General features: G+C 39.8%; 1 protein-coding gene across 1 annotated transcript; it reads left to right on the forward strand.

Annotated features, from left to right (window-relative positions):
• Positions 1–8,431: 8,431 nt before the first annotated feature.
• On the forward strand, positions 8,432–48,029 carry LOC308350710 (fatty acid desaturase 2-like protein FADS2B; the record flags this gene model as incomplete). The annotated part of the gene is made up of 13 exons (XM_080816219.1): positions 8,432–8,743; positions 17,138–17,248; positions 18,720–18,917; positions 20,359–20,460; positions 26,492–26,617; positions 30,000–30,060; positions 37,506–37,586; positions 41,436–41,512; positions 41,690–41,787; positions 42,766–42,862; positions 44,677–44,756; positions 46,425–46,550; positions 47,978–48,029. The coding sequence occupies 13 exons, from the start codon at positions 8,432–8,434 to the stop codon at positions 48,027–48,029; spliced, it is 1,521 nt and encodes a 506-aa protein (XP_080672345.1).
• Between the last annotated feature and the right edge of the window lie 14,200 nt (positions 48,030–62,229).

A 62,229-nucleotide genomic window follows, 5' to 3' on the forward strand; every position in this document is an offset into this window, starting at 1 on the left:
TATAGAACCGGAAAAGCCATCCCAGAACCACACAGTTTGTTAATTCTATTTACATTTTCTCCTGGGTTAGCCAAGGACCCTCAACCCTTTGAGGCTTTCTTCTTCTTTACAAATAATGCTCTTTCTGCTAAAATCTGCCAGTCATTGTGCAGAAGGCTGGAAATGCAGGCATAAAGGTCATGTTCTCTGCCCTTTGGTGGGGTGTCCCTGTGTATTAACAAAGTCAGGCAATTAAAAATAGACACGTACAAGGTGGTCAGACCCAGCACAAGGGTGGCATGAGATAGATGCTCAGCAAGTATATGTTCAACAGATATTGGTTTATTTATTACATAGAACCATATGAAACTAATGATATTTGACTAGTTTGATGTGCAAAGTAAAGTGGCAATTAGATGTAATTTAATCTAATACAGGTTCTGATAGGGTTAAGCATTAGACAATGTGAAAGAGCAGGGAAGTAGAACCAAGGAGCTGTCTCTTTTTTTTTTTTTTTAATTTTATGGACTTTTTGTTGTTGTTGTTGAAGATTTTATTTATTTGACAGAGAGAGAGATCACAAGTAGGCAGAGAAGTGGATGGCAGGTGGGGGGAGAAGGCTCCCTGCTGAGCAGAGAGCCCAATGCAGGGCTTGATCCCAGGACCCTGGGATCACAACCTGAGCTGAATGCAGAGGCTTAAACCCCCTGAGCCATCCAGGTGCCCAAAGAGCTGCCTTCTGAAAGTTCAAATTTTCCTTTTTTTTTTTTCCTAGTTAGAAAAGCAATATATCAGAGAAGAATCTTGAAGAATAAATTCAGTCATACAATCCATTTCCACTGTCACTCCTCTTATCCAATCCACTATCACCTTTTACCTTGACGAGGGCCATGAGGGCATCCTAACTGATCTCTCTACTTAATGTTTCTTCTCCCCTCTTCCTATGCAGTATCCAAACGAATGACCTTGGAAAATCTCAAATCAGATCATGTTCCTCAGCTACTTAAATTCTCCTAGTGATGACCAGTTATGCTTTAAATAAAACACATATCCCATCAAGGTATCAGCCTGACCTTGCATTTACTAGCTGTTTAATTTTTTCCATGCCACTCCTTCCATCCCCATCAAGGACAGCAGGCACACAGACCTCATGTTCAGCTTCCCCCATGAGACTCTTTTACATCTGTGGCTCAAGCCTCAGGGAAAGTTGTTTCAATTCAAGAATTTTTTAAAAAGGTTATATAACTTTCAACTCCGTGTCAAAATTTCATTAGCTAGTAGTTGTTATCGTGACTTGGGCTGCAGCAGCAAAAAGCAAAGACACATACCTTTTTCATGAATCTTGGGGTAAAAGTATGTTTTTCTTGAGGCATTTTGAATTATGGAAGATAGCACAACCATCCCCATCCACAATTATGGAAGATAGCACAACCATCCCCATCTTTGTATTCTCTGAACAGGCAGCCACCAGTCCCATGACAATACAATGTCTTGTTAACATGAACCAAGCATCTACTTCCAGGGCTGGGGCAGGGAAAATGAGACTGGCACATCTTTGTGTGCCAGGAAGTAAAGATGCCTATCAAGAGTTGATGGGAATATATCAGTAGGACAAGAAGTCAGCTTTCTTTAGCCACAATTGGTAAAATTGGTAAAATGAATAATGGTAGGACTGGATTAAAGTCCATTAATCTAAAAATAATCCATGAGTACTTATTCATATAAATAAATAAAGATGGATGGATAGATAGATGATAGATAAATAGATGATACATAGATGATGATAGATGATCGATTAATAGATAGATGATAGATGATTGATAAGTAGATAGATGATATATAGACAGACAGATAGATAGAGTCCTTATACATCCATGAAAGAAATAAAGCAAATGTGGTAAAATTCTGACAGTTGGTGAATCAAGATGGCAAGTGTATGAGTATTGATTTTTCTATTCTTTCAACTTTTACGTAGGTTTCAGATTTTTTTTAAATACAAATTTGAGGGAGGAATTAAAACAAGTGACTCTATGCTTAAGTGATTGTCAACTATGGACTTCAAAAACTCTCTGTAAATAAAAATATTTTATCTCTCTTTAAAACCAAGAGATTCAGGGGCACTTGGTTGGCTCAGTTAGTTTGACTGAGCTAGACTGCGTTCAGCTCAGGTCATGATCGCAGGGTCCTGGGATTGAGCCCCACATCGGGCTCTCTGCTCAGCAGGGGAGTCTGCGTCTTCCTCTCCCTCTGCCTGCCACTCCCCCTGCTTTTGCTCTCCCTCTCTGTCAAATAGATAAAATATGTTTAAAATTAAAAAAAAATAAAACCAAGGAATTCAGTGATCACTGACATCCACATTATTTTTGAAATTTAGTTAACTCTTTCACAGAGATAGCCATCGTGTTCCATTTCATCAGAATGTTAAATTTTGCCACTTTAATTCCTATAAAAGGTACATTATTCTGTGATGCATAGTATGTATCTCTACTAGTAAGTTCCTAATGCTTTGTTCAAGCCTTATATAATAGTGGTACTGAAAATAAGGGTGTTTAAATTCGAGATAACCAATAAAATGATTTTGATAAATTTAATAAATTATTTTATTAAAATAAAATTATTTTAATATATATTTTCAAAACACCTCCAGAGCCTCCTCTACTCACATATCATATGAATCACCATAGTGGATTCCTATGTCCATCCACAAGGACCTATCTAGATTTTGCCCCCAAGCAACTTGTTCTGGCAGGTCAAATCTTCCTTCTTCACTGTAATTCATACACACGCACTCTCATACACATGGACTTAGGGGAAGTACCACCAAGATCTTGATGAAACACAATGCTAGTTTTCTCTTCACCTGGACAGACATAGTTATGAATCTCTGAAAGGTCTGCAGAAAGGAAGAAGAAAGGAGAATGGAGAAAAGAGAGGGAAAGAGGAAAAAAAGAGGCTAGCCTGGGATAGAGAAAAAGAAAAGGAGAGAAGTATCAAAACATCAGCTGTGGAAAGAGCCAAGATGCCCTTCAACAGATAAATGGATATAGAAGATGTGGTCCATATATGGAACAGAATATTACCCAGCCATCAGAAAGGATGAATACCCAACTTTTGTATCAACATGGATGGGAGTGGAGGAGATTATGCTGAGTGAAATAAGTCAAGCAGAGAGAGTCAATTATCATATGGTTTCGCTTACTTGTGTAGCATAAGGACTAACATGGAGGACATTAGGAGAAGGAAAGGAAAAGTGAAGTGGGGTAAATTTGTGGGGGAGAGGAAGCATGAGAGACTGTGGACTCTGAGAAACAAACTGAGGGCTTGGGCGGGGCAGGGGTGGGGGGATGGGCGAGCCTGGCGGCGGGTATTAAGGAGGTCATGTATTGCATGGAGCACTGGGTGTGGTGCCTAAACAATGAATCTTGGAACACTGAAATAATAAAATGAAAAAAAAATATATCATCTGTGGGGGCTCCTGGGTAGTTCAGTCAGTTAAGCATCTGCCTTAGGCTCAGGTCATGATCCCAGAGTCCTGGGATCAAGCCCCACCTCCGGCTCTCTGCTCAGTGGGGAACCTGCCTCTCCTTCTCCCTCTGCCTGCCTCTCTGCCTACTTATGTTCTCTCTCTCTCTCTGTCAAATAAACAAATAAAATCTTTTTTAGAAAAAGATATCAGCTATGGGATAAATCAACGTGTTACAATCACATCTCCCCACAAACTCGACCTCACCCATGTACTGCAGGTATACACTGGCAAACATGGCTTCTGCCTCCTGGAGCACAAAAGACCTCACACAAAGTTCAGTGAACCTGGGGACCATGGCCAAGGATCTCATGAAACCACACAGTAAACTTACAGTGTCTGCTGACGTCGACATGAGACGGCATTGACTATTACTCAGCAGGAAGCAAAGTCGCCAGGAGATAGTAAAACAAAATTGTGGTGACCAGGGACGTGAAGCCACCTTAAGCATGACCACTAGGGCACGCATTTATCTTTTTTTTAATATTAGAGAGTAGAAGCAAATCACCTCGATCTCCACCACTTTTGAGCCACAGAATCCCTGGCACAGTGTTGAATATATTCAATCTCTCTGAATCTGCTTTCTCCTACCTGAGAAATAGAGCACATAGCACTTCCCATGCCACTCTGGTAAGAAGTAAGTAAAATGAGAGAGGTAAAGATGACGGACCCATGCAAACACTTAATGAATGTCTGGTTTTGCCATGTGTTCTCTCTATAAATGATGTAGATTAGAGACCAGTTAAAGGCCCCTGGCAATCCTGAAACTCAGTCCATTTTCCTAATCCTTTGTTTGTGTGTTTATTCATGTGCTTGACAAATATTGGGTGAGAACCTAATTTCAAGACGGACTGTACAAATAGGGGGATGAGACTCAAACAGGCAAAAGCCCTTGCCCCCCTTGGACCTTAGAATTTAATCCCTGCTCTGTCCTCTGTCCTTCCCCATTCCTTCCTTGACTGTTGGAACATGAATTCATGGGTGTTCATGTTCTCCTTCTCAGGAACCATCTTCTTCCTCCCCGTGAGATAGGGGAGACCACCGCGGAGTCTATGAGAAGAATAGACCATGTTGTTGCACAATAACCCGGCCCTTGGCAGGACCGGGGCCGGCCAAACAGCAACTGACAGGGGACCAGGTGGGTGCTGGAAGTGTCTGCAACTCGGGCAGTTCTTCCTGAATGTCAGCGTTGAGGCAATGAGATGCTTCAAAGCCAAAGCACCAGTAGCTAATGAGGATATTTTCCAAACTGTTGAAATGAAAAGAACTTCGGAACAGTTGTCCTGGGAAAATGGGTATGCATTTCATACAGTCACCCCATTCACAGAGCCAGAGCATACCCTGAGCCAAATGAAGCCCTGAGGAAAGCAGGTCGCAGGTGATCCTGACAGTGACACTCACAAGCATTTATATAATGTCAGTCCTCCAGGAGCTCTAAGCACTTTACAAACAAATAGGTAGGCTAGATAGCAACTAATCCTGGCAAGTCAAAGAATTGAATCCCCTACAGTCAGTCCACCATGCTGCATGATATTGTGATTAATAACAATGGTTTCATTTTTCGCTGTGCCTCGATGGATCCAGCTGGAATGGATCTCATGGAAAACTGGAAAATCTTTCACTCAGCATAAAATCACAATGGTTATAATCACAGTTTCTGCATTACAACCACATTTCCAGCTTCGTTATCCTTTTCTCTCTTTTTTTTTTAAATTAACATATAATGTATTATTTGCTTCGGGGGTACAGTTCTGTAAATCATCAGTCTTACAGAATTCATAGCACTCACCAATTTCATTACCTCTTTTAAACTTCACAACACTTTAAAAAATAGGCAGAATGGGTATCATTATACCCAATTTAACAATGGCAGAAACTGAGGTTCAAAGAGGATAAATGACTTCAATAAAGATGATCAGCTTTTAAGAAGGAAGTAGCGTAAAAGAGGTGTGATTAGTTCTGCTAAGACCAGAGTTTTCGTGCTCTCTGTGCAGTTTTCAAACAAGTGTTTCTTTCTCCCTTAGTGATAGAGCTTGAATCCTCAGGAGAGCAAGTGGCACTAGCACTTACTGTAGAATTTCTTTTAAAAATGATTCTTGGGGCGCCTGGGTGGCTCAGTGGGTTAAAGCCGCTGCCTTCAGCTCAGGTCATGATCCCAGCGTCCTGGGATCCAGCCCCGCATTGGACTCTGCCCAGCAGGGAGCCTGCTTCCTCCCTTCTCTCTCTGCCTGCCTCTCTGCCTACTTGTGATCTGTCTGTCAAATAAATAAATAAAATCTTTAAAAAAAAAAAAGAGTAATAGCAAATATAACATTTATTGAGTTTGTCCAGGTGTTAGGCACTACCCTAGCTTCTTCCAATACATAATATAATTTAATCTTCTTCATAAATTCATAAGTATGGTTTTCGCTCACCCCACTTTGTAGAATAAGAAAACCTATGCACAGAGATCATAAGAATCTTGTGCAAGAATACTCAGCTTAGGTATTTCTGAATCCAGAGTTTATTTCCAATATTATAAGAAGGCTTCCTCCCTCCAAAACAAGCAAGTACAAAAGCTTTGAAAAAATGAGTAGCTACACTCAATACCCATGCAAGTACAGACAAGAAACCAGCAATTACAGAAGTCCTGCTATGTGCCAAGTGTTTCCAACACAACACCATTTGGGGGGATGGGAAAATCCTTAATCATCTCCCCCAACACACACCCATACTTCCCATCAGTGTGTTTACATTCTATATACAGCAAAATGACATTATCTCAAGCTTATATAAAAGGCCAGCCTACTTCCCTAGGCAAGCCATTTACCAGCCCCCTGACCAATTTCCAAACAGATTGTTGCCCTCAAACTTCAATTACACTGAAATTCTGCAGGTTTCCTGAAGGTATGTGTAGAGCGTACAAATACCCAGTATATATATGTTGGATTCATGAAACTTCCATACAAAAGTCATGGAAACCGTTGAGGGTTTCTGTAAATACCATAGCGTTTATGTTAATTCATTGTAATACTGAGAATAGTGCTTCTTTCATTTTACAGATGGGAAAACTAAAGCCCAGAAAAGTAAGTGATTTGCATAATGCTCTACCGCTAAGAAATGGTAAACAGAAATATGATCCCAGATTCATCTAGCTCCAAAATTCATGCTTTATGTATTTTTTCTGGATCCTTATTTTTTAAAAATCTGCTTTTTCTAAATTATAAAAGTAACATGTATTCATTGATAGAAATCTGGGAAATGCTACTAAAAATAAAGATTTAAAAAATGTTTCAATAACACTATAATCCAAACTAACGGCAACATTTTAACATTTTCCCTTCCAACCATATACTATTCAGTAAATAGAATTTCATCAACTGATTATTTTCATTATATTGTATACATAAGCCCATGAATTTAAAAATTCTATAAAAACTACTTTTTAAAATATCTATATAATATTCAAAATATACATAGTTCATTTGCCTTCTTTTTATTCCTGGACATTTAGGCCATCCCTGATTCTTAGCAATTATAAACAGTACTAGAATAAGCTCTTAGCATATAAATTTTGGGCTGAATTATTGATGATTTACTTAGGACTGATTCCCAAATATAAGAATGGATGTTTTCTGTTATTTCATGCTGCTTCTTTTCTTGAAATTAAGACCCTTCCCCACCACCACCACTATATTATCCCAGAAGCTCTCCTTCTGCCTCATTTCTAAACCACTGAGTTAAGTTACTATCATATATGTCTAGACCCTAGGTTTGAAGAACGAAAGGTGAAAAGTTGGAGATCTGGAAATTCTGAATTCTACAGCAATTTACTTATCAATGAAGTGATTCCGGCATGTTACCTGAGGTCTTCGGTTCATGTTTTCTCACCTGGAAAATGCAACACTAAGAGTACCTCCCTCAAAAGACTAATGTGAGGATTAAATCAAATATAACATGTGATGAAGGCTTTGTAAACCATCGTGTCTTCTGGCAAACATCAGTTGCTGTTCCCTTTAATAGTACGACAGATTTAGACAGCCTTCAACGATAAAAGAGAAAAACTAGTTTTCTGCTCATTGGCTTTTTTGGTAAATCTAAATCATTCTTTTAAAAATGTTGTTTTTAGAAAAGTTTGCAAAACTCAGGGAGAAATAACAGCTGTCACAAAGAACACTTCCCGGGGCACCTGGGTGGCTCGGTGGGTTAAAGCCTCTGATTTCGGCTCAGGTCATGATCCCAGGGTCCTGGGATCGAGCCCCACATTGGGCTCTCTGCTCAGCAGGGAGCCTGCTCCCTCCTCTCTCTGCCTGCTTCTCTGCCTACTTGTGATCTTGGTCTGTCAAATGAATAAATAAAAAATCTTTAAAAAAAAACAAAAACAAAAAAAAACAAAGAACACTTCCCAAGTCTACCAAGCATTCATGCCATCCTGGAGATTTTGAAAGGTTTTGCTTTTCCCATGGGGAATTAACAAACCTAATGCCTCCAACCACAAGCATGCCAGAGACCTAGTGAACCTAACCCCATGGAGTAACAGTGTAGCCCAGTAACCTGAGGACAGCCCAGTAGCCTGAGGCTTGTCCCTCCAACCTGGGGCGGGCCACAACTTTGAGACTGATTGGCTCAAGTTCCTTCCTAAGGGGTATTTAATGCTGAAGAAGGATGTTTCTAAAACACCTGCCAGCAGAGAAAGGAGACGTGAGGAGAGACAGTTGGTCTCACCCCCCAGCCTCTATCAGTGCAGAAAAGATTCAGGACAGACAGAGACGTGAGAAGCTGGGGACGTACACACTGTCAGGTTTGTGAAGAGGTAACTAGGCTAAAAAGAAGTGTTCCGGGCAGACATCACATTGTAGTGGAATAAGAAAGAAGGAAAAGGGTCATTTTATGATCCATTCAGAGGCAAGGATTAGAATTTCAGGAGTCAACCCCTGAGATTTCAGGACAATGACGCTTGAAGACAAGCAAGCAGGTAATGGGAGAAAGAGTCAGCAGTATCTAGATGAGGAGCAACAAGCAAATGCGAAACCAGTAACAACTGGGAGAGGTGAGGATTCTGTAAAGCAGGGGGCAGATGAGAAATGTGACATACCCAGAAAAGTCCTCAAGTTATACAGCTGGCAGGAGATCCGGAGACACAATCATGAGGCTGATCAGTGGCTGGTGATCAATCGCAAGGTCTACGATGTTACTGAATGGGCCAAGAGGCACCCAGGTGGGCACAAGGTCCTCAACCACTACGCTGGTGAAGATGCCACGGTAAGGAACTCAGAGCTCTGTCCTCTCTCTTCCAGCTACTGGGTGACGGAGACTTGGCTCTCTTCCCCAAAGTGTGTGTGGGTGTGTGGGTGTGTGCGTGTGTGTGCTCAAACTCCACAATTGCCTATCTCCTCCCAAACCAATTTTACAGGATTCCTATCCGGCAAGAACCTGAAAGCAAATTAAGCCTCAAGTTTAACTCTTACTTGGGGATGAGCTCAGATGTTGACAGTGGATACTGTTTGTATATTCTGGATTTTGTTCTGCTCTTGGTGTTTTGTTTGGATTTGAATTAAAGTCACTGCCTATTTTGCTTTGTTTTTTGAGAATAGTTGACACAGTGTTAAAATTAGTTTCAGGTGTACAGCGTACTGGTTCAACAGCGCTATATATTATGCTATGTTCACCAGAAGTGTGGCTACCATCTGTCATTGTCTTTTAAGAAGAAAGTAACAAATGGATGAGTAAAATCGAGGGGAAAGAATGTCTGTGCCTAAGGAGAAATTTCTCAGACTCTTATAAATGAAGTGTGTAAAAGACAGATAGTGATTCATCTGATAGGTATAAAATGTTAATAACAATAATGCAAACCTACAATTAAGGACGGTGATTTTCTAGTCCAAATCACAGAATCAGCTCAGACAATCTGTTGCCAAAGATGTGGGCTTTCCGCCACCTTAGAAATCACTGATAAAATCACTCAGCTTGAGACAGCTGGGCTGATAAATATGTAACTTCCTGATGATGTTTATCTCCCAGAAATTAGGAAAAGACTATGATTATGCATTCAATTCTAGCCAACAAGGAGGAACTGAGTAATAAAAAAAGAAAAAAGATACCATCAGAACTTCAGGGGAAAAAACTCATGCCATCTAAGGATTCATATCTTAAGAATGAAAATCCTGAGCATGGTCAACCATGTACCTTAGACATAAGGTAAATAAATCCAAAAATATTCAGAGAAAAGATTCTTGCAAAGGAAGTTGGCTTGAGAAGAATGGGAGGTTCTGAAAGAATTCTGACAAATGTAATATTCCATAGCTACTCTGAATTCAGGGAGCCTGAACTTTGGAAGTGATTGTGTGAACATGGGAAAGTTATTGAAATTGTCTCAGCCTCTACTTCATGATTTGCGAAACGGGAATGACCTTACCCGTCTGACCGGTTTATGGTAAATGGGACTAATGTTTATAAAGTCCTTAGCACAATGCCAGACACTTAATAAAGTTTCATTAAATTGTACCTATTATTATTTATCTCACTGGCATCCCTAGCCTCACAGGTGTAATTTTATTTCCTGTTTAGCACCAGTTTAGAAATTCTGGTTGTATTTGGTGTCACGTGATTGAGGAAAGATGAAACCCATGGTGGGGAAGCATCGTGCTCCCTAGTGAAGGAGAGCAGAATGTATATAGGACCTGCAGTCAGATGCTTACTCTACAACTTAAGAGGTGTTTACAGGTTGTACCCTGAAAGGCAACTGTGGACCAAAGCAAGTATGGTCTCTCTGTGTGCTGGCCCTGGACCCAAAGGTGCCCAGAGGGGACACCTTTCTTTTATTTACATGGAAACTCTTCTCCAAGCTTCCATCCTCCTCACAAAAGGTGACTAAGGATAGCCTTTCCCATAGGATGATTAATTCATTCATTCATGTAGCCAGCCATTCTAAAACCTTTGTTAAGGGTCCAGCCTAAGGAGTATGAATACAGGCTTAGGAACGAAAAAGGCCTGGCTTGTATCTGAGTTCTACCACTTACTGAGAATGCCTTGAGGGGAGATGGCAGAAGCCCTTGGACCCTCAGCTCCTTTATCTAGAAAGTGGAGATTATAATACCTTCATCTTAGCCTTGTGAAAGTCAACAGTGCCTGTGGTGTTTGGCACAGATTAAACTTTTTTATTTTTTTATTACTTTATTCTGATATGGGTTGTAATCTTCTCCAAAGAACAAACAAGAAGACAAATGAGTCCATAAAACAAAATGGGTACATCAGCTCCTATTACAGCATATACAAGTTATCTTACTGTTTTTGAACTATGTGATCTGAAACTAAAGACACGATGGGACACCTGGGTGGTACAGTTGGTTGAGTGTCCGACTCTCGGTTTTGGCTCAGGTTGTAATCTCAGGATCATGGAATCCAGCCCCGTGTCGGACTCCATACTCAGCAAGGAGTCAGCTTAGGACTCTCTCTTCCTCTCCCTCTGCCCTCCCCTACCCACCAAAATGGATAAACAATTCTTTTTTTTAAAATAATAATGACACGATGCTAATAATTACACTCTAGGCCTAGTCTTCTTACCTGAGAAGAGCTTACAGGAAAAGTCCAAGTAGGATTGATTATATAATTAAGAATATATCTATATGATGGGCTGTTTTTGCAATTATTGAAATGAGATTTACAAAGCTATTGGAGGGCATGACATGAAACACTACTTGGTCACAAATTTTATGTAAGGCAACAGTAGGAAAAGAACAAATGCAATATTGTGATGCATGCACATCAGCAGCATGTCCAGAACAAACAAAGCAAGTTAAGTATCCTCCTTAACTCTGGACAGCCACACTCTTTTTTTTTTTAAGATTTTATTTATTTATTTGACAGAGAGAGATCACAAGGAGGCAGAGAGGCAGGCAGGGAGAGAGGAGGAAGCAGGATCCCCGCTGAGCAGAGAGCCCAATGCGGGGCTCGATGCCAGGACCTTGGGATCATGACCTGAGCCGGAGACAGAGGCTTAACCCACTGAGCCACCCAGGTGCCCCTGGACAGCCACACTCTTAAGAAGGGTGCTGAGAAACTCGAGCACTTTCTTGTGTGGGTCAAAGGTCAATTTGACAGACAAGGGATGAGAAAAACTTAGAGGAAATATAGAAAAGTCCATTTCATCTATTTAGAGGACTACCATGTGGAAGACAGGAGTATTGTGTGCAACTCCAAAAGGGTGGTATGGAGCCAAGGGAGGTGAGGCTAGGGTAGGAGGTGGAGAGGATATGCACAGAGGTGGAGTGAAAATAGGATTCACATCAGGACTAAATACCCAGCCAGAATGGGCATCCCAGCTTAGCCATTTCCTCTGCTTAGCACAATACTGGCACATAGTATATGCTCAATTAACATCAGTGACTATCATGGCATGAGGAGGAGAGGTTGGAGAGGAAAGGTAGAGAAAGAGAAAAGAGAAAGGGGAGGAAAGGAAGGGGTCTTAGAGTGCTGAGCCATGTCTTGCTTTTCTTCCTCTTCTTCCATTACACATAGTGACCGCTGCCCTAGCACGGCATCCCTCCCCACCCCCAGCCACCACAAAAGCAGCCAGGATTTCTAAGCTGTTGACGAAAAGAAAGTAATGATCAGTAATCATAGTTGCATCTTCTCTGGGAGGGGAGCAATCTTGAGAAAGAACAAATCTAGAAGCATCACACTCCCTGATTTCAATACATACCACAAAGCCATAATAATAAAAACTGTGTGGTATTGGCATAAAAAACAGACACATAGATCAATGAAACAAAATAGAGAACCCAGAAATAAACTCACACACACATGGACAATTAATTTATGACAAATGATCCAAGAATATGGGAAAGGACAGTCTCTTCAGTAAAATGGTGTTAGAATAACTGGACAGCTACATGCAAATGAAGGAAACTGAACCACTCTCTTGCACCATACCCTAGAGTTAAAAATAGATTAGAGACTTGAGCACAAGACCTGAATCACCAAGGAAATGCAAATCAAAACCACAGTGAGGGGTCACCTCACACTTGTTAGAATGGTTATTTTCAAAAGACAAGAAATAACAAGTGTTGATGAAGATGTGAAGAAAAAGGAACTCTCGTACTCTATTGATAGGAAAGTCATTTGTGCAGCTGCTATAGAAAACAGCATGTAAGCTCCTCAAAAAATTAAAAATGGAACTACCCCATGATCCAGCAGTTCCATTTGTGGGTATTTGTCTGAAGAAAACAAAAACACTAACTCAAAAAGGTATTTGCTCCCCCAGGTTCATAACAGTATTATATTCAATAGCCAGGACATAGGAACAACTTAGGTGCCCACCAACAGATGAATGGATAAAGATAACATGATAGATAGATAGATGATAGATTAGTCAGCCTTTAAAAAAGAATGAAATCTTTCCATTTGCAACATCATGGATGGACCCAGAAGACATTATACTAAGTGAAATACATCAGACAGAGAAAGACACATACCATATGATCTCACTTATCTGTGGAATCTAAAAAAGAAAACAAAAAGTCAAGCTCATAGATACAGAAAGCAGACTGGTGGTTAGCAGAGGCAGGAAGTATGAGATGGGACAAAAGGGTGAAAGGGTTCAAAAGTACAAACTTCCAGTTACAATAAATAAATCATGGGCTGTAATGTACAGCATGTTGACTATAGTTAATGATACTGTATTGTATATTTGAAAATTGTTGAGATTAAATCTTTAAAGTTATCATCACAATCACAATCACAAGAAAAAAAAATCGGGGGAACTATGTAAGGTGACAGATGTTAACTAGACTTATTGTGGTGATCATTTTGCAATGCAAACAAATATCAAATCATTCTATTGTATACCTATAACTAATATAATGATGCTTATCAAGTATACTTCAATTAAAAAAATGAAGACCATTAAAGAAGGAACAAAATAACAGTTTCATTACACTATAATTTGAAAAGCTATTGGAGTTATGGGAGCCCAGGGGAGATCATAAAAAACTTTCCTGAGTGAGTTAGGAGAGGCACTATAATCTGAATCTAGAAGGGTAAGGAGGAGTTTTTAGAGAAAGAAAATGGAGGAAGGCAGTCAAGGCAAAGGAACCAACATGAAAAGCTTCTGAACAACAGAGAGGCATGGAGTGTTTATTGAATGGGGAAAGATCTGGTGGACAAGATGGTTCATGAAGGGTAATGGTGAATGTTAAGCCTGAAGAGGTAAATTGAAGCCACAGGCAAAATGATTTAGGGGATTAAAACCTAATGTGTAAAGTTGGGAAATGAGATTGTATTTGAAATGGAAACAGGGTTTAAAAAAAAATGAAAGAAAGAAAAGAAAAAAAATTGAAAAGAAATTAAAAAAAAACTCTAATGTGTAAAGACATCATTACCATCTGCTCAACAGATAGATACTGGTTTTTGGCATCATCCCAAAACAATCTGCCATCATTTCTTTCTTGAAAGGCCTTTCAGAAAAAGAATTGTGCATGTTAAGGCTGGAATAAACCTTTACAGCTTCATGGCTTTAAAGTCATGAAGCCTTTAGTTCAAATCCCAGCTCTACTATTTACCAATTTATTGTGGCATTGCGGACAAGATGTTTCTCCCCTCTGAGATTTGGTGTCTTTATCTTTATATAAGGCGAGAGGGAGCCTCGTAGAACTAAGGTGTTGATTATGAGTTGGCCCATAGGGTACCCCGTACATAGGATACATTCAACAGTTGTTGGCACTATCTCCTCTCCCCTTCTTTTTAATCCCCTCTTCCTCAGCAGGATTATATTATTACCCCTATATCCTTTAGCAGGATTATACTTGCCAATAGTGTTAACAATATAGACTACTTTTACAGGTCTTTCAAAAGAGGATTTCACAACTTACACAATATCCAGCCTTTATTAGGAAAGTCTTTTAAATTGAATAATCTAAGACTACCTGAACTCCTGGGTTTTACTGCTCATCATTACAGTGAAAAGACTTCCACAAAGCAAGACAATGCCTATTATTCTGGAAAAGTCTGTAGGTTTTCAGGATCTCTTATCATAATACTACCTGCAAATCTTGCTGGAAGTCAGAAAAAAACAAAAAAAGGAACAAACAAAAAAACCCCAATGAACCCAGAAGAATGGTATTGTCAGCACATTGTTCAAGGACTCTGCATGACTGCTCAAAGTAACTTGAAATCTCAACAGCTTACCTTTCTTCTGCGCTCTTAGCTTGATCCCTCAGAATGTTTTCCATCCTAATGTGCTCTTACACAACAAGTAGAATAGGATTTTTCACTATGGACAATCCTAAAATACTTTAATCACCTTCTTAATCATTGAATGGCTCTCTTTCTGGTTTGGGGAACTAAGTTTTAGACTTGTAGAATATAACAGCTAAGAAACACATTTGAAATCATACAGTGTAGACTTTCCCAAGGGGGTCAGAGGAAGTGTGCAGAAGCAGAATGGACAGTTGAGCCTAGACTGGTTCTAGCAAATACAAAGCCCTTTTTACATCATTGAATCTAGAGACCCTTAGGTGATGGAAGTCTAAAGAGTTGATATTATACCCCTCTAGTTAATGTTATTCATTATATAAACACCTTCTAAGTAGGCTTGTATGTAGTTCATAGATGTATCTAAAGTTGCTTTACACTTTGAAGATGGAGGATTCATTATATTCACTAAAATAAGTGAGAGCTCATACTACATTAGGCATTGGAATATATGAAGAAAATCTACGTATTGCTGTATTGAAGAGAAGGTGCGTAGTAAGTTCTTAGAACCAGAAGTATACATACAAGAAAGATGGCTGAGGGGCACCTGGGTGGCTCAGTGGGTTAAGCCTCTGCCTTCGGCTCAGGTCATGATCTCAGGGTCCTGGGATCGAGCCCTGCATCGCATCGGGCTCTCTGCTCAGTGGGGAGCCTGCTTCCTCCTCTCTCTCTCTGCCTGCCTCTTTGCCTACTTGTGATCTCTGTCAAATAAATAAATAAAAATCTTTAAAAAAAAAAAAGATGGCTGATATGTATTGAGGATTTACTATATGCCAACTGGATTCAAGTTGATTCACTTAATCCCTACAATAACTTTATGAATTGGTGAGCTGTTATCATCACCCTTATGTTAGAGAAAATTGAAGTACAAACAGGTAACAGGACTTGTCCACAATTACACAGATAGTAAATAGAAACCAGAATTTAGAGGTAGGAATGCCACTCCAGGGTCCACTTTCTTGGTGAATGCTATGGAACACCAACCAGTGCTTCAGAGTCATATGTAAGACTTCCATGCATTCAAGTTACAAACTTGGTTATATTTCATCATTTTTAATCACTCCTGTCCCCAAAGCCACACTAGCAGAAAGTCTAGCATCTACCTCTTGGAAAATTCTCCTTCCCCAAAAACTGATTAAATCCCTGGGGTGGAAGAGAACATTTCTTACTTCCAAATATAAGCAGGACATAGGAACCACCACTGTTTCTCATAGCCTCTACGAAGTGCTACTTAACATGGAGCTGAGGTGGGGGGAAAAAAAAAAAACTCAGTTGGTCACCTCTCTTCTATGCCTGGCTGTCACAATGCTTTGCAGAGATTGTCTTAGAATTTTTTAGAAAAAGTGACGAGACCCCTTCAGTGTCAAACTGTGCCAAGAGTGTACTACTTTAGACGCACACAGACCTCAGAGCTGCACTCCCATGCTCTCTTGTGCTCTTGTCCTACAGTACCATTGCCAACTTTAACCCATCCTTGTTTAGAAATAATGTAATTCAAAGGTTTCAGTCTTCTTGGCTTTGGCCAAGAACCAAGAGGGAGATTTGATGGGAGATGGGATTTTTGTTTGTTTTGTGGTTTTTGGGTTTTTTATTAATTTATTTTCAGCGTAACAGAATTCATTGTTTATGCACCACACCCAGTGCTCCATGCAGTATGTGCCCTCCATAGTACCCACCACCAGGCTCCCCCAACCTCCCAACCCCCGCCCCTTCAAAACCCTCAGATTGTTTTTCAGAGTCTATAGTCTCTCATGGTTCATCTCCCCTTCCAATTTCCCTCAACTCCCTTCTCCTCTCCATCTTTTATGTGTGCTCCAGATAGTGTGAGCAAATTCCACCAAGCCTGACATTGGGCTTTAAAGAGTCACCATGAGGGGGCGCCTGGGTGGCTCAGTGGGTTAAAGCCTCTGCCTTTAGCTCAGGTCATGATCCCAGGGTCCTGGGATCCAGCCCCTCGTCAGGCCCTCTGCTCAGTGGGGAGCAGGCTTCCCTTCCTCTCTCTCTCTCTGCCTGCCTCTCTGCCTACTTGTGATCTCTGTCAAATAAATAAATAAAATCTTAAAAAAAAAAAAAAAAGAGTCACCATGGCTTATTAACTCAAGCTGACTACTTCTGGTGCTCAATAAAATAGTGATCTCTTTCAATGCTCAGGAATGTCCTGGATGTATTGGGCTTGGCTAGTGAAGCAGTGTGCTAAGTAAGTGGGTCTCAAGCAATAGGCTTTCAGAGAGGATTTCCAAGAGTAATTCTGATTTTTCAACTTGAAACATCCACCTGGAGATAGAAGAAATCCTCCATAACAGTCTACTGATTCCCAAGATGGGTGCAGGATGAGGTAAAGAAGGGGACTATTCTGCAGGTAAGTGTGTATCTCTTAAACATCTAACAGTTCTCTCTGACTTACAGGATGTCTTCAGAGCCATGCACCCGAAACTTGACATTGTAAAAAAATACCTTAAGCCACTGCTTATCGGAGAGCTTGCCCCAGAAGAGCCCAGCCAGGAGAGAAACAAAAATGTGAGTGAGGTCTTGGGACCCAGGAGCATGTGGACGGGTGGAGATAAGAGCCAGTTGACTTTTTCCTGATATATCCAAGAACTGATCATTTTCTGTGAGACACCACTCATTATGCCTGGGTGAGCCTGCTGTACCATGAATGAGTAGATTCTGCATATTTCAAAACAATGTTATCCTCCTTGGACCCTCAAACTCTTAAACCTCTGTGTGAGAAAAGAATGAAATTTTTGGTCCTGCACCAAACAATAATTCCACGTCTCTAAGTACCTGCTTCGTGCCAGGCAATGTACACATACAATTTTTTTCAGTGGTTGCTTATAGCTGTTTGATGTCTGTATCTATGTTTCCTGCTAAAGTAAATTCCATGAGAGCAGGAAATATGTGTGTTTTGCTTATCCCTCTGTCCTCAAGCACCCACCTGCCCAGGATCAGACATGTAGTAGAGACTTCTAAATTGCTATTGAATGAAAGATATGGATACATCCTAACAGCAGCCCCTTTTAAATTTGGTGAAATTATAGTCCAGGGAGAATAAATTACTTTCTGGAAGTCCCACAGTTGGTGGGTCAAAGAACTGGGACTCCAAGTCTCTTCTTTCTGGTCCCAGCCCTTAGGTATTCCCAAAGAAAGGTGCCACTCTTTCTTTCTCTAATACTTTGGCTACCTGAATACTGTCTTCCAAAGTACAGGGTCTTTGTAAGATTAAACATTCCTTTGGATGATTTTACATAAAGCTTACAGAGATTTTAACTAACATCGAGCATTTATTTTTCTTTTTTTTTCTTTTTAGGCAAGTTGTTTTGTTAAAACCTGTTTACATTCAGTTTAATTGTTAAGAAATAATTTTTACTGAGTGCTGATCCATACATCAGTGTGAGGAAGATAGAATAAGGATTATGTTTCTGCTTTAAGAAATGAGGACACAAACTTGCCAAGAAGCAGTAGAATCTGAGGACACATAACAGGTTTGGGGCAGACCTCAGATGAACACTTACACTTACCGTTCAGGTCCACATGCATCCCATACAGCTATGTGTCAGGATGCACAGCCCTTAAAAATCTTAAAAATCTTAAAGAAAAATAAATAAATAGATAAATAAATGGCAACTGTTAGATACAATAGCCTCACCCACCCCCCAAAACAAACCCAATTCTGAGTTCCAAAACAGTTTGAGGACAGTTTACAAATCACCATTCATCTTTCTCTTCTCCAGAAAAAAAAAAAAAAAGATATATATATATATATATATATAATTTTTATAATATACATATATATGTAATCATAACCTTTTAAAGGTTTTGTTTGCTCATGGTTTTATGTTTTTAATTTTGTCCAATTAAACATATTAATATCAATAAATTTCTATGCATTAAAATTAAGGTATTAATAAGTTTATAAAATAGATTATTCATTGTGTTCACTTGTGTTCCCTGAGGGAACTAATTCCTTCCATGAATATTTATTTCTCAGGCCCAATTGGTGGAAGATTTCCAAGAACTGAGAAGAACATTGGAGGCCATGAACATGTTCAAGGCCAACTGGGTGTTCTTCTTCCTTCACTTGGCCCAGATCTTGATTTCGGAGACCCTGGCTTGGCTAATGGTGTGGTATTTTGGCAATGGCTGGCTTGTGACAATATTCATTTCCTTCCTTCTCTTAATTTCCCAGGTAAGCAGGTAGCCTAAGCTCGGGTGGTGGCTTAGAGGGAAGGTTCAGAAGGTTTCCTTCTCTCTCTAGACTGGCATCAGCTTTTGCCTGATGCTTCCTGGCAAGCTACTTGTCAGCATCTGACACAACTTGCCAGACCCCAGTTCTTTTTTCTGTAAAAGTGGAATAATAATTGCTTATGGAAATATTCTGGACTAAACAAGTTAACGTATAAAATGCCTAGCAGTGATGGTGACTAGCACATAGGAAATATTTAATTTATGACACATGCTACTTTTCACCCAATTCTCTACATACCAGTTCAGTAACTGGAGTCTTTTCTCAGCCATGTAACACTCACCTTTATCTTGTATTGGTCTTCCAATCAACAAATAGAGAGAGAGAGGCAAACCAAGAAACAGAATCTCAACTATAGAGAACACACTGATAGTTACCAGAGGGGAGGGGGTTGGGGGTGGGTAAAATAGGTCATGAGGACGAAGGAGGGCACTTGTGATGAGCACTATGGAGGTTGTATGCAAGTGTTGAGTCACTGTATTATACACCTGAAACTAATATTATATTGTGTGTTAACTAACTGGAATTTAAATTTTTAAAGAAGAACATATGGGTTCCACCATCACAGAGCACATAGCAGAACATAGCACATAGCAGAACATTTGATAAATCTTTGTTGAATGAAGTATGAATCTCTGAACATGGCCTTCTGTGAGCACAACACTGTGTTGTGGACGTGAAAAGAAATGCACCCAGTTCTTGCCTTTGGGAAAAGAGTCTTCAAGTGCAGGAGATTGATGCTCAAATTGCTAAATATACTACATAACAGAATGACATTAATGCTAAGGAGAGGAACAAGTATGTGCTGTTAAAGCAGAAAAAGGCATTTAATTCTCATTGGAATATCTGGGAAAGTTTTCCATGTTAACTCCAGAAGTTTATGCTAATTTTTTCTTGAAAAGTCAACTTGCTTTTAAGAAAGGAAATAAACATTTCTTGGTGCTTAGCATAAGCCAGGCACTTTACTGGTATTTAAGATACCCAATGGTCCATGAGTAAGGTATTATTATCCCTACTTATCAGAAGAAGAGCTAAGGTTCAGAGCTACTGAGTATCTTGCCAAGATCCATGCAAAACTTACATGGTGAAGAACAGTTAAGAACCCAAATCTCCATGACTCCAAAGGCCGTACTCTTTCTATTTCTCACTGGAAGATTTTGACAGTGGCAAGGAAAATGTTCTAGGCTGTAAGAACCCCATGAACAAAGGCACACAATTGGGAAAGAATCCAACATGTGGGAAATAGAAAGTGAACATAGCTTGGGGTCAGATGAGATCCCCCACCATTCCTCTCTAGAGGTCTCCTGAGTCTACAAGCAGAATTATTTATTAATTTCTTCTTGACTCTCCCCCAATTTCTCTAACAACAACTTCTCTCTTCTAGACTCAGAGTTTTTTTCTGCAGCATGATTCAGGACACCTTTCTGTGTTTACGAACTCCAAGTGGAACCACCTGATGCAGAAATTTCTGATGAGTCATCTCAAGGTACAGGATGTTAGGGGAATGTGATGGGATTCTCAAACATCATTTCCTAATGCAGTGGTTTCCAAGTTTGTGAGCTCAGTAAAAAATGTTTGTGCACAAATAGATTTACAAATAAGTGTAAATATACTAATAATGTAGATACTATATATATGCTAATATGTATATAATATTATAGCACATATGCTAAAATCGGGATGTTAAATTTTTATGGAGATAAGTTTATTTTTATTTAGGAAGTTCCAACATCTTTTCTTACCCTAATAAACTCTTGGCCCAATCCCTGAAGCCCCATTAAGAAACCACCTCACAGGAGAAGGATTGTGCCTTTATAAATGAAGATGTGCCTCGTAAAATCACGAATGGGAGCGTTCATAGAAGAGGTCTGAACATTTACTGCAAGAAAGCTACAGGAATCCAGCAAGACTGATTAGTTTTGGGAGAATAGGGTGTGAAGAAATAAAGGAAAGGCAGCAGAATAGAAAAAAGTGGAAAAAAAGAGAATGGACCAGAAAGGTCAGATGGCACCACTCAGGAGTCAAGGACTACAAACCCCAGACTGCTAGAAAAAGCAGTGGTGACGGTGACAGTTGACCTTGTCTCCCTTTCCAATTCAAACATAAGATCCAGGAGGGCAGGCACATTGTCCTATGTGCCACTGCAATGCAGCACCTAGCAGAGTTCCTGGCACATAGTAGGCCTTCAATTTCAATAGCATTTGTTGAGTGGATGCATGGATGGATGGATGATTGGATGGTTTTGTGAACCAAGGTAGCAGTACAGGACTGCTAGGAATGGGTTTTAGCCTGGCTATGATAAGGCTCCTTGTGTGATCTTGACTGAGTCATATTCTATCTCTGGTTTTCAGTGTTCTCATCTCTAAGATTAGGACTTAAACTGAATCTGTGCTTTTCTATGACATTCTAGGATTTTTTTTTAAGATTTTATTTATTTATTTGACACAGAGAGAGAGATCACAAGTAGGCAGAGAAGCAGGCAGAGAGAGGAGGAAGCAGACTCCCCGCTGAGCAGAGAGCCCGATTTGGGACTCGATCCCAGGACCCTGGGATCATGACCTGAGCCGAAGGCAGAGGCTTTAACCCACTGAGCCACCCAGGTGCCCCGACATTCTAGGATTTATTGACTATGTACTCTGGCCCAGAAGGGAGGAAGTGCCTCTGAGCCTTCCACTAAGCCAAATCTTGCATTTGAGCCAGGTCATTTTAGGAAAAACTCATAAGCACTATTCAGAGCCTATGTGTTTTGCTTTAACACGGTGGTTTTATATTGAATGGTAAGACACTTAAAATCACAGCCTTATCAACCCTCTTTCTGGTTGAGCAAACTAAGTTTAAGTAGATTAAATAGCACAGACTTGGATCTAGACTCATATTAGAATTATGTCTGTTACTCAAATTGGTTAGAATGAATAATATATTGTCATTTTATGCGCCAAGTCTTATTTAACTGGAAAATTCCTACAGGTACACTGCTCTGCCTTCTATCCACCAGTGTTGGATTGACAAAACATTTCTGTATCCATTCAGAATCTTTACCACAGAATAAAAGCAAAGATAGTTTCTTCTGTCCTTGTGAGAACTAGGTAATGGGCTCTCCAACTCTCTCTGTTTTGAGGAAGTCAGAGGAAAAGGGGGACTCATGTAGCCTGGAGATAACTGAGAGTTGACTCAGTGCCAGTATATGCAATATTTCAAGCTCCATCCTCTCTGGTGCTTTTAAAAAGTCACTGCTTTCCCATTGGTTCAAATTCTTACACTGCTTTCTCTCTGTAAATTGTGTTGCCAGAAACAATTTTGCACTAGTTGAAGTGAATATAACCTTGATGACTCATGAACGAAGTAAGTAAATGGGAAATGCTCTAAAAAGCAAATCGAGTATACTCTGCTTTTTTGCAGGCAAAACTAGTGAGTGAATTTTGAGAAAAATGAATATAGGATTCACTCTGTGCAGGAGAGAAAACTATCCAGGAAGGATAGGCAGGCAAGAGGGAGATAACAAAGAAAATTATAATATAAGCAGCAACAACTTCACCTTCTATATACATTGTTGGGTCCCCAATGTTGGGTCCCTCAATAATGGGTCCATGATTAAAAGAGTGAGACTGATACAAAGCGAAGGTCAAGCAAAGCTTTATTTCGTGCCAAGCATCGAGAATCAAACAGACCGGCCCGGGCCACGCCTCTTACAGAGAGCGTGACACCTCCCTGCCTCACAGACTAACTTTTATAGAGCAAAGGCCATGTGGTTGAGCTTGGCCGCACACAGGTGGCCAATGAGATTGCAATACACAGAGAAAGCTGCACAGTCATGCTAGGTCACACATGGGTGGCCAATTGAACTACAATTCACCCCATAGTAAACATTTGAACTAGCCTATCACCTTGGTGAGAATTGGCACCCAAAAGACGGGGCCCACACTCCTTGGTAGCTAGGGAGACAGTATGTAAGTTTTACTGATTGGATGTCTCCACCTGACCAGACTCATCCCTGCATTCGGGCTGTTATCTCTACCTGACCTGACCCACTCTTGTATTTGGGCTTTGTTACCTGGGACTGGTTTCCTGGACTTGCTTTTAAATAAGTTCCCCTGGGAGGTCGGGGTCGGGGGGCAGTGTCAATTTAAGTTCTATTGCATAAACAACAAAATGGCTGTTCAACCGAGGTGGGACCGCTATGGCTAAATAGGCCCTTACATACATTACAACTTTAAGTTTTAAAAAACTTGATTTCATGTCAATTTACCCTCCTCCTGGAAAAGCACAGCTACTGAGTTGGGTTTTGTTTTGGGGTTTTTTTGGGGGGGAGGGATTTTTTTTTCACTTACTGCACTAAGTAAATGTGTATGCCCGGTCTTCATAGCAATAAAAGAACCCTTGTGAAAACACACTGCTAAATATCTGCACACATTTTGGATTTTTGTGCAATGCCAAAATCTAAATGGACTCCCTGTGGTGTATCTTTCAACTCCCCTCCCCCAACACCCAGTATGCACTGTTTGAAAACTATAAGAATCAAGTATATTATAGGGACAAAGAGACAAAATATTTGATACTAAGACCTACCTTGAAAACTGGCCTATCCTGTTTCTATGACTACATCTGAAAATAATTTGGGAGGGAGGAGTCAGGCATGTTATTTCCTATAATCCTCTTCTTACTTATTTCACAGATGAAGATTTTGTCCGAGGCCCCACACATCCAGTAGCAGGGATTTGAATTCAAGCCAAAAAATGGCTTCAGGCCAAGGCTTGGATTCCTCATACTGCACGGAAAAAGGACCTCACTTGGAAATGAGAAATGACTTTTAGGGTAGTTTCTAGATGGCATTTGGTATGGGGCAGCCTATTTGCATGCAGCTAATAATCTTCACATCCCTGTGGATCAGTCTATCCCTTGGTTCCAGTAACTGTGACTTCCAGACCTAGGGGTGAGGGTAGAGCTAGCTGCTTTAAATTCCACTCACAATTATTGTGACCATTGTTCTAAGCTACAGAACCTTGAGCTGTCAAGATCTGCTCCCCAACCTATCATGAATCAAAACTTGTCTCTCCTACTACCAGTTTCCACAGATAGTCATTGACTGCAAAGGTACAGTCAGCTGATGGAAAAGGCCAAAATGTTGGCTCTCAAAAGACTTAATTAACAAAGTGAATCACTGCTTATTACAGTGTCCTTGTGTGTTTATTGCTCCTATTAAGGTTGTATGTTTCATAAATGAGGGAAACCCATTTTATCATGTCTGACTTTGTATTCCAACGTTTGACTCAGTGTCTGGTGCATAGGATCTACTTCAAAATAGATAATGAGTGGGTCAATACAAATGTACAGCTGTAAGAGTGAGTGGGCAGTATGCTGTTTTGATGGAGTTTTAGAATATAAGTGAGGTTTGGTGGGGTGGGGTCCAGAGCCAATGACCAAGAAAGAATTCTTGAGACACCTTTGGTGCAAAATGGTGGTTTATTAAAGCATAGGGACAGGACCCATGGGCAGAAAGAGCTGCTGCCCTGGGACTGTGAGGAGTGGTCCATTATATACTTGTAAGTTGGGAGGGGGTCAGGGATAGCATAAGTCTTTAAGGAATTTTGGAAGCAAGGTTTACAAGACCTTGAGGGGCTAGCTATTGTTGGGAAAAAGGTTGTTCATTACTGGTAATAAAACCTTTGTCATGAGACCCTTTAGATGTGTTTCAATGGGCCGTATGCTTGAGAATGATTGTCAAGACTATCTTGGAGTGTTTAGAGATAAAGTTTTCAAAAGAATTTTTAAAGTAGACTTCAGGAGCCTGGTAGGCCGTGGGGTCAGTCAGGCTAGGATTGCCCTTTGCCCTTAGCAAATCCTCCAGGTGGAGGTAATTGAGTCCTTAGAGGAATGTCACTCTGCCTTTTCCAAGGGCTTGTCAGTGGGTAAGGAAATTTAATAATTTTTCTTCTGCCTCTGTTTCCCACATCAATTTGATGGGATAATGCAGAGTTCAATGGAGCCCCAGAAGAGGGAATAAAAATTGATAAGTACACATTGAGTTTGACATATCATGAGCCATAAAAAAGGAAATGTTTGGAAAGTGACTGCCCTTTCAAGCGTGAGATTCAGGGGAGAAATACGGGAATGGAGGAAGAGAGATTTTACTATAAGAATGGTAGGGGGTGTTAGAGGTGAAAAGAGAGTATCTCTCCTGATGGCTTGGGTCAGGAAAAGTTTGCTAAGAGAGGGCTCTTCAACAAGGACCATGGAAAGACAATGTTAACACTTGCAGATTTTCAAACATACCCATCCCCTTCTACAGGGGATGTCAGTGTCTAGACCAGCATAGTCCAACAGAAATATAATGTAAGCCACATTAAAATGACATCAATCACTTTAAATTTTCTAATAGCCAAATTTAAAAAGGTACCTATATTACCCCATAGATATGTATTCAAAATGTTATCATTTCAATGTGTAATCAATAGAAAAATCATTAATATGGTATTTTAGACTCCTTTTTTCATCCTGAGTCTCAAAATCTAATATTATACACATACAGCAAATCTTAATTTGACCAGTCATACTTCAAGTGCTCAATAACCAGCATGTGGTTCCTGGCTATTGTATTGAACAGTGAAGATCTAAAATACATATAAGCCAGTTACTGAGGGAGGTCAAATATGCAATAAAAAACAAATGCTCTTTATTCTTCTGTAGTGATTAATGTAATAGGAGGAAAGAAGAGAAATTGAATATCTCAATGTACCAACATTTTACATATATCGCCTCATGTCTCCCAAAAAAACTAATGGAAGTAAATGTCATTATATTACATTTACTGAAGATGGACTAGAGCCTCAAAGAGAGTGAAATTTACCCAAACCACACAACAGTATTTATACATCCAGGACATGAAACCACATCGACGTACTTCCAAATCTTAGCTCTATTAAAATGTTCAGACTGTAATTGAGAGAAAATCACAAACAACCTAATCAGAGATGATTTGAGGTTGACATCAATTCAAATATTTTTATTCTTTATTTTTATATGAGAGCATTGAAGCCTGAACATGCAATCATCTGAGTCAAGCCCCCCTAAGAAATCATTTCAGATCCATGATTCTTTGAAATACTCATTAAAGCAGGATTCCTAGCACCATTGTGTTCCCCCCAAAGCTAATTAAAATTTTAGAGCTGAGTTTTCTTTGTTTCTATAATAAGAATACTCTCTGCCCTACCCACCTTTAGAATTTTTTCAAATGAGGAGCCGCCCCTAAAGAAAGAGGGATGGAAAAAATTTTCATTGCAACAGGTTTTTATGAAATTTCATAATCAGGAATTGCATTAGTCTGAACGTGTGTTCCTGGACCACATAGTTATTTGTTTGTAGGTTTTGAAAGCCTTTGTCCAATGAGTCATTCTATGGCCTGGGGCAAGTTCAAGAAGCTCAGATGTCCTTGACTTTAGAGATGCATGCAGTAAACTCTGACAAAGAAGGACATTTCAGAAGAGAAATTTCACCACTAATAAACTCTCTCTTCTCCTCAGGGCCTATCAATAGAATGGTGGAATAGCCGACACTTCCAACATCATGTAAAAACAAACATCTACCCCAAAGACCCAGATACTGATGTAGGCCCACTTTTCCTGGTTGGAGATATAAAACCTGTCAAGGTAGGTTTACAATTCCCAAGCACATGAGAAATGTTCCTGGAAGTGGTTCCTGGAAATAGCTATGATCTTGTCCAGGAAAAATCAAGCAGGAGGTTCCCACTTCAAGCACATTCTCAGAGCATGTCTCCTTCTTTTAAGTCTAGGACACAGATATGAAATAATGAATCTGGGGTTGTATGAAGAGAGATAGATGTAGAGCATGTGATTCTATGACCTTGAAGGACATCCAGCCAACCTCCTACAACAGGAAAAATGATAACTCATCACCCTGCTTGAGCAATCCTGGTGACAGATCCCTGCCCAATGGCCATCATTACCTCTGAGGAGACACAAGATAATGTTAGATAATGAAACCAGGTGACTAAGGTTGACAATGACTCTCCAAAGTTTAATGAGGATATGGAGTCATTCGTTCAGAGAAAACATGTTGGTATATTCAGTAAGCATTAAAGCACAAATACCTGAATAACTAGATTTCTCAACTAATTCTAGCTCAGTTAGAAAAGGCTATGCTGGTATTTTTAGTTTGTATTTATTTGGTTCATTTATACGTGAACAGCCCAAATGCTTTGTAAGACACTGAAAGATCTCACCACTAATTTGGACTTCTTAAACAAGGAAAAGGAGGGGGAAAGTCAATTCCAGCATTTCTCAGTTGCTGGTTTTTGTGTGCTTTTTTTTTTTTTTTTTTTCCTTAACCTCAACTTAAAATCATCATGTGAAGGACTTCTACCAAAATTTTTAGGAAAAAGTTTTACCTCAAAAAAAAAAAAAAAAGTACAAGGATAATCGAAGAAAGGTATTTTTCCTCCAAGGAAAATGATACATCCTGAGAGTCAGGTACTTAGAAAGAGGCTGCTATTTATTAAAAGAATTTAGGAGTTTTATTAAGAATAAAAGAGTATAGCTCTGTCAGTTGCTGTCTGCACTTGGCACCATATAAACGAAAAATTGTGCAACTTTTTGAAAGTAAGTTTTCCCAGCTTTGGAAGACCCAACCTTCTCCAGGTGAATTAAGAACCAGTCTTTTGATTAGATTTAAAAAAAAAAAAAGTCTCTCACTGTGATCATGAATCAGTTGCTTTTGACAATGGCTAAAACCAAGCTGGAGTTCTGTGATGGTTGTGGACTCCTATACTCATCATCAAAAATGTGACACTTATTTCTCTTTCTTTTTTAATTGTGTTATGTTAGTCACCATAGAACACACCATTAGTTTTTTGACACTGATTTCTGTAATCATCCCCACAGAGCAAGGATTTGTCTTACTGAATTTTATGAAGCAGGATGACCCTCTCCAGAAGTACCTTCTTTAGGACTATATGTTCAATACATGCTACCTCTTTACAAATGATGGAGCTCACCACTCCAAGATTTACAGCTGTTCTTGGGACATGTCCCTAGACCTTATAGTTCTATGTGATATAATTTCAAAGCTACTGCCTAAGGCATTGTTTAAAATTATTTAAACTCTAAAATTCAGTTGTCTTACATAAAAAATGGTTCTGAAGAGCTCTGAACTTTCCCTTCCTTCTCATTTTACTGCCAACCTTTCTACCTATGCTCATGTTCTGCAAGACATAGAGCCCTCCTTTGGAGTGATACTCAAAATCAGTCTCCATCTAGGTGAGCCATTTTCCATCTGCTCTTTTTTCCATGTTTCCCACTACTTAAATATCTGGAGGTTTGGGAGTAACTGCAAATAGCTCTTATAACATTATCACCATGATATTTTTTATCTATGACAGTAGAGAAGAAAGAGTCAACCCTGCTATCCAAATATGAAAAAAAGTTTATAGGTAGGAGGGAAGATATCAACAGAAAGGGGGAGAGAAATCAAATGTTGCCCATAGTGTTGTGACCAAGTGAACTATAGAAAAAAATACAGAGATGTAAATTTTCATTCATTCATTCTTTCTTTCAACTAAAGATGTATTGTATGTTTACTAGGTATTGGAGACAAAACCATTACCTCTATGTCTCCCCTCAGGGTATTTGCTGTCCTTGTGTGCTGAGCAAATGCTAAAGAGACTACTAGAAAATGAATAAAATTCCCAGTATTAAGATTATATGTAGGGGGACGCCTGGGTGGCTCAGTGGGCTAAGCCTCTGCCTTTGGCTCAGGTCATGATCTCAGGGTCCTGGGATCGAGCCCCGCATTGGGCTCTCTGCTCAGCAGAGAGCCTGCTTCCCCCTCTCTCCCTGCCTGCCTCTCTGCCTACTTGTGATCGCTCTCTGTCAAATAAATAAATAAAATCTTAAAAAAAAAAAAGATTGTATGTAGGGACACCTGGGTAGCTCACTGACTTAAGCATCTGACTCTTGATTTTGGATCATGATCTCAGAGTTGTGAGATCAAGCCCCACTTCAGGCTCTTCAGTGGGCATGGTCCCTAATTAAGATTTTCCCTCTTCCTCTCACTACCCCCACCACCCAAAAAAAGATATACATAATATCATTATGCTTTAGAAATAGTAAATTGCAGTGTTAAATCCATGATGAGAACATAAAGGAGGAAAGATGGGACAGATAAGAGGGGCCATGCCTATATCTTTTATCACATGACCACTTGATAAATATCTGTTGAATGAATGGATGGAGATGGAGACTGGCTTTAAGCAGAATTCTAAACACCACAGTTAAGATGAGCTAGTAAAATTCATCAGAAATACTCCTTTTTATCACCACTCCACTCCATATAAGGACAAAAAGTTTCAAAATGACTTCCTTAGGAAATTTTTTTAACAAGAATAGTTGTGGGTTTTTTATTAACATATGATGAATTATCTGTTTCAGGGGTACAGGTCTGTGATTCATCAGTCTTACACAACTCACAGCACTCGCCATAGCACATACCCTCCCCGATATCCATCACCTGGAAATTTTTGTTAATCACAATCCCCATAGTCAAATGCAAGAATTGCCCACAATTAATTAAAGCAAAAAGATGCCTTAATATTTCCTCTTATTACAGTCCTGGTTCTTCTAGTACTTCAAGTTTCACAGCCAAAAAACTCTGACCAGATGGTTCTTTTTTTTTTTTTTTTTTTTTTTTTTTTAGAGGAAGCATTTTTTTTTAAGATTTTTTAAATTTATTTGACATACAGATCAAAGTAGGCAAAGAGGCAGGCAGAGAGAGAGAGAGGAGGAAGCAGACTCCCCACCGAGCAGAGAGCCCAATGCGGGGCTCGATCTCAGGACCCTGAGATCATGACCTGAGCTGAAGACAGAGGCCTTAACCCACTGAGCCACCCAGGTGCCCCCAGATGGTTCTTTCTACAGATATTTTAGACACATACACACAAACACACAGGGCATTGTCCTTGAGTGTAATGACCAGAAGTCTTGTCTCTTATTTTAGTTTTATTCTCTCTATTTTCAGTATGGCAAGAAGAAAATCAAATACATTGACTATGAAAAGCAGCACCTGTACTTCTACCTGGGTGAGTTTCCTTGAAGCCACTTTCTTTACCATACCATCAAGTCAAGCCAGACAGCTTGACTGTTGCACTCTCACAGACAAGCCTATGTCTTATGACTGGGAAAAGCAGCATGTCTCATCTCAGGCTTCCTGGGGCAAAACTCTGAAAAGGAAAATGGAAAAGCAAATAGACATTTTTTTATGTGCATCTCATGAGATGCTTTAAGAGAGATGGAAGTCAGGGTGCCAATCAAGAGATCTTGCATCTGATACTCTCATCCTTGAAAGACTAAACACCTTTCAAGAAGAAAAGAATAGTGCTATTTGGATAGGGAGGAAAAAGAGATAGGAAAAGAATGCCAAAGGATTAACAGAGTGCAGCCAGAAAATATAGAGTCTCAGGAATAAAAGGCACCTCTTAAACTTCTGTGTGAAAGAGAGAGGGTTATTCCCATGGCCTACTTACAGCTATAGAAGATATTTTGGTGGACAGAGACATGTAGATATATGTCAGTATCTATTTTACTTTTAAGGTAGTACTTAAAATGGCCCAAGCAGTAAAATTTATTAATAGTCTACTACAAACAGCCTAAAATTAGTATGCTCATGTTTTTTACAGAGAGCCAATATTTGAAACAATCAACTGTAAAGATGCTTAAAACCTTCCATCATTCAAAGTGTATTTTGTAAGATAAAGGGTTTTTAATTCCTAAGCTACTGTCATTGACATCAAAAAGCATTCAAGAAGAGCATAACTGTTAAGACATAGTACTTTGTCCAGTTTCTCAGTGGAGAACGGTTGGCATGTCTATTCAACTTTTGAAGCTCACTAATCCTGCAAATGTTTGAACTCCCACTTCATAAACACAAGTCACTGGAAATCCTTATGATAGTTGCACCCAATGTAATTGAAAATCACAGAGGTGTGTGTGTGTATATATATATATATATATATATATATATATACACACACACACCTAGATATGTATATATATAGATATAGATTATTAGATATGAATGTGGATTCAGGCTTGAAAGACAATAGGATAACTAAATAATTCTGATACTGATAAAAAAATATCATAAACAAAATGCTTTGGATTTTTTTTGTTGGTTTTTTTAAGTTTCAGAGTTAGAATTTTCATTCATCAGTTGCATATAAGTTGCATATAAGACCCGACTCTTATTACATCAAGTATCTTCCTTAATGTACATCACCCAAATATCCCTTCCACCCACCACCTCCCCTCCAGCAACCTTCAGTTTGTTTCCTAGAGTTCAGTGTCTCTTCTGGTTTGCTTCCCTCCCAATTTTCATCTTATTGTATTTTTTCTTCCCTTCCCCCATGTTCATCTGTTTTGTTTCTTCAGTTCTACATATGAATGAAATCAGATGGTAGTTGTATTTCTCTGACTGACTTATTTAACTTAGCACAATACCTCTAGTTCCACCCATGTCATTGCAAATTGCAAGAATTCATTCTTTTTGATGGCTGAGTAATATTCTCATCTATACCATATCTTCTTTATCCATTTATCTGTTGATGGACATCTGGGCTCTTTCCACAATTTGGCCATTGTGGACATTGCTGCTGCAAACATTGAGGTGCAGGTGCCCCTTTGGATCACTACATTTTTATCTTTGAGGTAAATACCTAGTAGTGCATTTGCTAGGTCTTGGGTAGATCTATTTCTAATTTTTTGGGGAAACTTCATATTGTTTTCCAGAGTGGCTGTATAAGCTTGCATTCCCACCAACAGTATAAGAGGGTTCCTCTTTCTCCACATTTTTGCCAACATCTGCTGTTTCCTGTCTTGTTAATTTTAGACATTCTGACTAGTGTGAGGTGGTATCTCATTGCAGTTTTGATTTGTATTTCCCTGATGCCAAGGGATATGGAGCATTTTTGCATGGGTCTGTTGGGCATTTGGATGTCTTCTTTGGAGAAATATCTGTTCATGTTTTCTGCCAATTTCTTTTTTTTATTAATTTATTTATTTTAATAAACATATAATGTATTTTTATCCCCAGGGGTACAGGTCTGTGAATCGCCAGGTTTACACATTTCACAGCACTCATCATAGCACATACCCTCCCCAATGTCCATATACCCACCACCCTCTCCCGTCCTCCCTCCCCCCAGCAACCCTCAGTCTGTTTTTGGAGATTGAGTCTTTTATGGTTTGTCTCCCTCCCAAGACCATCTTCTTTCAATTTTTCTTTTCCTACCTGCCCCCAACCCCCCCACATTGCATCTCCACTTCCTCATATCAAAGAGAACATATGATAGTTGTCTTTCTCCGATTGACTTATCTCGCTAAGCGTAATACCCTCTAGTTCCAGCCACGTTGTCACAAATGGCAAGATTTGATTTCTTTTGATGGCTGCATAGTATTCCATTGTGTATATATACCACATCTTCTTTATCCATTCATCTGTTGATGGACATCTAGGTTCTTTCCGTAGTTTGGCTATTGTGGACATTGCTGCTATAAACATTCGGGTGCACGTGCCCCTTCGGAGCACCACGTTTGTATCTTTAGGATATATACCCAGTAGTGCAATTGCTGGGCCATAGGGTAGCTCTATTTTCAGTTTTTTGAGGAATCTCCACACTGTTTTCCAGAGTGGTTGCACCAGCTTGCATTCCCACCAACAGTGTAGGAGGGTTCCCCTCTCTCTGCATCCTCGCCAGCATCTGTCATTTCTTGACTTGTTAATTTTAGCCATTCTGACTGGTGTGAGGTGGTATCTCATTGTGGTTTTGATTTGTATTTCCCTGATGCCGAGAGATGTGGAGCATTTTTTCATGTGTCTGTTGGCCATCTGGATGTCTTCTTTGCAGAAATGTCTGTTCATGTCCTCTGCCCATTTCTTGATTGGATTATTTGTTCTTTGGGCATTGAGTTTGCTAAGCTCTTTATAGATTTTGGATACTAGCCCTTTATCTGATATGTCGTTTGCAAATATCTTCTCCCATTCTGTCAGTTGTCTTTTGGTTTTGTTAACTGTGTCCTTTGCTGTGCAGAAGCTTTTGATCTTGATGAAATCCCAATAGTTCATTTTTGCCCTTGCTTCTATTGCTTTTGGCGATGTTCCTAGGAAGAAGTTGTTGCGGTTGAGGTCAAAGAGGTTGCTGCCTGCATTCTGCTCAAAGATTTTGATGGATTCCTTTCTCACATTGAGGTCCTTCATCCATTTTGAGTCTATTTTCGTGTGTGGTGTAAGGAAATAGTCCAATTTCATTTTTCTGCATGTGGCTGTCCAATTTTCCCAGCACCATTTGTTGAAGAGGCTGTCTTTTTTCCATTGGACATTCCTTCCTGCTTTCTTGAAGATTAGTTGACCATAGAGTTGAGGGTCTATTTCTGGGCTCTCTATTCTATTCCATTGATCTATATGTCTGTTTTTGTGCCAGTACCATACTGTCTTGATGATGACAGCTTTGTAATACAGCTTGAAGTCTGGAATTGTGATGCCACCAACTTTGGCTTTCTTTTTCAATATTCCTTTGGCTATTCAAGGTCTTTTCTGGTTCCATATAAATTTTAGGATTATTTGTTCTATTTCTTTAAAAAAAATGGATGGGATTTTGATAGGGATTGCATTAAATGTGTAGATTGCTTTAGGTAGAGTAGACATTTTCACAATATTTGTTCTTCCAATCCATGAGCATGGAATATTTTTTCCATTTCTTTGTGTCTTCCTCAATTTCTTTCATGAGTACTTTATAGTTTTCTGAGTATAGATTCTTTGTCTCTTTGGTTAGATTTATTCCTAGGTATCTTATGGTTTTGGGTGCAATTGTAAATGGGACTGACTCCTCAATTTCTCTTTCTTCTGTCTTGTTGTTAGTGTAAAGAAATGCGACTGATTTCTGTGCATTGACTTTATATCCTGACACTTTACTGAATTCCTGTATAAGTTCTAGCGGTTTTGGAGTGGAGTCTTTTGGGTTTTCCACATATGGTATCATATCATCTGCAAAGAGTGATAGTTTGACTTCTTCTTTGCCAATTTGGATGCCTTTAATTTCTTTTTGTTGTCTGATTGCTGAGGCTAGGACTTCTAGTACTATGTTGAACAGCAGTGGTGATAACGGACATCCCTGCCGTGTTCCTGCCCTTAGCAGAAAAGCTTTCAGTTTTTCTCCATTGAGAATGATATTCACGGTGGGTTTTTCATAGATGGCTTTGATAATATTGAGGTATGTGCCCTCTATCCCTACAGTTTGAAGAGTTTTAATCAGGAAGGGATGCTGCCCTTTGTCAAATGCTTTTTCAGCATCTATTGAGAGTATCATATGGTTCTTACTCTTTCTTTTATTAATGTATTGTATCACATTGATGGATTTGTGGATGTTGAACCAACCTTGCAGCCCTGGAATAAATCCCACTTGGTTCTGGCGAATAATCCTTTTAATGTACTGTTGGATCCTATTGGCCAGTATTTTGGTGAGAATTTTCACATCTGTGTTCATCAAGGATAATTGGTCTGTAATTCTCTTTTTTGGTGGGATCCTTGTCTGGTTTAGGGATCAAGGTGATGCTGGCCTCATAAAATGAGTTTGGAAGTTTTCCTTCCATTTCTATTTTTTGGAACAGTTTCAGGAGAATAGGAATTAATTCTTCTCTAAATGTTTGGTAGACGTCCCCTGGGAAGCCGTCTGGTCCTGGACTTTTGTTTGTTTGGAGATTTTTGATGACTGTTTCAATCTCCTTACTGGTTATGGGTCTGTTCAGGTTTTCTATTTCTTCCTGGTTCAGTTGTGGTAGTTTATATGTCTCTAGAAATGTATCCATTTCTTCCAGATTGTCAAATTTGTTGGCGTAGAGTTGCTCGTAGTATGTTCTTATAATTGTTTGTATTTCTTTGGTGTTGGTTGTGATCTCTCCTCTTTCATTTATGATTATATATATTTGGGTCCTTTCTCTTTTCTTTTTGATAAGTCTGGCCAGGGGTTTGTCAATCTTATTAATTCTTTCAAAGAACCAGCTCCTAGTTTCGTTGATTTGTTCTATTGTTTTTTAGTTTCTATTTCATTGATTTCTGCTCTGATCTTTATGATTTCTCTTCTCCTGCTGGGTTTAGGCTTTCTTTGTTGTTCTTTCTCCAGCTCCTTTAGGTGTAGGGTTAGGTTGTGTATTTGAGACCTTTCTTGTTTCTTGAGAAAGGCTTGTACCGCTATATATTTTCCTCTCAGGACTGCCTTTGTTGTGTCCCACAGATTTTAAACCGTTGTGTTTTCATTATCATTTGTTTCCATTAATTTTTTCAATTCTTCTTTAATTTCCTGGTTGACCCATTCATTTTTTAGAAGGATGCTGTTTAGTCTCCATGTATTTGCATTCTTTCCGAATTTCCTCTTGTGATTCAGTTCTAGCTTCAGAGCATTGTGGTCTGTAAATATGCAGGGAATGATCCCAATCTTTTGATACCAGTTGAGACCTGATTTATGACCCAGGATGTGGTCTATTCTGGAGAATGTTCCATGTGCACTAGAGAAGAATGTATATTCTTTTGCTTTGGGATGGAATGTTCTGAATAGATCTGTGATGTCCATCTGGTCCAGTGTGTCATTTAAGGCCTTTATTTCCTTGTTGATCTTTTCCTTGGATCATCTGTCCATTTCAGTGAGGGGAGTGTTAAAGTCCCCTGCTATTATTGTATTACTGTCGATGTATTTCTTTGATTTTGTTATTAATTGGTTTATATAGTTGGGTGTTCCCATGTTAGGGGCATAGATATTTAAGATTGTTAGGTCTTCTTGTTGGACAGACCCTTTGAGTATGATATAGTGTCCTTCCTCATCTCTTATTATAGTCTTTGGCTTAAAATCTAATTGATCTGATATAAGGATTGCCACCCCACCTTTCTTCTGATGTCCATGAGCATGGTACATTGTTTTCCATCCCCTCACTTTAAATCTGGGGGTGTCTTCGGGTCTAAAATGAGTTTCTTGTAGGCACCATATTGATGGGTTTTGTTTTTTATCCATTCTGATACCCTGTGTCTTTTGATTGGGGCATTTAGCCCATTAACATTCAGGGTAACTATTGAGAGATATGAAATTAGTGCCATTGTATTGCCTGTAAGGTGACTGTTACTGTATATTGTCTCTGTTTCTTTCTGACCTACTACTTTTAGGGTCTCTCTTTGCTTAGAGGACCCCTTTCAATATTTCCTGTAGAGTTGGTTTGGTGTTTGCAAATTCTTTCAGCTTTTGTTTGTCCTGGAAGCTCTTTATCTCTCCTTCTATTTTCAATGACAGCCTAGCCGGATATAGTATTCTTGGCTGCATGTTTTTCTCGTTTAGTGCTCTGAATATATCATGCCAGTTCTTTCTGGCCTGCCAGGTCTCTGTGGATAGGTCCACTGCCAATCTAATGTTTTTACCCTTGTATGTTACAGACTTCTTTTTCCGGGCTGCTTTCAGGATTTTCTCTTTGTCGCCAAGACTTGTAAATTTTACTATCAGGTGACGAGGTGTGGACCTATTTTTATTGACTTTGAGGGGCGTTCTTAGCATCTCCTGGATTTTGATGTTTGTTCCCTTTGCCATATTAGGGAAATTCTCTCCAATAATTGTCTCCAATATACCTTCTGCTTCCCTCTCTCTTTCTTCTTCTTCTGGATTCCCAATTATTCTAATGTTGTGTCATCTTATGGTGTCGCTTATCTCTCGAATTCTCTCCTCGTGGTCCAGTATTTGTTTGTCTCTCTTTTGCTCAGCTTCTTTATTCTCTGTCATTTTGTCTTCTATGTCACTAATTCTTTCTTCTGCCTCATTTATCCTAGCAGTAAGAACTTCCATTTTTGATTGCACCTCATTAATAGCTTTTTTGATTTCCACTTGGTTAGATTTTAGTTCTTTTATTTCTCCAGAAAGGGCTTTTATCTCTCCAGAGAGGGTTTCTCTAATATCTTCTATGCTTTTTTTGAGCCCGGCTAGAACCTTGAGAATTGTCATTCTGAACTCTAGATCTGTCATGTTACCAATGTCCGTATTAGGTCTCCAGCCTTCGGTACGGCCTCTTGTTCTTTTTTTTGAGGTGAGTTTTTCTACCTTGTCATTTTGTCCAGGTAGGATTTGCTTTCTCCTGCTGTGGAATTCCACTGTTCGTGGTGACTGAAGTTGGTTTTGGATGGGTTTCTTGTTGATCTTCTGGGGGAGGGGCCTGTTGTAGTGATTCTCAAGTGTCTTTGCCGCAGGTGGAATTGCACCGCCCTTGCCAGGGGCCAGGCTAAGTAATCCTCTTGGGTTTGCTTTTGGGAGCTTTTGTTCCCTGAGCGCTTTCCCTAGAGTTCCAGATGACAGGAATGAAGATGGCGGCCTCCCAATCTCTCGCCCAGAGGAGCTGAGAGCTTGGGGTTCTGCTTCTCAGTGGCCTTCAGAGAAAAGCACCCAACTGTCCCGCCTCCCTGGCCTGTGGTCACGCTGATAGGAAAGCTGTCAATTGCTGGCAGTTGGAGAGAAGCGCCCAGGCACTTTCATCTCCGTGGCCTCCGGCCGAGCTCCGAGACCACCCAGGCTGCGACCGGCTCAAGGTAACCCTGGGCTGAGAGCTCACTCCTCGGCTTTGTCGCTGTAGCCGGCTTCCCCGCTCTAATACCTGAGAGCTCAGTGGCACTCAGACACCCCGGGTCCTTCTGTGACCCCACAGGACCTGGGGTTTCGCTGACCCCGCCTGGGCTTTCCCCCGGTTTAGCCTCTGGAGCGATGTCCCTCCATGGAGCAGACTTTTAAAAGTCCAGATTTTTGTGCTCCATTGTTCCGCCGCTTGCTGGGAGCCGGCCCCTCCCCCGTGTTCTGTCCTCCCGACGTTTTGGATTCACTTCTCCGCACGCAGGTCCTACCTTTCAGAAAGTGGTCGATTTTCTGTTTCTAGAATTGTTGCTCTTCTTCTCTTTGATTTCCCGTTGGATTTGTAGGTGTTCACAATGGTTAGATAAGCTATCTAGCTGATCTCCTGCTACCCGATGTCGTCTCAGCCTGCTACTTCTCTGCCATCTTGACTCCCCTCTTTCTGCCAATTTCTTAACTGGGTTGTTTGGTTTGGGGGTGTTGAGTTTGATAAGTTCTTTATGGACCTTTGATGCTAGCCCTTTATCTGATATGTCATTTGCAAATATCTTCTCCCATTCTGTAGGTTGCCTGTTAGGTTTGTTGACTATTTCCTTTGCTATGCCAAAGTGTTTTATTTTGATGAAGTCCCAATAGTTCATTTTTGTCTTGTTTCCTTGCCTTTGGAGACATGTCTAGCAAGAAGTTGCTGTAGCCAAGGTCGAAGAAGTTGTTACCTATGTTCTCCTCTAGGATTTTGATGGATTCCTGTCTCATATTTAGATCTTTCATCCATTTTGAGTTTATTCTTGTGTTTGGTGTAAGAAAGTCATCTAGTTTCATTCTTCTGCATAGTATATGGCTGTCCAATTTTCCCAACACTATTTATTGGAGAGTCTATCCTTTTTCCATTGGATATTCTTTTTCCTGATTTGTCAAAGATTAGTTGACCATAGGGTTCAGGGTTCTCTATTCTATTCTATGATCTATGTGTCTGTTTTTGTGCCAGTACCATACTTTCTTGATTATAGCTTTGTAATAGAGCTTGAAGTCCAGAATTGTGATGCCTTCAGCTTTGGTTTTCTATTCCAACATTCCCCTAGTGATTCAGGATCTTTTCTGGTTCCATACAAATTTTAGGATTATTCATTCCAGCTCTGTGAAAAATGTTGATGGTATTTTGTAGGGATTGTGTTGAATGTACAGATTTCTCTGGGAAGCATAGACATTTTAATAATATTTGTTCTTCTAGTCCATAAGCATGGAATTATTTTCCATTTCTTTGTGTCTTCTTCAATTTCTTTCATAGGTGTTCTATAGTTTTCAGAGTACATATCCTTTGTCTCTTTGGTTAAGTTTATTCCTAGGTATCTTATGTTCTTTGTGAAATTGTAAATGGGATCAATTTCTTGATTTCAATCACCAGAAAAAAATTAAAAGGAACACAAATACATGGAAGTTAAAGAGCATCTTACTAAAGAATGAATGGGTCAAATAGAAAATTAAAGATGAGCTTTAAAAAATACATGGAAACAAATAAAAATGAAAATGTAACAGTTCAGAACCTTTGGGATACAGGGCGCCTGGGTGGCTCAGTGGGTTAAGCCTCTGCCTTCGACTCAGGTCATGATCTCAGGGGTCCTGGGATTGAGCCCCACATCAGGCTCTCTGCTCAGCAGGGAGCCTACTTTCCTCCCCTCTCCCGCCCCCACCTGCCTCTGCCTACTTGTAATTTCTGTCTGTCAAATAAATAAAGTATTAAAAAAAAAAAAGAACCCTTGGGATACAGCAAAGGTGGCCCTAAGATGGAAGTATATAGCAATACAAGCCTTTTTCAACAAACAAGAAAGATCTCAAATACCCAACCTAACCTTCCACCTGAAGGAACTGGAAAAAGAACATTAAATAAAACCGAAATACAGCAGGAAAAGAAAAATAATAAAGATTAAACCAGAAATCAATGATATAGAAATTAAAAAAAAAAAAAACAGATAACAAAACTGGGAGCTTGTTCTTTAGAATAATTAAAAATGCTTTGTTCTTAACCAAAATCAAATTCATGGCAGTTCACAAAGAAAGTTTTCACAGAACCCCAAAATATGCTCATTACACATTTGAGAAATAAGACAAAATCATGGAAGGTTCCAAACATTTCCTGTAGATCAGTGGTTCTCTACCAGAAGTAATGTTGCTCCAATAGGACATAGACAAAAATGTCTATTGGTTTTTTGGTTAACCAATATTAACCAAAAATGTCAATTCCCACTGCTGCCCCCTTCCACCACTGGAATTCTGAAGCCCCATCCTGTGATAACCACCCTCTCCTTCTACTCCATGACCAAAAAGAGGAATGAGGACATCAGTGCCCCATTTTGAAAGGTAGCCTAACAAGAGGTATGTCCATTAAAAAAAAAAAAAAAAGCTATTGGAATTTCTTTTCTGAACCTTCTTCCCTGTCTGTAGTGCTGCAATATGACCTTAGCTCATGAGTAGTAAATGGATGGTGTGGATTCACTGCAGAATGCCCATCTCACAGAATTCTCTGCCCTTGGGAACAGTTTCATTTTGTCCTTTTCCTTCAAATGCCAACTTAGTATCTCAGGTACAAGTACATCATGCTCAAACTGTCAAAGAGAAACAGAGGTGGACATTTCTTAAAGGTGACGAGACAAAATTTATTCAGGCTTCTGTGGTAGGGGAAAGGGACTTCAGTATAAACTGAGCTCAGTTCTGCTAAAACAAAAAGTGGGAGACTTTTTTAAACACTGAGTGTGCTAAAGGAAATTACCAAGAGGAATTGAGGGGAGAGAAAGTTGGTCAGTGTGATTAGGCCATCTGTATCTGCTACCTGGTGCTTAGGGTCCCACTTCCCCCTCCTCACAGAGATACTGGGAGACAGGGCCTATCCTGGAGAATTATATTCAAAGGTATGACTCCCAGGTCCTTGGTAAAGAGATTTCTGGGTTGTAGGAGATCCATTTCAAAGAGACAAAGAAAGGATTTTATAATTGTGAGTTTTCTAACAGATATACTCTAAGAAAAGGAATGTCTGATGCCTATAATCAGCTTTGGCTTGAACAAACAGTAAATTCTTTTGGTGGTACTGAACTTTCTCAGGCAGAACTGTAAGGGGCTGGAGTCATCCCAAAGGTGTGGTCTTGCACTGCAAGAAACTCTGCTCCTTAAAAAAAAAAAAAAAACAATTCTGCTCCTGATGTTCAAGTCTCTCAGTATGAAGTATAGACAGAATCATTTGTGCTAAGAGTTTGTATTTGAGAGTCTTGAAGCCAATGGTGAGATCTAGTCAAGAAAGAAGACTCTAACTGAAGTCTGATCAAATACAGAGTTGTCAAAACTCAGAGGGACTCCATCAGACCTTGCTCTAGGCAGCCTCACTGGTCCTGGGGGAGAAGCAGGCAAATAACCATCTGGTCAGAAAATGAATATTGCTTCTTTATTACTACCACCTTGACATATTGTGACAAGGCCCAATCCTAAGGATTGTGATAAACTGAAGGATTCCATGTACCTTTAGAAAGCATGAGAGTTCAGAGTAGAAGATTTTCTAGGATGTCTCTATCAAGAATGATGCAAATTTTCAAAGCTTCCTTATTCTTCTTGAGGGAGCTTGAACCAAATCCTTGTTTCTGCCTCAGAGACTCAAAGAGCCCCATGGAGTCCAGGATATGGTTGTGGTTCTCCACTTTGCATCGCTTCTCAGGGGCAACATTCCAGAAGTGACATGTTAAGAAGATAGACTTCTGCTGACTTGCACTTGGGGTCATATTCTACTCATTTACTTACCATATTTTTTTGCTGCTGTTCTTTTTCAGTTGGGATCCCCCTCTTCGTGCCTCTGTATTTCAACGTAAAATCCATACAATCGATGTACTTCCAAAGGTGTTGGGCAGTGAGTAACTTGACTCATCCTCTGAAGCTAGATCAAATAGAAAAGGGGACATGAAAATGCTTAGTCCCTTCCAGATGTGGCTTCCTTGACTAATAAGGCATAAGACTTAGCCTTAGCCCGGTGAAGGGGAAATGAAATTGTGTCCAGGCATTTAACTGTCAATCATTCTCTCTGCAGGACATTGCCTGGGTCAGCAGCTTTTACATCCGCCATTTCATTATGTTTGGCCCTTTCTATGGAATCTTCGGAACCCTACTGCTCATATATGGGGTCAAGTAAGAAAGCAAGAATATTTTATTCCTGCAACCTAAATGATCCTCTTATGTTCCTTATCTGAGCTGTTTGGGATTATCATAAGATTGGGACAACAGGCCCCATTCTCTGTAACTGAGATATTTCCATGAAAATATTTTTTTTGAAGTTGAATTGATTGAATGAGAAAAGTTCCTTAGAAAAAGATTTACCCAATCTTGCCCTTTTCTTTCCATATATTAAATTCCCAATTACAGAGTTCCATCTGATCCCCAAGTTCTTTTGAATTGCAATCCAGCTGGACACCAAAATCCTTCCATAATGGAAGGACAGGAATTTTAATAGTTATTTTATGACAAGAGATTTTCGCAAAACCAAAATGACTAAAGAGCTCTGTTCAACTTTACAATTTATTCCTCACCCATTCTTTCACATTATTATTCTAAACCCTACATAATAATGAGGATATTGACAGCTACTATGCATCAGGCACTTGAATAAAGGATTTACCTGCATTATCCTATTTGATGTAATCCTTGCACATTCCTGTAATGTAGATAGCACCATCATTTTTCTGCTAAGAGAGCTGAAGCTCAGGGAGATTAAATCATTTGTCAAGGTTACAGAGCAGGTAAGGGCCAGTGGCAGTGCCAAACCAAAACTTGAATCCAGTTCTATCTGATGACAAAGCCAAAATTATCACTCACTTTGCATATCCTAGGTATCTTTTGATCCTTGGGCCAATGCTGCAGTGAACTTTGGGGTCACTGCTCCCATACATTAGGCTGCAAAGCTGGTCCAGTGATCAAAGCCTAGTGTGTCATCTCTATATACAAAGGGCTTCCAAAGAGGGAAACAAAGGACCACCATTTTATTGGAATCTTTCCTTCTCTTTCATTTCCTCAAATGCTCAACCAGATCTGCCAGCAGTTGTACAAGCCCAGTGATAGGAATTGAAACACCCCAAGTAGTCATCACTTCCTCCTTTTATTTTCTGAAAGGTTTCTTGAAAGTGCCTGGACGATATTTGTTACCCAAATGAGCCATATACCAATGAAGATTACCAGAGAGGAGAACCGGGACTGGTTCAGCACCCAGGTAATGTGAAGTTCCTAGGAGAAGATCCTTGAGACCATGATTTAGAGTCTGGTTTCCTCAAATAACAATAATTTATATTTATGGAATGCTTACTAGGGGCCAGGCACTGTCCACTGCTTTGCACATAACTACATGACACAGATGCTACGATTATTACTACTTCACAGATGATAAAATTAAGGCATGAAGAAATTGAGTAACTTGTATAAGATCACACAACTAGTCAGTGGTAGAAAGCAGGTTTTAAACATAGGTAGTCTTATTTCAATGCCTTTTCTCTAAACCAAGGGTCAGTAAACTATAGTCCAAGGGCCAAATACAGCCCATTGCCCATTTTTATAAATAAAATTTTATTGGAATACAGCCATGCTTGTACATTTACATATTATCTATGCCTGCCTTCATGCTACAACAGTGAAACTGAGTGTGACAGAGAATTAAAATATTTGTCTTGCATCTTATAGAAAGTTTACTGACTCATCCCCCATACGACACAGCCTTTCAAAAGAATCTGAGTTCCTAGAATTACAAAATGAATTTTACACCTAGAAGGACCCTGGAATTAACCTCATTTCATTGTATAAATAGAAAGGCCCAGAGAGAAGACATGGCATGGTCTCTGAGCATGCCATTAATGATTAACAGGGTTATGATCAGTGCAGAATATCTCAGCCTCCTAAGCTTTCCACTCTCTGTGCCATGATTAACTGGAGAATTCTGTCATTATAACACTTTGTTCCCCAAGCTCATTTCCAAATTCAGTGGACCTTCAATTAGAGCGTAGAGTATTGGTTCTCAAACTTTTTGGTCACAGAACCATCTTATATTCAGGAGTTACTGAGAATGTCAAAGAACTTTTGTTTATGTAGGTTATATCCACTGATATTTACTATATTTAAAATTAAAACATAATTTTAAAACATTTATTTATTAATTAACTTTAAAATAATGAAAATAAAACTCATCAATACACGTTAAACATCAGACTGATGATGTCATCCCATATTTAGAAGCTTCTGGGGGAAAAAATCCACAGTTCAAGCATGAGACTTTGAAAATGAAAAAGGCAAATTCTATCTTAGAAGTATTCTGGGAATGGTTTTGACCTTACAGATCCCCTGAAAGGATCCTAGAGAATCCCAAGGTGTGCTAAATGCATACTTTGAGAAACACTGACATCGAACCACAAAAATAACATTCAAAATGGCAACAACCCCAACTAGAATTAAACCTTAGAAAGACATTGAATAAAATGACATTTATAAGAGTTCTTAATCTTGGCAGTCTAGAGAACCCCTTGAACCCTCTCCTAGGATAAACGTTTTAAATTCATAGAATAAAATATATTAGATTACAAAGGAAACTACTTACACTGAAATGCACTTCTATGCCCAGAACCTGTGGTTGAAACAATTGAATGCCTTACTCCCCATCTAGAAGTCCTCCAAGTGTGCCCTATAGAAAGGGTATTCTAACACCTCTAATCTCTACCAAAATCCTACAGTCCCATTTCCCTCTGCCAGAGTCCTCATTTATGACAACCTAGTCATCTATATCCAAAAGCTGATGGTGATTTAGCCCCTCAGGTCCCACATACTTCTTCGTATCTATTGCCTTGTATAAACTTCTTAGCAAAATGTCTTATTACTTTTTAAAATCATAAGTTCCTTGAGACCACACACTGTGTATCTTTCATCCCTCATAGTTTCTTACACTAAATAAGTACTTGTTGAACAATTGAATTATTAAAGGAATAAATATTTTATTTGACACTTGGGCTCACTTTACATCTAATATAAGCTTTTTCCTTGCAGGTCTTGGCCACCTGTAATGTTGAACAGTCCTTTTTCAATGACTGGTTCACTGGGCACCTGAACTTCCAAATCGAGCACCAGTGAGTAATAAAAACAATCCATGGTAAAAGGCAAGGGCTGTCACTTAGAATAGCCCCCCGCAAACAGTCCAGAGCAGAGCCCTACAGTCAAGATTTCAGAGAGAAAAAATGAACCAGAATTCTTTAAAGGCTACTTTCTTTCTAAAATATGAATGGTAAGGAAGGGAAAAAAGAAAACGAAGTGTAACAATTGTGAGAAATTGAAGTTCTTGAAAAAAATACCAAAGACTCAGTTTCTAGATTCCCAAAGACTTAGGAATTGGTGATTTGTTTTGTTTTGTCTTGCATGTGGTTTGTTGGCAAAACCCAAGAAAAATCATAATACTTGTGTAACCAAGTTGTGTTGAAACTTAATTAAGATTTAATGTTAATATCAATCTATATCATTAGAGCTGAGGTTACAAAATAATCAACAACGAAATCCAGTTCCTGCTACAATTTCCAAATGATATCTGGAAATATTTCACCAACGGGCAGTTAGGAGGATATACACTAAAGAAAGAGAAAATGATAGTACTTTGAAAGTCAGTCTCTCCAGAATATTCAAAGAAGAGACTTTCCACAACCTTTGTACCTGAGTTGTCTCTGATAGGCAGAGGAAGGAAAAATATGTACTCATGGGATTTTCTCATCCTTCTCCTGTTAGTCCTTTAAAATCTCAGCAAGGGGGACACCTGGGTGGCTCAGTCATTAAGTGTCTGCCTTTGGGTTGGGTCATGATCCCAGAGTGCTGGAATTGAGCTCCACCTTGGGCTCCCTGCTTTGCGGAGCCTGCTTCTCCCACCCCTCTGCCTGCTTCTCCCCCTGCTCTGTGTGTGCTCGCTCGCGCTCTCTCTCTCTGTCAAACAAATAAATAAGATCTTTTTTTAAAAAATAAAATAAAATAAAATCTCAGCAAGGGGCACCTGGGTGGCTCAGTCAGTTAGGCATCTGACTCCTGATTTGGCTCAGGTCATGATCTCAGTGTCATGGGATCAAGTGCCACATTGGGCTCCACTCTCAGCCCAGAGTCAGGGGGAGATTCTCTCCTCCTCTCTCTTTCTGCCTCTGCCCTCCCATGCCCTCTCTCTCTCTCTCTCTCAAATAAATAAATAAATAAAATATTTAAAATCTCAGCAAAACAGCAAAGATTATTATTCATATTTTATCAAAGAAAAGGTTAAAGGCCAAGAATTTCATCTGACTGATTAGGGAAAGCCTTGGATAAAATCCATCTCTCCTCACTTCTTATTCCTATCCTAGAAATTTTCCCCACATACCTTGACTAAAAGTTACTGACTACTCAACATATTAATTGTGCAGGAGTTAAACATATAGAGGGAGAGAGACAGAATGGTGGAGGGGTGGTTATCTCCAGCTCTGTAGGTATTTCAAAATGGTAGAAAGCCCTCTACTTTCATTTGACCTGGCTAAAAATAAATATATTTGGTAGAGTTAGTTCTCTTAGGTCTTCCCAAACATTTGCCACCCACAGGGCTTGCAGAGGATTAAGAGATAAGCTTAGAGTGTTTTGACAAGAGTTTTGAACTTCCTGGAACAGGGGTACTATGCAATGTCAAGGTTGGGTCTGCATTGCTAATAGAGTTTTATCTAGTAATAGGGGAAAGAAAACTCCTTCAGCTTGCTCTTTTGATCTAAGTTTTATATTTTCTGTCTCTGTATCTCTAGTCTGTTTCCCACAATGCCACGCCATAATTATCACAAGGTGGCACCCCTGGTGAGGTCACTGTGTGCCAAGCACGGATTGCCGTATGTGAGTAAGCCCTTGCTGGAAGCATTTGGAGATATTTTCAGGTAATTACAGAGTCTTTCAACTCACAGCTCCCATCACTTCTGGTACCCAGACTGTCACTGTCTTGTGAATCATTTACTCAACAACTATTTATTAAAGCACATCTGTGTGCTCAGCATGGACATGAGAACCTTCAGGGAACAACATCAACAATGCAATGATAATAAATAATTCTTAGTGTGTACCTACTTCCTACTAGGTAATTAATTGTTAGTGAAAATGCCTTGCTGCCCTCCTAAATTTCAAGGTTCTTAAGACCAGGATTGTGTGTTATTTACCCCTGCATTCCTTCAAGAGCCTTATCATGCTTTATAATTTATATGCCAGGGGTGGGAGGTCTCTCCAATCATCTCGCCCAGAGTTACAAACTTAGGTGCCTACAGGGTCCAGGGACATAAATGTGTGGATCAGAGAGTGGTAACTGACCAAGAGCAGAGAAGCCTGCTGGAACTGAAAATCTGTATTCATCTTGTATATTCACATCCTCCTAGAAAACACTAAAAGCCCATGATCTGGGTGTAATAAGTTTCTCTTACTTTTACAATTAGAAGAAAAAGAAAATACTGGTGTTTTGAATGAAGCCAACAAGGCCAGGCCTAGCCTGATCTGACCTCTGGACAGTGCTCCCGTTTCAGACTCCCCACCACTCCCATTTCCCTCTTCTGCCTTCCAGATATCTGGTTTCTCTTCCTTTGCTACAAAACTCCCTGCCCCTTTCCATTTCCTGTCCTTTCCCACCTTTTCTTTGCTTAGAATGTTCTTCCAGCCCACCACCTCCCCCCTCACATCACCTTCTCAATTTCCATCCACTTTCCAAGGCTTATAAATGCCTTTTCTTCATCTCAGTCTCCCCTCACCTCCAGAACCAAACCCTTCATCTGCACTTACAGCACCTGCTTCTCTTCACTTGTGACCTTTATCACAATCATGACTAAATAACATCATGGCTAATATATTGTTTAATGTATGTCTCCCAACCTAGACCAGGAATCCCAGGTAGATGGGACTCATGTCTCTCCTACTCATTGCTACATCCCCAAAGCCTAAAAAAGTATCTTTCACATTGTAAAATATGATGGGTCGGTAGATATAGGATGGGTTCATATAAAGGTATATGCTTTAATTTATAGAGACTTAGAGACTTTATGTTTAATACTAGAAAAAAGAATAATTGATTTTTGGGGTACAAAAGAGAATAAAATGAAATATAAACTCAATCTCCTCCTTATAGGAAAGGTGAACTCATCTGCTAAAAAAACAATGCAGTGCATTTGACTGCTTTTTCTGGGCAACAGAAAAAAACATCCATCAGATATAGCTGGAAGTGACAACATTGCCGTGAATCAAATGAAAGAGCACATGTTATATGGAGCAGCTCCTTTTACATTAAAGTCTCACCTACTGATGATTTTGTTTGTCTCTCCTTCAGGGCATTGAAGAAATCTGCAGCCCTCTGGAGGGATGCTTACTACGAAACATGAAGAAGAGCATCAACCTTAATACACATGTAGGGGAATCTCTGAAGGTGGTTTATGAATGTATGCTTACCTGCTGGTGCCACTGGCATAACCGAGGGTGCCAGGAGTGTGAATTCCAAGGATACATGATAACCCCTTCCCTGAAGGTTTTCTCTGCAAATGCAAAGCAATGGAAACACAAGGTGGTTAAGGTGACAAAAGGGAAATGGGAGCCAAATTCTTTTATTTCTTCAATAGAATCTTGAACTTAGTCTTACCAAATGAATCATTGGGGCATAATCACAAGAACCAGAGAAAATTTTACTGATGATGTGGGTATAGGAAGAAATGGGCCAAAGGAGAGACCTCTGATGGGCACTTCAGGAAACACTTCAGTTGTTTCTAGAAGAGAATGGTGTATTTAAGAAATTTCTGCTGAAATACAAATCTTTGCTTATTCCTTACTTAAATGTGTGAGCCTCTCTTTCTTTTTTTTTTTTTTAAAGATTTTATTTATTTATTTGACAGACAGAGATCACAAGTAGGCAGAGAGGCAGGCAGAGAGAGGGGGGGAAGCAGGCTCCCTGCTGAGCAGAGAGCCCAATGCGGGGCTCGATCCCAGGACCCTGAGATCATGACCTGAGCTGCAGAGGCTTTAACCCACTGAGCCACTCAGGCGCCCCAGAGCCTCTTTTTCTTTAAAAAATAAGTCTAATTAATGTTAAAACCTCCTTAAATGTTTTAATCTTCACTTTGGTTTTTCATTATTGTACCTACATAGGTGTAATTGTTATGTATATAAATTTTGCTTCTAAATTATAAAATCTCTTAAAGGAGTTCCCTACATCAAGGCCCAATAGCCACTGATTAAGGAGGTTAGGACTCCACGTTTTAAAATTATTGGTCTTCTGCTAAAGTATAAATTGTCCCTGATCGTATGATTGATTTATCTAATCCCTACCCACCAGAGAAGAATTACTACACCTTGTTATTAGGTACCCCCGATGAAGACAAGAGATTTGTTTTCTGTACTGTAGACATCAGGCTGTGTCAAAGCATTTTCAAGCTGAGCATTGAATTAAGCACATGTTAGGACAAGAAAGTTTCAGTGCTAGAAGGATTAGGGTAGGGGACACTCTCAGCACCATACTGAGGTCAAGCATCTGGGCTTTTGCTCATTCATTCGTGGGTTCATGTTAGAGATGACCCTAGCTGTGGGGAGGGAAAACAAACAGCACAAATTTCCACCGGAAGCTCCAAGCAAGTCAGCATTATGGGTTATCTGTTGTCTGAAATGCCACCAGTAAGCTTTTCATTCCCCTTCTTCAAACCCTGTAAAATACTCTTTTTCTTTGTTTCTTAATTAAGTCCCTGGGTTCCAAAGCAAAGATCCTAAGGCAGAAGGAAGTGTGATGACTTGAAAGAAGCCCCTGATGCTAAAGCATTGGGAGCAGAAGCCAGAGTGGTACAAGAAGGACAGTGAAGAACAATACATGAGGTTACTCAAAGGTCCAGAGGAGTTACTCATGTATGTCAAAGCTCAGAAAGCAAGAACTACTCAGGAGGAAGAAACCTAGAGATGCTAATGATAGCAAACAGGGAAGTTGGACAGAGGATAGAAAGGAAGAAAGGCTTTGCTGACTTCATGATTCTTTATGATATAAGCCCTGAATTGATGTGGCAAGAACCCCCACTGCACGTGCTGGTGGATCTACACGTGATTTCTCCTGCCTGAATGAAGTCAGGGTTGTAAGTGGTTCTGGGGTACAGTGGTTGGTTTTCTCTGCTGTATCTGGCCCAACTCCCAGAGATGCTTTAGCACTGTTTCTTCTCCTTGTCTCTTGAAATAGCAACCAGACCTCTTTCTGAACAGACTCACTACCTCAAAGACATCCCTCCATCAATGCTGAAACTAGTTCACTTGGCAGTTGCCCAAATGAAGTTGGTTACTATGGGACTAAACAAATCTGGGAGATTGAGACACATTATCTAGGGGAAACACGTGAAATCAGTTCAAGAAATTTGCTAAAGAATACAAATTTATGATGGAGTTAATTTTAACCTGCTTTGTGGGTCTTATCTCAGTGTAACAGTCATTTTCTTGAACAAACTATCTCAACTGATTTCTCTTCCTCACCCTGTGCTGACTGGTATTTTTACTTGGGGAGGCATTTTATTACTTCTTTTATTGTATTACTTCTACAATAAGCCTCCTAGAGAAGGAGAACCAAGCCCTATAATGTTCACATCTTCCCAGACCACTGAGCACTGAGCTAGAATCTAGATGGTCAGTACTCAGGGTATTTTATTGCTGTTCTCCAGAGTGTAGGGCTCTACTCTATGGCCACATGAATGAAGGTGGACCAGACTTCTGTCTCTTTAAACTAAATGACTCCTGAAAGTGGCCCTGGGAGGAGCAATCAGTTGAACAGCCAACTCTCAGTTTAGGTTCAGGTCATGATCTCAGAGTCCTGAGATTGAGTCCTGCATCAAGCTCCACACTCTTACCCTCTGCCCCTAACCCCCTCTTGCTCTCTCGCTCTCTCTCTCAAAAAAACAAATAAATATAATAGGAGGAGGGAAAATGACAGAAGATTAGGGGACCCACATTTCATCTGGTCCCTTGAATTCAGCTAGATATCTATCAAATCATTCTGAACACCTGTGAATTCAATCTGTGATCTAAGGAAAACACTGCTGCAATTATATAAATAGAAAAACGACCACTTTTTGCAAGGTAGGAGATACAGAGACATGAATCTGAAGGGATATATCGGAAGGGAAACTGCAAGGGAGAAGGAACCTCCATAAGCCAGCCCTGGAAAGTGATACAGCAGCAAAGCACAAAATCAGAACCTTAAAATCTGTCCTAGTGAGGGTGTCCTTATCTGAAAGGTGCTCGGGTGGCAAAGTGGGGCAGAATACCAGGTGGGATAGTGTGGTGGGGATCTCAGGATTCCCAGGGTCACAGAAAGAAGAGGGGTGCCTGGGTGCAGCAGAGCTCCCAAGCACTGGAGCAGGGAAGCCAGCTACAGTCAGCAAACCCTGGAATGGCCTCCCACCCAGGTGTTGCCCTAAACCATGAAAGGCTCTCTAAGCAGGGGTCCAGCAAGAAACAACCATTATGAGATGTGGCAACTGCTCCCCAAGCAGGGGCACAGGAGGTGGCTGGGCTGTGGTGAGACCCCACTGCCGGTCCCTGGGAGGACTGGTGTGGGTGTGCACCAAAGGAGTCTACAGAGTTTGGCACACACTGCTTTTCCCTCAGGGATCACTGAAGAATAGGGGCAGAGATCATTCGGCTTCCAGGATTGGAGAGCAGGGTCCTGTTATTTTTACTTTTTCTTTTTTGAAAGATTTTATTTATTTTTAAAGATTTTATTCATTTAAGAGAGAACAAGAGTGAAAGAAATCACAGAGGGAGAGGGAGAAGCAGGCTCCCCATTGAGCAGGGAGCCTAACATGGGGTTTAATCCCAGGACCCCGAGATCACAATCGGAGCCAAAGGCAGACACTCAACCAACTGAGCCCCCAGGTGCTCCCATTTTTACTTTTATCTTCATCCTCTAAACCAGTGGGAAAATGTTTCAGGGAACAAAAGCCACATAGAGTTTCCCCAAGCAGCTTACACTGAGCCCCGCCCCCTAGCAAAGGGTGGTGAAACTCCACCCAGGCAAAGACACCTGAGAATCAATGCAACAGGCTCCTCCCCCAGAAGACCCCAGGATCTCAGGCAAATACCAACTCTAGGGAACACACAGAACTGAAAAACTCCTGGGCTAAGGATAATAATATATAGAATTTGAGGTTTTTTTTCTCGTGAGATTTTACTCTTTCAGCTTCAAGTTTTCTGTTTCTATTTCTGTTTTCTTCTTTTTCCTTTTCAACTGATTTCTTATTTTACCAGCTCTTTGTTTTTACGTCTTTTTTTTTTAATTTTCATTTTTACATTTACATTTTATAGATATATTCTTCATTTTTGGCTTCCTATCATGGTACTCAATATTATTTTTGTATACATATCTTTTTTCTTTCTTCGTAATTTTGGAACTTAAAGTCTTCTAACAAACGTACCAAATACACCCAGGACCAAGTGGATCACCCTATTTTATCCACCTGGGAGATTATATTTTCTCTTTTTTCCCTTTTTTTGTTTTCCTTTTCTTTTTTGGTTTCCGACCTCTTCAGATTTCTCTAGTGTGTATTTTGCTAGGGTTGTGGTTGATACTTTCTTTTTTTAAGATTTTATTTATTGATTTGACAGATAGAGATCACAAGCAGGCAGAGAGGCAGGTAGAGAGAGGAAAGGAAGCAGGCTACCTGTTGAGCAGAGAGCCCAATGTGGGGCTTGATCCAGGGACCCTGGGATCATGACCTGAGCCAAAGGCAGAGGCTTTAACCCACTGAGCCACCCAGGCACTCCGTGGTCAATACTTTTTATTTTGTTCTCTCATTCATCTATTCTTCTCTGAACAAAATGACTAGAAGGAGAAAGTCACAACAAAAGACAGAACCAGGAGTAATACTTTCCTGCCATAGACCTAATCAATATAGACATAAGTAAAATATAAGATCTAGAATAGGTCTTATAATATATATATTATATATATAATATATAAATGCAGAATAATGATTATAATGTTACTAGCTGAGCTTGGGGGATAAAAAAGGATAAAAGACACTAGAGAATCTCAGGCAGAAATAAAATCTAATCAGGCCAAAATTAAAAATGCTTTAACTGAGATGAAGTCCAAAATGGATGCTTTAACAATGAGGATAAATGAGGCAGAAGAGAGTCCACAATGTAGAACACACAAGGATAAAAAGAAAGGAAGCCAAGAAAAAAGAGAAAAAAAACAATTAATACCATGGGGGAGGCTTTGAGAAATCAGCAATACCATAAAGCAAAATATATTTAAATTATTCGTGTCCCCTAGGAAGAAAAAAAAAAAAAGAGTAGGACAGAAGGTATATTTGAGCAAATCATAACTAATAACTGGGGAAGGAAATGGTCATTCAAGTCCAAGAGACACAAATAACCCCCCTCAAAATCAATAAAAATAGATCAACACCCCAATGTATAATAGTGAAGCTTGCAGATTTCACAGATAAAGGGAAAATCCTGAAAGCAGCTCAAGACAAGAGGTCCTTAATGTACAAGGGCAGGTACATTAGACTGGCAACCAGCCCTATCCACAGAGACCTGGTAGGCCAGAAAGTGCTGGCATGCCATATTCAGAGTATTAAATGAGAAAAATTGCAACCAACAAAACTTTATCAATCAAGGCCATCATTCAGAGTGGAAGGAAAGATAAAGCACTTCCAGGAGAAACAGAAACTAAAAGAATTTGTGATCACTAAACCAGCCCTGCAAGAAATATTAACATGGATCCTGTAAGCAAAGAGACACACAAGGGATATCACAATGGCACCAAATTCATATCTTTCAATAGTTACTCTGAATGTAAATGGGCTAAATGTTACAATCAGAAGACACAGGGTAATATATTGAATAAAAAAGCAAGACCCAACCATATGCTGTCTACAAGAGACACATTTTAGACCCAAAGACACCTCCAGATTGGAAGTGAGAGGTGGAGGACAATTTACTATGCTAATGGACATCAAAAGAAAGCTGGCGTAGCAACCCTTATACCAGAAAAATCAGATTTTTAACCAAAGACTGTAGTAAGTGATAAAGAGGGACACTATATCATATTTAAAGGGACTATCCAACAAGAAAATCTAACAACTATAACTATTTATGCTCCTAACTTGGGAGTAGCCAATTATATAAACTAATTAATAACAAAGTTAAAGTAGCACATTAATAATAATACAGTTATAGTAGGGGATTTAACACCCCATTCACCAACAATGGACATAGCAGAAGAGCAACAAGGAAACAAGGGCTGTGAAAGACCCACTGGGCCAGATGGACTCCACAGATATATAGAGCATTCCATCCTAAAACAACAGAATACATATTCTTCTCCAGTGCACATGGAACTTTCTCCAGAATAGATCACATACTGGGTCACAAATCAGGTCTTGACTGGTACCAAAGATTGACATCATTCCCTGCATATTTTCAGACCACTATACATTGAAACTTGAAGTCAATCACAAGAAGAAATTTGGAAGGAACTCAAGTATTTGGAGGTTAAAGAGCATCCTACTAAAAGGATGAATGGGTCAACCAGGAAATTAAATAAGAGTTTTAAAAATTCATGGAAACAGATGAAAATGAAGACACAACTATTCAAAACACTTGGGATGCAGCAAAAGCAGTCTTTTTTTTTTTAATTATTTATTCACTTGATAGACAGAGATCATGAGTAGGCAGAGAGGCAGGCAGAGAGAGGAGGAAGCAGGCTCCCCGCAGAGCAGAGAGCCCGATGTGGGGCTCGATCCCAGGACCCCAAGATCACGACCTGAGCCGAAGGCAGAGGCTTAACCCACTGAGCCACCCAGGTGCCCCAGCAAAAGCAGTCTTAAGAGGGAAGTGCATAGCAGTACAAACATTTCTCAAGAAATTAGAAAAGTCTCAAATACACAAGATAACCTTACACTAAAGGAGCTAGAGAAAGAACAGCAAACAAAGCCTAAACCAAGCAGGAGAAGAGAAATAATTAAGATTAGAGAAGAAATGAAATAGAAAATGAAATAGAATGAAATAGAAACCAAAAGAACAGTGGAACAGATCAATAAAACTTGAAGTTGGTTCTTTGAAAGAATCAATAAGATCAATAAACCCATAGCTAGACTTATCAAAAAGAAAAGAGAAAGGACCCAAATTAATAAAATCATGAATGAAAGAGAAGAGATCACAACCAATGCCAAGAAAATACAATTATAAGATCATATTATGAGCAACTATATGCCAACAAATTAGGTAATCTGGAAGAAATGGATGCATTCCTAGAAACTTATAAACTACCAAAACTGAAACAGGAAGAAGTTGAAAACCTGAACAAATACATAATGGGCAAAGAAATTAGAGAAGTATTCAAAAATCTCCCAAGAAACAAGAGTCCGGGGCCCAACGGCTTCCCAGAAGAACTCTACCAAACATTTAAATAACTAATACCTTGTCTTCTGAAGCTGTTTCAAAAAACAGAACTGGAAGGAAGATTTCCAAACTCCTTCTATGAATCCACATTACCTTGATCCCAAAGCCACACAAAGACTCCAACGAAAAGGAAAATTGCAGATGAATATCTCTCAGGAACATGGATGCAAAAATTCTCACCAAGGTACTAGCCAATAGGATCCAACAGTACATTGAAAAGATTATTCACAATGACAAAGTGGGATGTATTCCTGGGACACAAGGTTGGTTCAACATTCACAAATTAATCAACATGATTCATCACATTAATAATAGAAAGAACAAAAACCATATGATCCCCTCAATTGATGCAGAGAAACCATTTGACAAAATACAGCATACTTTCTTGATTAAAACTCTTCACAGTGTAGGGATAGAGGGAACATATCCCAATATCATAAAAGCCATATATGAAAAAAAAGCAATATATGAAAAAGCCCACAGCAAATATCATTCTCCACTGGGAAAAACTGAGAGGTTTTCCCCTAAGGTCAGGAACATGACAGGGATGCCCATTTGCATCGCTGTTGCTCAACATAGAGCTAGAAGTCCTAGCCTCAGCAATCAGACAACAAAAAGAAGCAAAAGACATTCAAATTGGCAAAGAAGTCAAATTCTCTCTGTCAAATAAATATATTTTTTTTTTAAAAAGGAAGATGCAATTCATATATAAAATGGAATATTACTCAGCCATCAGAAAGGATGAATATTTAACATTTAATTTGATGTGGATAGAACTGGAGGGTATTATGCTGAGCAAAATAAGTCAGAGAAAGACAATTATCATATGGCTTCGCTCATATGTGGAACACAAGAAAGAGCACAGAGGATGATAGGGAAAAGGTTGGAAAACTGATTGGGAAGTCATCAGAGAGGGAGGAAAACCATGAGCGAATCTTAACTATAGGAAACAAACGAGGGTAACTGGAGGGGGGGCTAGGAGGAGGGATGGGGTAATTGGGTGATGGGCATGATGGAGGGCACATGATGTGATGAGCAATTGGTATTATACACAACTGATGAATTATTGAGCTCTACATCTGAACCTAATGATGTAATATTGCTGGCTAATTCAATTTAAATTTAAAAAAGAAAAAGAAATAAATATGAATCAGTCAATCAATCCTGAGAATTAAGTCACAGCCCTACTTAAAACTCTTCAATGGATTCTCATTGCTCTTGAAATAAAGACCAAACCCCAGGACTTCCAACAGACTTTGCCTACATTGGCCATCCCCAGGAACCCTGCCCCACCTTATGCCACTCTGGCCCTTGCTCCCTCTGCTTCAGACCCCATGGTTTCTTCTAGTCATCACTTTCCCTCTGCCACAGGGTTTTTGTTCCTGAACACAGTATCTGAACATCTCTGTCACCCTCCTGCCCTCCCTTCTCACCTGGTTATGTGCCACTAGACTGCTGGTCTCAGGGCAACCTCTCCACAAAGTCAATGCCTATTGTGATATGCTCTGTAGCCATTACTACAGGTAAAATTTTACATTCTTTTGTGTGATGTCTTAATTTTTTTTCTCTTCTGCCCATGTTTGCAATATCCATAAGAGTCAGAACTTCCTGACATGTTAGAGACACACAATAAAGATGTGTGGAAGGAGGGGAAGTAGGAAGAGAGGAGGGAGGGAAGAAAAAGAAGTACATGAATGTAATCCTTCCTAATTAGATCAAAAGGTAAATTTTGTCAAGTATATCAAAAGCACTTCTATATCCAATTCTGAATTATTAGAATTCTTATTAAAACTGGAGAACATCTACCAAGCAATAAGTACTGAGCTACACCCTTCATGGCATTATTCCATTTAATTCTCACAATAGCACCATGGGGCAAGTCCTATAATTAATCTCATTTTACAGGTGAAAAACTTGGGGCTTAGGTAGGCCAAACAACTTGCCTGATGTCACAGGTAAGAAGTGGTGGAACAGTTTCAGACTCAGGGATATCTGACTCCATAGTCAACGCTCATTAATTTCCATGCCAAGAAATTCAAAGGAGAATTACATTAATTGATATGGACAGTTGGCATTTCTGGAATATCTCCAATAGCTTGCCAGGAGCTGATGGAATAAGCATCAAGGTAGTTAGCTTTTCACCTCAGCAGGAACAGGCACCCCAGGGAAGGGAAGGCTGGAGCAGCATGACAGGCAAAGCACCAGCTCAGAAAGGATTCCTGTGGACTGACAGCTACTCATCAATCCTAAAAGGGTATGCTGCTCAGAGAAATATCACTTGGGAGTACTCAAGCTGAGATCTAAGTTTTCAGAAATGACAGGCACTGCATTAACCTATAGGAACAGGATAAAGAAATGGATTTGAGGTTTTGTGGTGATTTAACATGAATTCAGTCAAAGAAAATTCATCTTCCCTGTGGCTATTTTCATGTGGCCTTCCCTGAAACCGTATTTCCTCTAAAGCCTCATTCCTCTTAGTAAAATGATGCAGTAAGAACCTGCATGCCTTTTCAGTTGGGCATTAAGTAAGGGTGACTGGAATAGAAGTCTCCTATAATAGAACCTAGATTCTAATTACAGCTCCTTAACACCCTACAATAAATTGGCCAGGTCATTTATTCCCTTCATACCTCAGTCTGTGAAATAAGTGTAGTTCCTACTGTTACCTGGTCTACATGCATCATAGCATGGTTGGGACAAATGAGTAAGGTAATAGTTTCATAAACTGAGAACACCCGTTCACGTGCTCATTATTGTTATTTTGTTATAATGAGGTTCCTCCCATCCAAGACCTACCAAAAGCAAGAGAGGCCATAGAGTCACACAGACCCTCAGGATAGAAAGACACTAAATTGTTTTAATAATGACAGGACACCTTTCTCCAAATAAGAAGCTTATGAGTCACAAGTGAGAAAATGATTTCTCTTGTGGCAACAAGTAACACCCATGAGTCACCTTCCACATTTATCTCTTAATCTTAAATCCCCTGGGACCAGCATCCATATCTCGGGCTGGAGAGATAGAAGAGAGCCAGGGGTTCTATTTATCCAGAATCCTGGTTAACCATGTGAAGGCACAACTGTCATTGTTGGAAATCATACCCAATACAAGTGTACCATTTGTTACTTCATCAGTATATTATAAAGGACTCTCTTGACTAGTCCCATGCTAATCATCAACCTTAAAGATGCAGAAGGTATAGGGCATTGAATTTAAACCCTTTTGATGGAAAGAATATACTCAGGGACTTTTTCCTCTCCTAGCATGATTTGTGGAAGTTTGCAAACAGACATCAATGTTGAGAGAATTTCACAGTGAATATCTGAGTAGTCATCACCTAAATTGAACATTAACATTTTAGAAAATTCATCTCATTTCGCACCTATCCATCCACCTATCTGTCCATTAATCCATCTGATTTTTGTATGTGCTCCAAAGTAAATCTAAAGAAGCTTACTTTTAAAAATAAGCCCAGATTAGGCAAACCACAAAAGTATATTTCTCTTCTTCAATAAAGAATTGGTGAAAATTGTGGAGTAGCTTCATCTTGCAAGGAATCTTAAGGGATTTTTGCTATAAGAGAAAAATAACATTGTTAACTTTCTGGAAAATTAAGTCAAAACAGAATAAACATTGGACATACATTTATCTTTCACTGTTTTTCACTTACTTACACATTTATCCTCGTCATCCTCTTTCATTTGGCAACAGTTATTAAACCCCTACCATGTGTCAAGCATTGGGCAGATGATGTGAACGAGAAAGGCTGGATCCTGGTCTCTTGGAGTTTACATTCTGCTGGAGAAGACAGTCAATAAACAAGTAAGTGGAAGAAAAAGCAAGATTATGTACGAATATAAACTGGGTGTTGTGTAAGAGAATGATAAACAGGATGTCAGGGGAAATTGAGTGTGAGAAGATGTGAAGGAGCCTGCCATGAGATCCTGATAAGCAGAATAATCAGAAGTAAGTACAAGAGCCCTGAGGCAGGTGTTGGGGTCCGTTATCAAAGGAATGAGACTGAGACAAAGTGAAAGTTATGCAAAGCCTTATTCTATGCCAAGCATTAGAAGTTAGACTGACCAGCCAGGGGAATGAGACTGAGACAAAGTGAAAGTTATGTGAAACTTTTTTCTATGCCAGGCATTAGAAGTCAGACTGACCGGCCAGGGCTGCCTCCGAAGAGAGCGACCCCCTCCCGATCTCACAGCCTGGTTTTATAGGGCATAGCCACAGACCCAAGGTACAAGGTACAGACCCAAGGTACGTGGCTTCTATTGTTAAGGCGTTTACTCCTGGAATCGATACCAGGAACCAATACCAGGAACTACTGGGGCATTTATTCCTGGAATGAAGTCCATGGAAGTAAACAGCAATATGACTACCTAGGCAATATGGAGTCGCTCTGGCCAAGCAGGCCCTAATAATTTAACAGGTTTTAACATTAAATTGGCCCTAACAGCAGGAACAAGCTCCTGCTCAAAGAATAGAATGGGAGCCCTGTGAGATTATAGAATAGTGTGCCAAGTTCTCTCTTCACTTTCCTTTCAAATTCATTTCTTCATAAGTCTATTTCACCTTGGCTTTTCAGCAACATTCAAACATAATTTTCTGTTATTTGTACAAAACATTGTTTTCTCTGGGACATCTTCTTAGACTTAACTAACCAGATTAAGTCTTCCTTGATAAGCTCCAACGCCCTGTTCACCGCACTGATACAACTTATCCCTGTCTGTATATCCACCACACTGAAAATGCCATGGGAGCTGTTTCTCATCATTTTATTACCAATCCAGCCCACTGTTTGGCATTGAGTGGGTGCTCAGTAAGTGTCTTAATGAATTAGTTAGTTACAGCTATGGTACATAAGCCTGCAAAGTTACACTGAGTCCACATTGAAAAAAATCTAAAATGCCAGGCTGGAAAACCTATGCTTGGTTTAGTACACTACATGGATCCACAGGGAATCTTTGAGCTGGAAAGCAGTGTAATTGGAACTGGAATCTTGAAGGAACCTTCTGGAACCACATAAAGAGAAGATTGGAAGGTCAGTGGCATGGAAGAGGGGAGACCAGCAAGATGACTAATTCAATAACTGGGTGAGAGATAATGAGAACCTAAATTTGGCTGGTGGGATAAATAATGAGATGGAAAGAAATAAATAAGACATGTTGTAGAGACCAAAACCATGGAATATGGCACATAATTAAACATTAGGGAAGCCCAAAGACAATTCAAAGTTCACATTGTACGTGGTGACATTAACCAAGGGGCAAGAAGTAGAAGACAGAGCAAAAGGGAAGGGTTGCTCTTAAACACCTTGAGCTTGTGGTACTGAAAGAAAATCTGAGTGGGGATGGCCAGCAGTAATTGGAGAAAACGCCCTTGCAAAACCTGGAAAGGAAGTAAGGGCAAAAGATGCCGACTTAAACACACTCCCCAGAGAGCTCACCGAAAAAGAGTAGAGGGGGAGACTTGCTTTGACAGAGCGTCTTAAGGATACTTTCAGTCAAGTTGGGGGGTGGGGCACGGAAATATGGACCAGCTTACCAAAAAAAAAAAAAAAAAAAAAAAAGACATTAGCTCAGTCCTTGCAGGAAATACAAGGGAATGTCAGAGGCTAGGAAATGAGTCTAATACTGAGAGAAGGCATCAGAGAGGAAAGCCCATTGCATTTCATTGACATTTTTTCCATTTGCAAAGTTGAGTTCGGTTCATCTCTAGAAAACATAAAATATCCAGCTTGAAGAATGTGCCCTAAATATGTTGCACTATATTCTGAAAGGAAGGTTTGACTAATGTTTGCAAGTTTGCCATCATTCATAAAAAACACAGATAAGGATTTTATATTTGCATGCCACCCCAAAATTTTTCTATAATGGCACAGACATAAAATTAGAATATTCATATGAAACACAAGGGTGAATGGTATAGGATGCTCATCATGTAGGAGAACCCATCAGAAAACTCTGTGCTCCAGGCCCCACACAGCTGAACTGAGAGATGAGGGGATCAAGGTCACAGACTATCAGGGTGTCCCAGCATATCAGTTCTGGTTTACACCAGAGTTCTTGTCTACACCACTTCAAGGAAGATGTCTGGATTTCACTACTGGTCCTGCAGAAAGAAATAGGAAACAGTCCCCGCAGGTGTATCATTTATTGAAAGACTGAGACACTTCTGTATCAGTTGGTAAATAGCCACTCCCCTCTACCCTAAGTCCTACCAACTCCCTCTCCCTGATGCCCCACTCCTTCTATCAGGATACACACCTCCACTTGTCCCAGAATGGAAGTGGGTGAGTGGGTGGGTGGGTAGTAATTTTCCATACCTTTCAAGCCCTTTCTGATGTGCTGAGGAAGTAGTTTATTTGCCAGACAAATATTCTACCCAAAATAAGGTTTAAACTCTAGGCTTCAGGTGAGTTGAGCTTCACCATGTTCATGTGACCAACAAAATCTTCCAATTAAGAACAACCATCAAATCCACAAAATATCCCTACCTGGTGACAAAAACAGTCAATAATCTTTATGCTTCAGACAAGCATTCAAAACATTCCTGGTAACTGCTGCCCAGAATCCAACTGTCATACCACACGAGTGCTCCCTATCCACTGTGACCCAAAAAACAAGTAGCTGGAATTATTAAAGCCTGTAACTTGGAACTCTGTTCAAACAACTGGAAAAGGTGGCACAAGAGTGGTTTGGGTCTCCTTCCCTCTGTGACAAATGCAAACACTGACTTACATTAAAAGAATTAGTGTTAACGATACATGATTTATTGGGAGCAGGACTAGGCAGAGCTAAAGAGAGAGAGAGTGTGAGGCTGTCTAAGCCCAATGGGGAGTTTCTAGCCAGAGTGATGCAGTGACCACAGCCCCAAACTAAGGTTGTCTTAACAGTTATGAATTCTAGGGGCACCTGGGTGGCTCAGTTTGTTGAGGATCTGCCTTCGGCTCAGGTCATGATCTGAAGGTCATGGGATAGGATTGAGCCACGCATTGGGTGTCCTGCTCAATGGGGAGTCTGCTTCTCCTTCTCCCTCTCCCCGCTGCTCGCTCTCTCTCACTCTCTCTCTCTCTCTCAAATAGATCAGCGAAATCATTAAAAAATAAAATAAAATAGAAGTTACACACCTACGAATTAACCATGT

This window comes from Martes martes (assembly GCF_963455335.1).
Source record: "Martes martes genome assembly, chromosome: 10".
In the NCBI taxonomy this organism is placed as follows: Eukaryota; Metazoa; Chordata; class Mammalia; order Carnivora; family Mustelidae; genus Martes; species Martes martes.